Genomic DNA, 60,948 nt, shown 5'->3' with positions numbered 1-60,948 from the left:
TTTACATGTTTGCCACAATAATGTAACGTCTGTATTTGAGGCTTTGCAAGTAGATTTTCCTTGATTTATAATTAATTAAACCATCATTATGCACAATGCAAACTGATTCCAGATGTAATTAAGCATTCTTTAATCTTTATAAACATCAGTTTGACAGAAATAATTGTGCTCTCACCTCTCATCTAACAACTTCACACTTCAGCAGTCTACCACAGTAAGGCGGCAGAGTTTGGTTTTGACCTGTTCACTGAAATTGCACCATATTCTCGCTATGTTTAACCTCAAACCAGCCTATTGCTAAGTTACTGGATGAGTGTGACTAACAGTCTCAGTTCTTGTGAATTATTTTGCAGGTGTTCAAATATTTAGCCAATAGCTCAGTCTGCACTTATGGAAAAAAACAACAACAACCCAACAGCAGAAGTACGCGCATCGGAAGCATTTCAAACAGCAGTGTGAGGCTTTCTTCGTGAGGTAATTTATTCTTTATTTCATATGAGCCAGTGCATCAAAGATATAAGGTTATATTACCTGACTTGTTTGGTTTGATTGAATCAAACTCAAGTTTGTTTCCCCCATTGGTGCGGCTCTTTTGGGCTGGTGTGAATACAGCACTCTGGTGCGGACCAAACAACAGCTAAAGTTGCACACACACACTGATACAGCGGTTCTCGAGTCAGATCGACCGGTTGCAACGGATCACCAGTACAGAATCGAGAACCGTTTCTATCGGACACGTTCGATCTTTCGGACATGTTCGATTCTGAGAACCGGTGAGCTGAGATACTGAGCATGTGTGATAGCGTCGTAACCGAACTGTTTCTCTCGGACTGGGACAGCTGATGCTGATAATACATGAGCCCGGCTGAACTAAGGATTTGTTTAAGTAGGCCTATGTCAATGTACATTTATTTAATCCATGTAAAACATCAGTGTTTGCACGACAGTGACAGTCTCTCAAACTAGAAATAAAACTAATATCTTGACGTAGATGTTGTAACAATCGATTCAGTTCGATTTGGTGAACTGTATTAAGTGCTGTTGCAAAACATAAATGAAAAAATGTATCCAAGATGATGATGATTTCAATAATAATTAAAGCTGCGAGCAGCATTTAGCGGGGTTCAAGCCATTTAAGGTCTTTAAGCATTTGACACCTTTTGCATGAAAGGCTTTTAAGCACTGAATGAATTTGAGAGATATCAGGTGAAATGAAGTGATAAACTGACAAAATGTGATTTTAAATATTATAATAGTGACTTTATAAAGTCTAAATATGAATTGATCAGGAGAGTGCAGAGAATCATACTGCTGTGGTTTGGTTCCTATCAGGCAAAACACCTAGGACTAGTTTGCAAATCGAGGTTTTTAACATAATTGTGAATATTTAAATAAAGATTTGATTGACAGTATTGGTTATAGAGGCAAAGTTGTTCAGTATGAGAAGATCTATCATAATATATGCGATTACAGAGATGGAAAGTACAATTTACAAGCAATTCACCAGAGGGAATACATGGTTTTCAAAGCTTTTTAACACTATAGCGCCCCCTATACTCCGATCTCCATAAAACTTTGCATGTGTCTTCAACATGTTATGCCACATATACCCAACAATTTTCGTGAAGTTTTGAGTTTCCCCTTAGGATTTATAGGCTTTTGAGTGTATTTTGCCACACCTCTTTTCTAAATGGCTCTGTTATAGCCATCCAAATGCAAGAAATCAACTTTTTTTTGATAATTATTGATCTAGAGAGTCCAGAGAATTGTCCTAGACTGGTTTGGTTCTGATTGGGCAAAAAACCAGGGACTAGTTCGCAAAAGTAGGTTTTTAACATTATTGCAAATATTTATTTAACGATTTAATTGCCAAAAATGGTTCTAGAGGCAAAGTTGTTCAGCATGAGGAGTTCTATCATATGATATGCATATTTTGCCGATGTGTGCAACACCACGTGATTGCAGAGCCATAAAACTCGTTAGCGCCAACTAGTGGCCGATTTCTTTCAAAATTCTTACAGACCTCTAGGACCATGAGTCAAACATGCCCACTGAGTTTTGTTCCGATCGACCTCCGTTAACCCTGTCTAATAGGTGCTCAAATTTCATTGGCCGATGGCGGCCATGTTTTTTTTAGATACGCCAATGTTCTCATAGACAGACATGGTACCTTGGGCCAAGACACTGCTTACCAATTTTCAAGTCAATCGGACTAGCGGTCGCGTGGTTAGAGCTCTTTTTGTGTTTTTTCCATGTTATAGCGCCACCAAGTGGCCAATCGTCGCGATTTTTTTATCGTGACCAAAGACTGAGCCCATAAACATGTGTACCAAGTTTGGTGAATATATCTCATTTCTTGCTGGAGTTATAGCCTCTTTAGTAAAATAGGCTCCGCCTTAAATGTACATTTCCACGCCCCTTTTCGTTCATGATTCAAAATTTCAACTTTTTTTTGATAATTATTGATATTCAGACTAGACAGAACATTTTGGCACTGGTTTGGTTCCGATATGTCAAAAAACCAGGGACTAGTTCGCAAAAGTAGGTTTTTGACATTATTGCAAATATTTATTTAACGATTTAATTGCCAAAAATGGCTCTAGAGGCAAAGTTATTTAACATGAGGAGATCTATCAATTGATATGCATATGGTGTGGATATGTCAAACACCACGTGATTACAGAGCCATAAAACTCGTTAGCGCCAACTAGTGGTTGATTTCTTTCAAAATTCTTACAGACCTCTAGGGCCATGAGTCAAACATGCCCATCAAGTTTCGTTCTGATTGGCCTCCGTTAACCTTGTCTTATAGGTATCAACTTCATTGGCCGATGGCGGCCATGTTGATTGAGATACGCTGATGTCCTCATATACATACATGGGGCCTTGGACCAAGATACTGCATACCAATTTTCAAGTCAATCAGACTAACAGTCAGGTGGTTATAGCCGTTTTTATGTTTTTTTAACATTATAGCGCCACCTAGAGCCCAATCATCGCGATTTTTTTATCATGACCAAAGATTGAGCCCATACATAAGTGCACCAAGTTTAGTGATGATATCTCATTTCTTTCTTGAGTTATAGCCTTATTAATAAAATAGGCTCCGCCTTGAACGTACATTTTGACGCCCCTTCGCAAAATTGAATCAAAGTTTCAACTTTTTTTCAATGATTATTGAAAATCTGACTCCAGAGAATATTTCTGCACTGGTTTGGTTCCGATAGGTCAAAAAACCAGGCACCAGTTTGCAAAAGTAGGTTTTTCAAAAAACCCAAAATATCTCAAAATTGGCGTCTGAAGAGCGAGCCAATCCGAGGCATGCGTCTGGTCCGTCTCGAGCCAAGGATTCCAACGATATAAGGCACTTGAGGCTACGGCCAACGGTCTAGGAGTTATGAGCAGTTTTGCGCAATTGATCGCTATAGCGCCACCTATGGGCCAATCTGGCTCATAATTTGATAACCTCTCCTCGATTTTTGTTCTACCTATTGGCCAAGTTTCAAGTCTCTAGCCCTTATGGTTTGGTCTGCACGATGCGTTTTACGGCAGAATAATAAACCGGCACAAATACAATAGGTTTTCAAGCACTTCGTGCTTGAACCCCTAATAACAGAGGCGTAAAAGGGCCTAAAAAGGCTTATAAAAAAAAAACTATAGGGTCTCAGCGCCTGATTTTTGAGCTGCTGGTTACAAAAACTTTATCAAGCGTTCTGACATGGCCGGCAGAGAGGAACACGGTAGATTTTTGCATTTTCAGCTCATTTATCTTGGAAATGATTTTTATTTTTTATTTAAATTTTTTCCCTTTTAAACTGTAATGCCTCTACCGACGGCCCGATCTCCATAAAAGTTTGCACGCTGCTTTACAATAATAGGGTGCACATGCTCAGCTAATTTGGTGAAGTTCTGCGCAGAACAGACATTTTTTAGTCATTTAAATGTCATTTTGCATAGGATAATGTAGTTGACCTTTCTAACAGTTAAAGCGCCACCAAGAGGCCAGTTGCCACGTCCTTTTTCGGGTGACCACAGAATGAGCTCTTACATAGCTGTGCTGAGTCTGGTGAAAATATCTCGTTCCGTTGACGAGCTATAGCCAATTAAGTCGAAAGGGGCTCCTCCCACCTCAAACTTGGCGGCCCTTAGGAACCCTGAACCCAAATTTGCACTTTTTTTCAATGATTATTGACATTCAGACTCCAGAGAATCTGCCTGCACTGGTTTGGTCCCGGTTTGGCCAAAAACCAGGGACTAGTTCGCAAAAGTAGGTTTTTGGAAAAAGCCAAACTAGCCGGACATTTTCCCAGGTCACGAGCCAATCCGAGGCATGCGTCTGGTCCGTCTCGAGCCAAGGATTCCAACGATATAAGGCACTTGAGGCTACGGCCAACGGTCTAGGAGTTATGAGCAGTTTTGCGCAATTGATCGCTATAGCGCCACCTATGGGCCAATCTGGCTCATAATTTGATAACCTCTCCTCGATTTTTGTTCTACCTATTGGCCAAGTTTCAAGTCTCTAGCCCTTATGGTTTGGTCTGCACGATGCGTTTTACGGCAGAATAATAAACCGGCACAAATACAATAGGTTTTCAAGCACTTCGTGCTTGAACCCCTAATAACAGAGGCGTAAAAGGGCCTAAAAAGGCTTATAAAAAAAAAACTATAGGGTCTCAGCGCCTGATTTTTGAGCTGCTGGTTACAAAAACTTTATCAAGCGTTCTGACATGGCCGGCAGAGAGGAACACGGTAGATTTTTGCATTTTCAGCTCATTTATCTTGGAAATGATTTTTATTTTTTATTTAAATTTTTTCCCTTTTAAACTGTAATGCCTCTACCGACGGCCCGATCTCCATAAAAGTTTGCACGCTGCTTTACAATAATAGGGTGCACATGCTCAGCTAATTTGGTGAAGTTCTGCGCAGAACAGACATTTTTTAGTCATTTAAATGTCATTTTGCATAGGATAATGTAGTTGACCTTTCTAACAGTTAAAGCGCCACCAAGAGGCCAGTTGCCACGTCCTTTTTCGGGTGACCACAGAATGAGCTCTTACATAGCTGTGCTGAGTCTGGTGAAAATATCTCGTTCCGTTGACGAGCTATAGCCAATTAAGTCGAAAGGGGCTCCTCCCACCTCAAACTTGGCGGCCCTTAGGAACCCTGAACCCAAATTTGCACTTTTTTTCAATGATTATTGACATTCAGACTCCAGAGAATCTGCCTGCACTGGTTTGGTCCCGGTTTGGCCAAAAACCAGGGACTAGTTCGCAAAAGTAGGTTTTTGGAAAAAGCCAAACTAGCCGGACATTTTCCCAGGTCACGAGCCAATCCGAGGCATGCGTCTGGTCCGTCTCGAGCCAAGGATTCCAACGATATAAGGCACTTGAGGCTACGGCCAACGGTCTAGGAGTTATGAGCAGTTTTGCGCAATTGATCGCTATAGCGCCACCTATGGGCCAATCTGGCTCATAATTTGATAACCTCTCCTCGATTTTTGTTCTACCTATTGGCCAAGTTTCAAGTCTCTAGCCCTTATGGTTTGGTCTGCACGATGCGTTTTACGGCAGAATAATAAACCGGCACAAATACAATAGGTTTTCAAGCACTTCGTGCTTGAACCCCTAATAACAGAGGCGTAAAAGGGCCTAAAAAGGCTTATAAAAAAAAAACTATAGGGTCTCAGCGCCTGATTTTTGAGCTGCTGGTTACAAAAACTTTATCAAGCGTTCTGACATGGCCGGCAGAGAGGAACACGGTAGATTTTTGCATTTTCAGCTCATTTATCTTGGAAATGATTTTTATTTTTTATTTAAATTTTTTCCCTTTTAAACTGTAATGCCTCTACCGACGGCCCGATCTCCATAAAAGTTTGCACGCTGCTTTACAATAATAGGGTGCACATGCTCAGCTAATTTGGTGAAGTTCTGCGCAGAACAGACATTTTTTAGTCATTTAAATGTCATTTTGCATAGGATAATGTAGTTGACCTTTCTAACAGTTAAAGCGCCACCAAGAGGCCAGTTGCCACGTCCTTTTTCGGGTGACCACAGAATGAGCTCTTACATAGCTGTGCTGAGTCTGGTGAAAATATCTCGTTCCGTTGACGAGCTATAGCCAATTAAGTCGAAAGGGGCTCCTCCCACCTCAAACTTGGCGGCCCTTAGGAACCCTGAACCCAAATTTGCACTTTTTTTCAATGATTATTGACATTCAGACTCCAGAGAATCTGCCTGCACTGGTTTGGTCCCGGTTTGGCCAAAAACCAGGGACTAGTTCGCAAAAGTAGGTTTTTGGAAAAAGCCAAACTAGCCGGACATTTTCCCAGGTCACGAGCCAATCCGAGGCATGCGTCTGGTCCGTCTCGAGCCAAGGATTCCAACGATATAAGGCACTTGAGGCTACGGCCAACGGTCTAGGAGTTATGAGCAGTTTTGCGCAATTGATCGCTATAGCGCCACCTATGGGCCAATCTGGCTCATAATTTGATAACCTCTCCTCGATTTTTGTTCTACCTATTGGCCAAGTTTCAAGTCTCTAGCCCTTATGGTTTGGTCTGCACGATGCGTTTTACGGCAGAATAATAAACCGGCACAAATACAATAGGTTTTCAAGCACTTCGTGCTTGAACCCCTAATAACAGAGGCGTAAAAGGGCCTAAAAAGGCTTATAAAAAAAAAACTATAGGGTCTCAGCGCCTGATTTTTGAGCTGCTGGTTACAAAAACTTTATCAAGCGTTCTGACATGGCCGGCAGAGAGGAACACGGTAGATTTTTGCATTTTCAGCTCATTTATCTTGGAAATGATTTTTATTTTTTATTTAAATTTTTTCCCTTTTAAACTGTAATGCCTCTACCGACGGCCCGATCTCCATAAAAGTTTGCACGCTGCTTTACAATAATAGGGTGCACATGCTCAGCTAATTTGGTGAAGTTCTGCGCAGAACAGACATTTTTTAGTCATTTAAATGTCATTTTGCATAGGATAATGTAGTTGACCTTTCTAACAGTTAAAGCGCCACCAAGAGGCCAGTTGCCACGTCCTTTTTCGGGTGACCACAGAATGAGCTCTTACATAGCTGTGCTGAGTCTGGTGAAAATATCTCGTTCCGTTGACGAGCTATAGCCAATTAAGTCGAAAGGGGCTCCTCCCACCTCAAACTTGGCGGCCCTTAGGAACCCTGAACCCAAATTTGCACTTTTTTTCAATGATTATTGACATTCAGACTCCAGAGAATCTGCCTGCACTGGTTTGGTCCCGGTTTGGCCAAAAACCAGGGACTAGTTCGCAAAAGTAGGTTTTTGGAAAAAGCCAAACTAGCCGGACATTTTCCCAGGTCACGAGCCAATCCGAGGCATGCGTCTGGTCCGTCTCGAGCCAAGGATTCCAACGATATAAGGCACTTGAGGCTACGGCCAACGGTCTAGGAGTTATGAGCAGTTTTGCGCAATTGATCGCTATAGCGCCACCTATGGGCCAATCTGGCTCATAATTTGATAACCTCTCCTCGATTTTTGTTCTACCTATTGGCCAAGTTTCAAGTCTCTAGCCCTTATGGTTTGGTCTGCACGATGCGTTTTACGGCAGAATAATAAACCGGCACAAATACAATAGGTTTTCAAGCACTTCGTGCTTGAACCCCTAATAACAGAGGCGTAAAAGGGCCTAAAAAGGCTTATAAAAAAAAAACTATAGGGTCTCAGCGCCTGATTTTTGAGCTGCTGGTTACAAAAACTTTATCAAGCGTTCTGACATGGCCGGCAGAGAGGAACACGGTAGATTTTTGCATTTTCAGCTCATTTATCTTGGAAATGATTTTTATTTTTTATTTAAATTTTTTCCCTTTTAAACTGTAATGCCTCTACCGACGGCCCGATCTCCATAAAAGTTTGCACGCTGCTTTACAATAATAGGGTGCACATGCTCAGCTAATTTGGTGAAGTTCTGCGCAGAACAGACATTTTTTAGTCATTTAAATGTCATTTTGCATAGGATAATGTAGTTGACCTTTCTAACAGTTAAAGCGCCACCAAGAGGCCAGTTGCCACGTCCTTTTTCGGGTGACCACAGAATGAGCTCTTACATAGCTGTGCTGAGTCTGGTGAAAATATCTCGTTCCGTTGACGAGCTATAGCCAATTAAGTCGAAAGGGGCTCCTCCCACCTCAAACTTGGCGGCCCTTAGGAACCCTGAACCCAAATTTGCACTTTTTTTCAATGATTATTGACATTCAGACTCCAGAGAATCTGCCTGCACTGGTTTGGTCCCGGTTTGGCCAAAAACCAGGGACTAGTTCGCAAAAGTAGGTTTTTGGAAAAAGCCAAACTAGCCGGACATTTTCCCAGGTCACGAGCCAATCCGAGGCATGCGTCTGGTCCGTCTCGAGCCAAGGATTCCAACGATATAAGGCACTTGAGGCTACGGCCAACGGTCTAGGAGTTATGAGCAGTTTTGCGCAATTGATCGCTATAGCGCCACCTATGGGCCAATCTGGCTCATAATTTGATAACCTCTCCTCGATTTTTGTTCTACCTATTGGCCAAGTTTCAAGTCTCTAGCCCTTATGGTTTGGTCTGCACGATGCGTTTTACGGCAGAATAATAAACCGGCACAAATACAATAGGTTTTCAAGCACTTCGTGCTTGAACCCCTAATAACAGAGGCGTAAAAGGGCCTAAAAAGGCTTATAAAAAAAAAACTATAGGGTCTCAGCGCCTGATTTTTGAGCTGCTGGTTACAAAAACTTTATCAAGCGTTCTGACATGGCCGGCAGAGAGGAACACGGTAGATTTTTGCATTTTCAGCTCATTTATCTTGGAAATGATTTTTATTTTTTATTTAAATTTTTTCCCTTTTAAACTGTAATGCCTCTACCGACGGCCCGATCTCCATAAAAGTTTGCACGCTGCTTTACAATAATAGGGTGCACATGCTCAGCTAATTTGGTGAAGTTCTGCGCAGAACAGACATTTTTTAGTCATTTAAATGTCATTTTGCATAGGATAATGTAGTTGACCTTTCTAACAGTTAAAGCGCCACCAAGAGGCCAGTTGCCACGTCCTTTTTCGGGTGACCACAGAATGAGCTCTTACATAGCTGTGCTGAGTCTGGTGAAAATATCTCGTTCCGTTGACGAGCTATAGCCAATTAAGTCGAAAGGGGCTCCTCCCACCTCAAACTTGGCGGCCCTTAGGAACCCTGAACCCAAATTTGCACTTTTTTTCAATGATTATTGACATTCAGACTCCAGAGAATCTGCCTGCACTGGTTTGGTCCCGGTTTGGCCAAAAACCAGGGACTAGTTCGCAAAAGTAGGTTTTTGGAAAAAGCCAAACTAGCCGGACATTTTCCCAGGTCACGAGCCAATCCGAGGCATGCGTCTGGTCCGTCTCGAGCCAAGGATTCCAACGATATAAGGCACTTGAGGCTACGGCCAACGGTCTAGGAGTTATGAGCAGTTTTGCGCAATTGATCGCTATAGCGCCACCTATGGGCCAATCTGGCTCATAATTTGATAACCTCTCCTCGATTTTTGTTCTACCTATTGGCCAAGTTTCAAGTCTCTAGCCCTTATGGTTTGGTCTGCACGATGCGTTTTACGGCAGAATAATAAACCGGCACAAATACAATAGGTTTTCAAGCACTTCGTGCTTGAACCCCTAATAACAGAGGCGTAAAAGGGCCTAAAAAGGCTTATAAAAAAAAAACTATAGGGTCTCAGCGCCTGATTTTTGAGCTGCTGGTTACAAAAACTTTATCAAGCGTTCTGACATGGCCGGCAGAGAGGAACACGGTAGATTTTTGCATTTTCAGCTCATTTATCTTGGAAATGATTTTTATTTTTTATTTAAATTTTTTCCCTTTTAAACTGTAATGCCTCTACCGACGGCCCGATCTCCATAAAAGTTTGCACGCTGCTTTACAATAATAGGGTGCACATGCTCAGCTAATTTGGTGAAGTTCTGCGCAGAACAGACATTTTTTAGTCATTTAAATGTCATTTTGCATAGGATAATGTAGTTGACCTTTCTAACAGTTAAAGCGCCACCAAGAGGCCAGTTGCCACGTCCTTTTTCGGGTGACCACAGAATGAGCTCTTACATAGCTGTGCTGAGTCTGGTGAAAATATCTCGTTCCGTTGACGAGCTATAGCCAATTAAGTCGAAAGGGGCTCCTCCCACCTCAAACTTGGCGGCCCTTAGGAACCCTGAACCCAAATTTGCACTTTTTTTCAATGATTATTGACATTCAGACTCCAGAGAATCTGCCTGCACTGGTTTGGTCCCGGTTTGGCCAAAAACCAGGGACTAGTTCGCAAAAGTAGGTTTTTGGAAAAAGCCAAACTAGCCGGACATTTTCCCAGGTCACGAGCCAATCCGAGGCATGCGTCTGGTCCGTCTCGAGCCAAGGATTCCAACGATATAAGGCACTTGAGGCTACGGCCAACGGTCTAGGAGTTATGAGCAGTTTTGCGCAATTGATCGCTATAGCGCCACCTATGGGCCAATCTGGCTCATAATTTGATAACCTCTCCTCGATTTTTGTTCTACCTATTGGCCAAGTTTCAAGTCTCTAGCCCTTATGGTTTGGTCTGCACGATGCGTTTTACGGCAGAATAATAAACCGGCACAAATACAATAGGTTTTCAAGCACTTCGTGCTTGAACCCCTAATAACAGAGGCGTAAAAGGGCCTAAAAAGGCTTATAAAAAAAAAACTATAGGGTCTCAGCGCCTGATTTTTGAGCTGCTGGTTACAAAAACTTTATCAAGCGTTCTGACATGGCCGGCAGAGAGGAACACGGTAGATTTTTGCATTTTCAGCTCATTTATCTTGGAAATGATTTTTATTTTTTATTTAAATTTTTTCCCTTTTAAACTGTAATGCCTCTACCGACGGCCCGATCTCCATAAAAGTTTGCACGCTGCTTTACAATAATAGGGTGCACATGCTCAGCTAATTTGGTGAAGTTCTGCGCAGAACAGACATTTTTTAGTCATTTAAATGTCATTTTGCATAGGATAATGTAGTTGACCTTTCTAACAGTTAAAGCGCCACCAAGAGGCCAGTTGCCACGTCCTTTTTCGGGTGACCACAGAATGAGCTCTTACATAGCTGTGCTGAGTCTGGTGAAAATATCTCGTTCCGTTGACGAGCTATAGCCAATTAAGTCGAAAGGGGCTCCTCCCACCTCAAACTTGGCGGCCCTTAGGAACCCTGAACCCAAATTTGCACTTTTTTTCAATGATTATTGACATTCAGACTCCAGAGAATCTGCCTGCACTGGTTTGGTCCCGGTTTGGCCAAAAACCAGGGACTAGTTCGCAAAAGTAGGTTTTTGGAAAAAGCCAAACTAGCCGGACATTTTCCCAGGTCACGAGCCAATCCGAGGCATGCGTCTGGTCCGTCTCGAGCCAAGGATTCCAACGATATAAGGCACTTGAGGCTACGGCCAACGGTCTAGGAGTTATGAGCAGTTTTGCGCAATTGATCGCTATAGCGCCACCTATGGGCCAATCTGGCTCATAATTTGATAACCTCTCCTCGATTTTTGTTCTACCTATTGGCCAAGTTTCAAGTCTCTAGCCCTTATGGTTTGGTCTGCACGATGCGTTTTACGGCAGAATAATAAACCGGCACAAATACAATAGGTTTTCAAGCACTTCGTGCTTGAACCCCTAATAACAGAGGCGTAAAAGGGCCTAAAAAGGCTTATAAAAAAAAAACTATAGGGTCTCAGCGCCTGATTTTTGAGCTGCTGGTTACAAAAACTTTATCAAGCGTTCTGACATGGCCGGCAGAGAGGAACACGGTAGATTTTTGCATTTTCAGCTCATTTATCTTGGAAATGATTTTTATTTTTTATTTAAATTTTTTCCCTTTTAAACTGTAATGCCTCTACCGACGGCCCGATCTCCATAAAAGTTTGCACGCTGCTTTACAATAATAGGGTGCACATGCTCAGCTAATTTGGTGAAGTTCTGCGCAGAACAGACATTTTTTAGTCATTTAAATGTCATTTTGCATAGGATAATGTAGTTGACCTTTCTAACAGTTAAAGCGCCACCAAGAGGCCAGTTGCCACGTCCTTTTTCGGGTGACCACAGAATGAGCTCTTACATAGCTGTGCTGAGTCTGGTGAAAATATCTCGTTCCGTTGACGAGCTATAGCCAATTAAGTCGAAAGGGGCTCCTCCCACCTCAAACTTGGCGGCCCTTAGGAACCCTGAACCCAAATTTGCACTTTTTTTCAATGATTATTGACATTCAGACTCCAGAGAATCTGCCTGCACTGGTTTGGTCCCGGTTTGGCCAAAAACCAGGGACTAGTTCGCAAAAGTAGGTTTTTGGAAAAAGCCAAACTAGCCGGACATTTTCCCAGGTCACGAGCCAATCCGAGGCATGCGTCTGGTCCGTCTCGAGCCAAGGATTCCAACGATATAAGGCACTTGAGGCTACGGCCAACGGTCTAGGAGTTATGAGCAGTTTTGCGCAATTGATCGCTATAGCGCCACCTATGGGCCAATCTGGCTCATAATTTGATAACCTCTCCTCGATTTTTGTTCTACCTATTGGCCAAGTTTCAAGTCTCTAGCCCTTATGGTTTGGTCTGCACGATGCGTTTTACGGCAGAATAATAAACCGGCACAAATACAATAGGTTTTCAAGCACTTCGTGCTTGAACCCCTAATAACAGAGGCGTAAAAGGGCCTAAAAAGGCTTATAAAAAAAAAACTATAGGGTCTCAGCGCCTGATTTTTGAGCTGCTGGTTACAAAAACTTTATCAAGCGTTCTGACATGGCCGGCAGAGAGGAACACGGTAGATTTTTGCATTTTCAGCTCATTTATCTTGGAAATGATTTTTATTTTTTATTTAAATTTTTTCCCTTTTAAACTGTAATGCCTCTACCGACGGCCCGATCTCCATAAAAGTTTGCACGCTGCTTTACAATAATAGGGTGCACATGCTCAGCTAATTTGGTGAAGTTCTGCGCAGAACAGACATTTTTTAGTCATTTAAATGTCATTTTGCATAGGATAATGTAGTTGACCTTTCTAACAGTTAAAGCGCCACCAAGAGGCCAGTTGCCACGTCCTTTTTCGGGTGACCACAGAATGAGCTCTTACATAGCTGTGCTGAGTCTGGTGAAAATATCTCGTTCCGTTGACGAGCTATAGCCAATTAAGTCGAAAGGGGCTCCTCCCACCTCAAACTTGGCGGCCCTTAGGAACCCTGAACCCAAATTTGCACTTTTTTTCAATGATTATTGACATTCAGACTCCAGAGAATCTGCCTGCACTGGTTTGGTCCCGGTTTGGCCAAAAACCAGGGACTAGTTCGCAAAAGTAGGTTTTTGGAAAAAGCCAAACTAGCCGGACATTTTCCCAGGTCACGAGCCAATCCGAGGCATGCGTCTGGTCCGTCTCGAGCCAAGGATTCCAACGATATAAGGCACTTGAGGCTACGGCCAACGGTCTAGGAGTTATGAGCAGTTTTGCGCAATTGATCGCTATAGCGCCACCTATGGGCCAATCTGGCTCATAATTTGATAACCTCTCCTCGATTTTTGTTCTACCTATTGGCCAAGTTTCAAGTCTCTAGCCCTTATGGTTTGGTCTGCACGATGCGTTTTACGGCAGAATAATAAACCGGCACAAATACAATAGGTTTTCAAGCACTTCGTGCTTGAACCCCTAATAACAGAGGCGTAAAAGGGCCTAAAAAGGCTTATAAAAAAAAAACTATAGGGTCTCAGCGCCTGATTTTTGAGCTGCTGGTTACAAAAACTTTATCAAGCGTTCTGACATGGCCGGCAGAGAGGAACACGGTAGATTTTTGCATTTTCAGCTCATTTATCTTGGAAATGATTTTTATTTTTTATTTAAATTTTTTCCCTTTTAAACTGTAATGCCTCTACCGACGGCCCGATCTCCATAAAAGTTTGCACGCTGCTTTACAATAATAGGGTGCACATGCTCAGCTAATTTGGTGAAGTTCTGCGCAGAACAGACATTTTTTAGTCATTTAAATGTCATTTTGCATAGGATAATGTAGTTGACCTTTCTAACAGTTAAAGCGCCACCAAGAGGCCAGTTGCCACGTCCTTTTTCGGGTGACCACAGAATGAGCTCTTACATAGCTGTGCTGAGTCTGGTGAAAATATCTCGTTCCGTTGACGAGCTATAGCCAATTAAGTCGAAAGGGGCTCCTCCCACCTCAAACTTGGCGGCCCTTAGGAACCCTGAACCCAAATTTGCACTTTTTTTCAATGATTATTGACATTCAGACTCCAGAGAATCTGCCTGCACTGGTTTGGTCCCGGTTTGGCCAAAAACCAGGGACTAGTTCGCAAAAGTAGGTTTTTGGAAAAAGCCAAACTAGCCGGACATTTTCCCAGGTCACGAGCCAATCCGAGGCATGCGTCTGGTCCGTCTCGAGCCAAGGATTCCAACGATATAAGGCACTTGAGGCTACGGCCAACGGTCTAGGAGTTATGAGCAGTTTTGCGCAATTGATCGCTATAGCGCCACCTATGGGCCAATCTGGCTCATAATTTGATAACCTCTCCTCGATTTTTGTTCTACCTATTGGCCAAGTTTCAAGTCTCTAGCCCTTATGGTTTGGTCTGCACGATGCGTTTTACGGCAGAATAATAAACCGGCACAAATACAATAGGTTTTCAAGCACTTCGTGCTTGAACCCCTAATAACAGAGGCGTAAAAGGGCCTAAAAAGGCTTATAAAAAAAAAACTATAGGGTCTCAGCGCCTGATTTTTGAGCTGCTGGTTACAAAAACTTTATCAAGCGTTCTGACATGGCCGGCAGAGAGGAACACGGTAGATTTTTGCATTTTCAGCTCATTTATCTTGGAAATGATTTTTATTTTTTATTTAAATTTTTTCCCTTTTAAACTGTAATGCCTCTACCGACGGCCCGATCTCCATAAAAGTTTGCACGCTGCTTTACAATAATAGGGTGCACATGCTCAGCTAATTTGGTGAAGTTCTGCGCAGAACAGACATTTTTTAGTCATTTAAATGTCATTTTGCATAGGATAATGTAGTTGACCTTTCTAACAGTTAAAGCGCCACCAAGAGGCCAGTTGCCACGTCCTTTTTCGGGTGACCACAGAATGAGCTCTTACATAGCTGTGCTGAGTCTGGTGAAAATATCTCGTTCCGTTGACGAGCTATAGCCAATTAAGTCGAAAGGGGCTCCTCCCACCTCAAACTTGGCGGCCCTTAGGAACCCTGAACCCAAATTTGCACTTTTTTTCAATGATTATTGACATTCAGACTCCAGAGAATCTGCCTGCACTGGTTTGGTCCCGGTTTGGCCAAAAACCAGGGACTAGTTCGCAAAAGTAGGTTTTTGGAAAAAGCCAAACTAGCCGGACATTTTCCCAGGTCACGAGCCAATCCGAGGCATGCGTCTGGTCCGTCTCGAGCCAAGGATTCCAACGATATAAGGCACTTGAGGCTACGGCCAACGGTCTAGGAGTTATGAGCAGTTTTGCGCAATTGATCGCTATAGCGCCACCTATGGGCCAATCTGGCTCATAATTTGATAACCTCTCCTCGATTTTTGTTCTACCTATTGGCCAAGTTTCAAGTCTCTAGCCCTTATGGTTTGGTCTGCACGATGCGTTTTACGGCAGAATAATAAACCGGCACAAATACAATAGGTTTTCAAGCACTTCGTGCTTGAACCCCTAATAACAGAGGCGTAAAAGGGCCTAAAAAGGCTTATAAAAAAAAAACTATAGGGTCTCAGCGCCTGATTTTTGAGCTGCTGGTTACAAAAACTTTATCAAGCGTTCTGACATGGCCGGCAGAGAGGAACACGGTAGATTTTTGCATTTTCAGCTCATTTATCTTGGAAATGATTTTTATTTTTTATTTAAATTTTTTCCCTTTTAAACTGTAATGCCTCTACCGACGGCCCGATCTCCATAAAAGTTTGCACGCTGCTTTACAATAATAGGGTGCACATGCTCAGCTAATTTGGTGAAGTTCTGCGCAGAACAGACATTTTTTAGTCATTTAAATGTCATTTTGCATAGGATAATGTAGTTGACCTTTCTAACAGTTAAAGCGCCACCAAGAGGCCAGTTGCCACGTCCTTTTTCGGGTGACCACAGAATGAGCTCTTACATAGCTGTGCTGAGTCTGGTGAAAATATCTCGTTCCGTTGACGAGCTATAGCCAATTAAGTCGAAAGGGGCTCCTCCCACCTCAAACTTGGCGGCCCTTAGGAACCCTGAACCCAAATTTGCACTTTTTTTCAATGATTATTGACATTCAGACTCCAGAGAATCTGCCTGCACTGGTTTGGTCCCGGTTTGGCCAAAAACCAGGGACTAGTTCGCAAAAGTAGGTTTTTGGAAAAAGCCAAACTAGCCGGACATTTTCCCAGGTCACGAGCCAATCCGAGGCATGCGTCTGGTCCGTCTCGAGCCAAGGATTCCAACGATATAAGGCACTTGAGGCTACGGCCAACGGTCTAGGAGTTATGAGCAGTTTTGCGCAATTGATCGCTATAGCGCCACCTATGGGCCAATCTGGCTCATAATTTGATAACCTCTCCTCGATTTTTGTTCTACCTATTGGCCAAGTTTCAAGTCTCTAGCCCTTATGGTTTGGTCTGCACGATGCGTTTTACGGCAGAATAATAAACCGGCACAAATACAATAGGTTTTCAAGCACTTCGTGCTTGAACCCCTAATAACAGAGGCGTAAAAGGGCCTAAAAAGGCTTATAAAAAAAAAACTATAGGGTCTCAGCGCCTGATTTTTGAGCTGCTGGTTACAAAAACTTTATCAAGCGTTCTGACATGGCCGGCAGAGAGGAACACGGTAGATTTTTGCATTTTCAGCTCATTTATCTTGGAAATGATTTTTATTTTTTATTTAAATTTTTTCCCTTTTAAACTGTAATGCCTCTACCGACGGCCCGATCTCCATAAAAGTTTGCACGCTGCTTTACAATAATAGGGTGCACATGCTCAGCTAATTTGGTGAAGTTCTGCGCAGAACAGACATTTTTTAGTCATTTAAATGTCATTTTGCATAGGATAATGTAGTTGACCTTTCTAACAGTTAAAGCGCCACCAAGAGGCCAGTTGCCACGTCCTTTTTCGGGTGACCACAGAATGAGCTCTTACATAGCTGTGCTGAGTCTGGTGAAAATATCTCGTTCCGTTGACGAGCTATAGCCAATTAAGTCGAAAGGGGCTCCTCCCACCTCAAACTTGGCGGCCCTTAGGAACCCTGAACCCAAATTTGCACTTTTTTTCAATGATTATTGACATTCAGACTCCAGAGAATCTGCCTGCACTGGTTTGGTCCCGGTTTGGCCAAAAACCAGGGACTAGTTCGCAAAAGTAGGTTTTTGGAAAAAGCCAAACTAGCCGGACATTTTCCCAGGTCACGAGCCAATCCGAGGCATGCGTCTGGTCCGTCTCGAGCCAAGGATTCCAACGATATAAGGCACTTGAGGCTACGGCCAACGGTCTAGGAGTTATGAGCAGTTTTGCGCAATTGATCGCTATAGCGCCACCTATGGGCCAATCTGGCTCATAATTTGATAACCTCTCCTCGATTTTTGTTCTACCTATTGGCCAAGTTTCAAGTCTCTAGCCCTTATGGTTTGGTCTGCACGATGCGTTTTACGGCAGAATAATAAACCGGCACAAATACAATAGGTTTTCAAGCACTTCGTGCTTGAACCCCTAATAACAGAGGCGTAAAAGGGCCTAAAAAGGCTTATAAAAAAAAAACTATAGGGTCTCAGCGCCTGATTTTTGAGCTGCTGGTTACAAAAACTTTATCAAGCGTTCTGACATGGCCGGCAGAGAGGAACACGGTAGATTTTTGCATTTTCAGCTCATTTATCTTGGAAATGATTTTTATTTTTTATTTAAATTTTTTCCCTTTTAAACTGTAATGCCTCTACCGACGGCCCGATCTCCATAAAAGTTTGCACGCTGCTTTACAATAATAGGGTGCACATGCTCAGCTAATTTGGTGAAGTTCTGCGCAGAACAGACATTTTTTAGTCATTTAAATGTCATTTTGCATAGGATAATGTAGTTGACCTTTCTAACAGTTAAAGCGCCACCAAGAGGCCAGTTGCCACGTCCTTTTTCGGGTGACCACAGAATGAGCTCTTACATAGCTGTGCTGAGTCTGGTGAAAATATCTCGTTCCGTTGACGAGCTATAGCCAATTAAGTCGAAAGGGGCTCCTCCCACCTCAAACTTGGCGGCCCTTAGGAACCCTGAACCCAAATTTGCACTTTTTTTCAATGATTATTGACATTCAGACTCCAGAGAATCTGCCTGCACTGGTTTGGTCCCGGTTTGGCCAAAAACCAGGGACTAGTTCGCAAAAGTAGGTTTTTGGAAAAAGCCAAACTAGCCGGACATTTTCCCAGGTCACGAGCCAATCCGAGGCATGCGTCTGGTCCGTCTCGAGCCAAGGATTCCAACGATATAAGGCACTTGAGGCTACGGCCAACGGTCTAGGAGTTATGAGCAGTTTTGCGCAATTGATCGCTATAGCGCCACCTATGGGCCAATCTGGCTCATAATTTGATAACCTCTCCTCGATTTTTGTTCTACCTATTGGCCAAGTTTCAAGTCTCTAGCCCTTATGGTTTGGTCTGCACGATGCGTTTTACGGCAGAATAATAAACCGGCACAAATACAATAGGTTTTCAAGCACTTCGTGCTTGAACCCCTAATTATTACTATACTAAGTTTTGATTACAAACACTTTAAATGGATGTTTCAATCATAGACTGTAAAAAAATATGGACGTAGTGTCCGTGACGTCACCCATAGGATTCTGATAAGCCGTTCTGAAGCTTAAAGTATGGCCGAGCTGGGCGTTGCCATCTTGTGAGCGAGTCAGCGCGTGTCACTCCCGGATAACAGAAAATGGGCAAAAAGGCGGGATGTGCGCGGAGCTGAGGTGACGCAATAACTATAGACGGCGGATAAATGGCTATCCACTTGTAACCACGCCCTTAATTATGTAGAACCTTAAGGCTTTATATAACGTAAACGAATGAGTTATAAAAAAATTCACCCCCCTCAGAGTTGTCATGAAGATCAACATTAGCCTTATAAGCCAAAACCACAATGTGTCCCAGGCTGTAAACATGTTTTTTTCTGCTTTAAAGTTGAGAATTTTAACATGGCGCTCAATGAGATTCTGCTCCCTTCTGGAGCCTGTCCCTAGTGGCCAGTTGAGGAATTACAGTTTACATTACTTCCGTATTGGCTTCAAGAGAGATCGCGGGAGGTTGCCGCTTGGTTTCAATGTATTTTCATCCACCGGGATGATAGAAATGACGTCATTACGTAAAGACGTAAAAGAATCAGTGATCCGTTTTTTTTAACCGGATCATTGAAACGAACTGTCCGAAAGAACCGGTTCGCGGAAAAGAACCGAACTTCCCATCACTACAGCTCTCCGTCTCTCTCTGGACTGGCAGCTGCTGCTTGCTCCTCACTAAACCACGCCCCCTCCGACACATAATCTCATTTCAAATGCAAAGATGTCAGCCAATCACAACAGTGGGTGTTTTCAATGAAGTCTCACAGCAGACACACCCCTTGAAACAGAGCATTCAAGCCAGAGGGCTAATACCAGTATAGAAAAAATGCCTTTTATTTCTAAATTATGACATTTATTGAAGTAAAAACCATACCAACAATATAAGTACACCTCAGGAAACACAAAATAATAATAAAAAATCCATGCCATGGGACCTTTATTTACATGTTTGCCACAATAATGTAACGTCTGTATTTGAGGCTTTGCAAGTAGATTTTCCTTGATTTATAATTAATTAAACCATCATTATGCACAATGCAAACTGATTCCAGATGTAAGCAAGCATTCTTTAATCTTTATAAACATCAGTTTGACAGAAATAATTGTGCTCTCACCTCTCATCTAACAACTTCACACTTCAGCAGTCTACCACAGTAAGGCGGCAGAGTTTGGTTTTGACCTGTTCACTGAAATTGCACCATATTCTCGCTATGTTTAACCTCAAACCAGCCTATTGCTAAGTTACTGGATGAGTGTGACTAACAGTCTCAGTTCTTGTGAATTATTTTGCAGGTGTTCAAATATTTAGCCAATAGCTCAGTCTGCACTTATGGAAAAAAACAACAACAACCCAACAGAAGAAGTACGCGCATCGGAAGCATTTCAAACAGCAGTGTGAGGCTTTCTTCGTGAGGTAATTTATTCTTTATTTCATATGAGCCAGTGCATCAAAGATATAAGGTTATATTACCTGACTTGTTTGGTTTGATTGAATCAAACTCAAGTTTGTTTCCCCCATTGGTGCGGCTCTTTTGGGCTGGTGTGAATACAGCACTCTGGTGCGGACCAAACAACAGCTAAAGAGGGTACACTCTAAAAAAATGCTGGGTTGTTTTAACTCAATTTTGGGTCAAATAGGGACTAACCCAGCAATTGGGTTGTTTTAAGCCTGTGGTTGGGTTAAATATTTGCTTAAGACAACCCAATGGCTGGGTTAGTCCATATTTGACCCAACATTTACCGATACTTTTTTAGAGTATATGTAACAAAGTATTGAGATTGACCAAATACTTATTTTCCACCAAGATTTGCAAATAAATTATTTTAAAATTAGACAATGTTATTTTCTCTCATAGTTGAAGTGTACCTATGATGAAAATTACAGGCCCCTCAACTAAGTGAACTTGAACAATTGGTAGCTGACTAGCTGACTAAATGCTTTTTTGCCCCATGTATTTATAAGACTTGTGAACATTTACTCCAAACCACACTGAAGTGGTTACATTTGAATGTTTATACCCACAGAAATGCTTATAATCATTATATTTATATATTATATAAAATTGAATCTATTTTTTTTATAACAAGCTTTTCAAAACGTTTTAATTTACATTATTTATTTAGTTATTATTTTCTCTTAAAACTCAAAGAACAATATTAATCTGGAAACACTGACTGTGTTATTACTAATATTAATACTTGAAGAACAATTTAACTAACAAAAGATCTTTTGTTGTCTTACAGGGAATTAACGTAAATTAGAATGGCTTCAGCAGATTTTGAATTTTACTATGATGATTCAACTATTGATTATGATAACTTCAGTTTAACTGACGATGAAGTTATGTTCTACACAACAGTCCACACCACATGCTTCACTCAGGTTCTTTGCCTGTTGTTGCTGGTGATCAATGTGATCATCTGTTTGCTGGGCCTTGGAGGAAATGCGGTGGTTATCTGGATTGCAGGGTTTGGCATGAAGAAGTCAGTCAATTCTACCTGGTACCTGAGCCTGGCTCTATCTGACTTCATATTCTGTGCCTGTTTGCCTTTTAACATTGCCTACAGTGTTACCTCAGACTGGATCTTCGGCCTCTTCATGTGCAAGTTCACATCCTTTGTCATGTTCCTCAACATGTTCAGCAGCATCTTCCTCCTCGTCATCATCAGCATGGATCGCTGCATTGCCATCACGTTTCCTGTTTGGGCAAAGAATCACCGCAATATTGAAAAAGCATCTGTGTTAATTGTACTTGCATGGGTCATCTCTGCAGCTTTAAGTGTCCCATCTATTGTATTCCGTGATGTCCAGAATTACCTGGGCACAAACCGATGCATGAACAACTACAAGTCCAGCCAGTACAGCCACAAAATCATTGCAACGAGCCGCTTTGTTTTTGGATTTGTGATGCCGTTCATCTTCATCATCTTTTGTTACACTGTCATCATCCTCAGACTGAGAGCCACCCAAAAGGCAAAGTCCAGCAAACCATATAAGATTATGACGGCTCTCATTCTGACCTTCTTCCTGTGCTGGCTGCCGTACCACACATTTGTGCTAATCGAACAAAGCGAAACATTCAACAGTAAGGTCATTTCTATCGGACTGACCATTGGCACCACTGTTGCTGCTGCTAACAGCTTCCTAAACCCTGTTTTGTATGTCTTCATGGGCAATGACTTCAGGAAAAAGTTCAGGAGCTCCATCTTATCAAAGATCGAGAATGCTATAGGAGAAGATGGCCGAACGAACAGTCGCTACCTGCCTCGCTTTAGCTCAGTGGATGCAGGGGCATCTACTCATATCTAAAGAATAAACTGGAAGTAAGTTATTTTGCATTAAGGCTGTCATTTTAATGCAGGGGCATTAAACTTAGTTCCTGGAGGGCCAAGGTCGTGCAGAGTTTAGTTCCAAACATAATTTAACACACCTGAACCAACTAGAACCAACAAGATTACTAGAAACCTTTAGGCCAGTGGTTTTCAAACCTGTCCTAGAGGCACCCCAGCCCAGCCCTGCACATTTTGTATGTCTCCCTTATTATCATGCACACCAATTTAGATCTTGCAGTCTCTACTAACAAGCTGATGAGATAAATCAGGTGTGATAAATGAGAAAGACACACAAAATTTGCAGGGCTGGGATGCCTCCAGGACAGGTTTGTGGTAACACTTTAGAATAATGGTCCGTTATTAATAGATAACTATGCAGGAAGTAATGCAGGACTAATAAGTTGCACTACATTAACACTTCAGCTACTACTATTAACTAATATAGAAACAAACTGAACTAATCAGTAAGTAATATTGAATTTAGGACTAAGATAGTTCCTTATTAGTTAATAGTAACTATTAACTATCTAATAAAGAACTACTATCTAATAAGGAACTATCTTAGTCCTAAATGAGATTGGCATCACTAATAACGAATAGGTAACAATGAAAAATTATTAAGAATTACTAATTTATTACTAATCACAACATTAACATGTCTGAGATGTGAGAAATTTTCTTTGTTTACTCTCAATGTGGTACTAAAATAACTTAAGTGTTACCTTGTCATAATGCAGGAACTTCTAGTGATCTGGGCCATTATTTTAAAGTGGAAAACAATGTTAGATCACTAGTAGTTCTTAAAAAATGTCCTTTGTTACTCTGAATAAAGTAATAAAATGCATCACGGACTACTGGTGATCTGGACCATTATTTTCAAGTGAAAAAACATATTTTCCACTTTAAAATAATGGTCCAGATCACTAGTAGCTCCTGCATAATGACTAGGTAACACTTAAGTAATTAGCGATGCACTTTATGACTTTATTCAGAGTAAAAAAAGATGATTAATTACATCTCAGACACACAATAATGTGATAATTGGTCAGTGAGTTCATTAATGAGGCTAATCTCAGTCAGTAATTATTGATTACTTAATAAGGAACTATCTCCTAAATGTGATGTTACTTACTGATTAGTTCAGCTTGTTTCTATATTAGTTAATAGTAGTAGCTGAAGTGTTAATGTAGTGCAACTTATGCTGCATTAATTCCTCATTATCTATTAATAGCGGACCATTATTCTAAAGTGTTACCAGGTTTGTAAACCACTGCTTTAGGCAGGTAGTTTGAGTGTAGTTTTACACATGTGATTTAATGCATTTATTTAGTATGATTAATTGTAAAAATAAATAAATAAATGAAGGACCCTATTTTCTAACAGCTTGTGCAGCACTTTTATTAGAGCCATATTTTGCCGTAAATAACTACCGTAGCGATGAAAAGGCATGGGCACGGTTATTTTCTGGCTGACCTTATTGCATATGCATTTGCAGGAGTTTCCCTATCAGACGCAAAAGTTAGGGAAGGAAAGTTTTTAAATGAATAAATAAACGTGATTTACTAAGGTTTGCGTTAGTCAATTTGCGAGAGTTGCTGGTCTCGTGCTAATTTTCCCTAGTAAATCTGTCCGAATTCAAAGCTGAATTTTCAGCATCATTACTCCAGTCTTCAGTGTCACATTATCCTTCAGAAAGCATTCTGACTATTCGCTTCTCAAGAAACATTTATTATTATTGTCAATGTTAAAAACAGTTGTGTAAAAAAAAAATCTGGATTATTTAATGAATACATTTCAAAAGAACAGCATTTATATGAATATAAAGCTTTTGCAACATTATACATGTCTATATTGTCACTTCATCAATTTTATGCATCCTTGCTTAATAAATGTATTCATTTCTTTGCAGTCAGTAGTGTTTCCTCTTTGTCGCCATCTCTGTTCATAATCTGCAATTGTAGTTATTAGCGGAATTATCAACTTTATGCCTCGTGTTTTGAATCCAATATTTTGAGGAGAATGTGTAAGTCACCGCTCTGGTGTGGATACTGTCATTTGAAATCACAGACTCTACTGTTTGAAACTATGACCGACATAAGAATGTCAAGTAAGTACAAGTAAGTAGCTAACATCCACTTTTGTTCTGAACAACTATGGGAGAAAAAGTGAAATAAATTGTGACAATTAAATCTAACAATCGCTTATCATATCACGTCAAACCGTGCAAATTATTCTTTGTTTTCAAATAGTTAATGTTAACATCAGCATTGCATGAGTACATTTAATGTGTATTAGGGCTACCTAGTTCAGTTTCCATTTCTGTGCAGTATAATTTCTAATCGTCCTATACAGAGACATTAATGTGGAGTAGAGATGAATTGCTCCCTCTCTTATCATTTATATTGACCATAATCCACATAGCAAAACGAGAAAGGCACAACAAAGTGAACAAGTGTGCTACTATTACAGTTGAACCATTGAAATGTCACAGGCATTACCTGTCCAGCAGGGGGAAAAAGCTGATTCCAAACACAGGTCACACAGCCTTTTTTTTTTTTTTTTTTTTTTTTTTTTTTTTTTACACAGCCTTTTAAAAGGGCCGGATGAAGTTTTTTTTTTTTTTTTTTTGAAACTTTTGAAAAGTTTTTTTTTTTTTTCTGCTCTCACAGAAAGCCCAGAAGCGGATTCGTAGAAGTAATACCCTGTCACGCTGGAGCTGCGGCTGAAGGAAAACATTCGTATGAGTGATGAAACCCGACGACGACAATCAGACGATTGCGACAATATGACAATATAAAAGTAGCGTATCATTAGCCTCGAAATCTAGACGCACCCTAGCGGCAACAAATCTAATCTACCCGCGAGTGTCGTCTAGCAACTCTCAGTCTCAAAACCCTTCTGAGCTGTTTTTGCTGTATTCTGGATAAAACAAATGTATTAAGATTAAGAGACAACTATATATATATACTTGTATGTGCAATATAGAATAGAATAGAATAGAATAGAATAGAATAGAATAGAATAGAATAGAATAGAATAGAATAGAATTATCAGGAAATGGAATAAGAGGTAAATATAAGTGATATTGCACATAGTTATTATTGCACAGTGGGGAGAACATTAACTGTTCATTCGTTAGATTGCCTGAAGAAACTTTTCTTGTGCCTGGTTGTTCTGCTCAGTGCTCTGTAGTGCCAGCCAGAAGGCAAATGTTCAAAGAGAAGGTGGCTTGGGTGTGAGGGATCCAGAGGGATTACCGACTCTTTTTCTCACTCTGGATGTAGTTCTTAGAGCACCAATAATCCTCTCAGCAGTCTGAACCATCCTCTGTAGTCTTCTTATGTCTGATTTTGTAGCTGAGCTAAACCCGACAGTTAATGAAGTGCTGAGGGCAGAGGCAATGGCTGATGAGAACTGCAGCAGCAGCGCCTGATGTGGCAAGTTGAACTTCCTACGCTGGAGAAGGAAGTACAATCGCTGGCCTCTTTCATAATGGAGTCAATGCGATTGTGGCGCTTCAGGTCCTGAGACACTACTTAACCCTTAAAGGGATACTTCACCGCTTTTTCATATTAAACTATGTTATTCCCTTTGATTTACATGTTTGCCACAATAATGTAACATCACTGTAATTTTTTTTTTGTTGATGTTTTTTGCTGGTTTAACTTAAAAAAGTAAGTAACCTGGTTGTCTTAAAATTTTGAATTAATTAAAAAAATAAAACATTTGAGTTGATACAATGAAGAAAATTTGTTTAATAAATAAAAAATCAATATATTATTGTATCTGAACCACATAAAAAATTTGATAAATCATGAAAATAGCACTATTTGGCACGTTTCACTGCATCATCACAAATAAAACACACACAATATGCTTACAAATCTTTTATTAATATTTTAATAAAGGTTGTTGAATCTCAAAAAATGTTCATTGTATTAACTCAAAATTTTTATTTCAATGAACTAATTTTTTACAGTGAATGAAATATCTCCATTTGAGGCTTTGCAATTAGATAGTAAGTAAATTAAACCATTATTATGCCCAACACAAATAAATTCCTATAATGTTAGCAAGCATTCGTTAATCTTTATAACCATTTGTATAATGATTTAACTGAACACTTATGTAAGTAATAACATCAGTTTGATGGAAATGATTGTGCTGTGACCTTCACAACATACCCCACTTCAGCATCCTCCCACAGTGGTAAAGGCAGCAAAGTTTTTTGCACTCAAAATTGTGTGATCAGATATTGGATAAGTGTGGTCATCAGTCCTGTCTCAGTTCTCAGAAATGAGTTTGCATCTTACAGAGGAACTAGGTGTTAACATTTTTTTTTTTTTTCGCCAATAGCTCAGTCTGCAAAACCAGCAGCAGAAGTACGCATCTAAGCATTGCAGACGACAGTGTGAGCTTTCTTCATGAGGTAAGTTACTCTTTAGATGTCATATGAGTGAATGACTCCAACCCATTCTCACTCCCAAGGCATTGAAATCCAAAACCTACCCACATATAATCAATTTAAAGCACATAACAGGCAAATAAATGTCACAAGTATTTATTGCAAAAAACTGACCAAAAACAGTATAAAACTATTAACTCATGTTGCATTCCAAGTCATACGATGTCTTCGTGTAAATAACAGTGTTGATGTTAATGTAAACCCTACGTTATTCCAACATTTGCAATATCAGATGGCAATATCTCAAATCCTTATCCTTGTGGGGGCATTTTTTTGTTTTTTTGAGAAAGTAAAAATCAGGACAACTCCTCAGGACAACTACTCTTAAACAGTCATTCACTCATATCCACAGCTGCAATAGCCTATTTGCGTAAAAATTCGTATTATTCTTGAAATATTTTATTTGACACAGCACAAGTTGGATTTAGTTTCTTTCTTGTGGCAAAGTTACATTTATGTTATTCCACGTGTTTAGACCGGAAGTGTTGCTAGGTACGGGCATTGGTACGGGTACAGATAAATACAGCAGCTATTGTTGGACTTTTTCTTTCCCAAAGTCCTCCCCATGTTCAATGATCGGCCAGGAGTCGAGTTATCAATTAAAAGTATAAATTTATTAAAAGTAACAGCGAGTAAAAAAGGTTTCTGAGGTCAGGATTCAGAACAACAGATATAAGCATCAGGGCAGTCCTGAATGCCACACAACTTTTACATCAATGTTTATATTCTTGTTCTTCCATCTCCTCCCCACACCACGTTTCCTCCAACCTGGGTGTACCATCAGTCTCCAGGCAGTGTTTCTATGAACACAGGTTAACCACACACACACAAAGAAAGTACAGCTCTGGTATTTTTCCATATTATACTTCTGCATCTTTGTTTTATTTTTAACCTCAGTTTCACTTGTAGCTATGTGGTTCTCAGAAATCCCCTACCCCCGCTGTCTCACACTTGCTTGACCTTGTACCACAGCTACTTCTCCTCAATTTCACTTCACACCTTTTATAGTGCTTCTGCAAAATCATCTGCGCATCTGCAAGTTAAATTATCATAAGCAAATATAATCAATACATAATGAACATTATACTCGATCATTAATACTTCATGGTGAAAAACACAATTAATACTGTATACTTAATATTGTAGACTGTGAATCATCATCTGTAACATGGTTAATACTTAAAATCATAATAAGCAACTTGCTTGAAAATAATAAACACATCCTTGAAATAAAAAAAATATCCTTCACTATCAAGCACAAAGTACTGAGGTTGACAGAGAACATGCCCATAAACAGTTTTACAAATATTTTACAAATGCCCACAAACGTTTTAATTCAACATTAATAATAATAATAACAATAATTATATATATATATATATATATATATATATATATATATATATATATATATATATATATATATATATATATATATATATATATATATAATGCAGTGCACTTATATAGGCTAACACACACACACACACACACACACACACACACACACGCGCGCATTACATAATATATTTACACACGCCTTAAGCTATATGTAAGTATTTCATTATTTTTTATTCATTTGTTTGTTTGTTTTTTGGGATGATATTAAAATATTCATATTACACCATTATTGTTGCCCTGAAGTATTCATTGATAAGCAGATTTCGCAGGTGGCTAGAAATGTATCTTCTACTAAGTTCAATAAAATTATAAATAAAACCATCAAAATTTATATTTAGTGAACTGAAATGTATCCTATATATCTTAAACAATACAATAAAGAATACATATATTAAATGTTTGATGTCAGTATTTGTGATGAATAATGAATTTGATGCTTTTATTTATGATTTTACTCAACTTTGTAGAGATATTTTTAACCACTTAAAAATTACATATCAGGGAATATTTATTTTGTAATTATATTCTGTAATTTGAATATTTTGTCAAAAACGATATGCAATTCAGGAAATTCTTTATGCTGTAATTCTGATTGAATAAACGTATACTTTTTATTTTTATACTATTATTTTAGCATTTAGGATCGTAGAGATGTTTGAGTTTAAATTTACTTCATTGATTGATTGATTGTCCACCGATTCTAGATCCCATTGAAAATCTGAGAAAGCCGAAGGGATTTGAAGTGCTGGAGATATGCAGTTCATGAAGTAACCATAAGGTGGCTGTGTAAACCTGGAGGTAAGTCAGAGCCTTGTCCACAGCTGCTTCATGCACACACTCATGACTGTAGCATCTCTGCATTTACTCCCCATGTGCGTGCAACTTACACTATGAAAGCACCTGTTTTTTATTAGAGCGGTAATCCAACTCCAGTCCCTCTTAAGGAAGCAGAGGAGAGATGGAGGTGAAAGGGTGAGTGATGCTAGAACTAAAGGATGCAAACACTGTGGGCCAGGCGCATATTTGGTGGAAGTGTGTTTCTGCTTAAACACCAGATCGCAATCTAATTGTTTGTTATTCGAGGCAAACAAACCGATACACACGCACCTTGACGGCGGTCGAAGTTGAGAAACGTTCAGGTTAGGAGAGGGACATCATCTAATATGCTGTAAGTGGAAATATGTGCAGATACAGTCGAACCCTTGTCGTTTCAACTTGCTCTTTGCATAAGCATGATTCCTGACATGAAGTGTGGAAACCACCAATGATTCCATTGCAAAAGTCACCATTCTCCAACCAGATTTACAGCTAATTCTGAGATGGTAAATCACTCTGACCGTCCAAATGGTCGCCTATGGCTGTTTGTAGGGCCTGTTCACTCTTATTGCCATCTACAGAGGGAGCAGTGTGCGTTTGTGGAAAGAGAAACCTTACGCTGACCTGTGGAACACGCTTCACCAATTAGCAGCCTTACTACAGGATCAAATGGAATTGAAAACATTCACTGACGAGACTGCCTTCCATCACAATGGTCCATTCATGAAAGCCCGGGCTGCTGCCTTTTTCCCCTCATTCTTCCTTTCTTTCATTCTTTCCTTTTTTATGAATGCAAGTAGAACCTGACCTTTCTCTCGCACGCAGCTTAGTGACGGCTTTATGAGTCAGGCTCAGGGTTTGGAGAGGTTTCACGCTTGGCGCTGGTACAGTCCATCCTGGTTTTGCACCTGAGATGCTGCACTCTGGCTTTTGCCGTGCTCTTCAGCCAGCGACTGCTCTGGCCACAAAACACATCGTTCCGGGGTGGGTTTGAGCATGTGTTTGTATAATACACAGTAAAAGTCAGGCGCTTGACATTTAAAGACCCCATGAAATCAGAATTAGGGTTTTGTGGCTGTTATTCCATGTCTGTTAGCTTGAACTATAGTCTTTGTCTTCTGGTAAAACAAACCCCAAATATTGATGACTCATCCTGCACTACACAGAGTTTTACCCATCCCACTAATACCACTAGTACAAATTGCAAAACATGTTAAATAGGCCTTATTCACAGCAGCAGGTATGACAGGTATGAAAGCGAGGCTGTGAGGGACCATAGAGGTTATGCATTGACGTCACGTTCCCTCCGGAACACACCCCCTCAGCGGGCAAAAGTGCTACTGTGTGACTGGTTTTAATTGGGAAAACTGCAAAAACATGAGTAAAACAAATGATTATTAGTTTAAATTAAAGGTTGGTCTCGATATAATGTTCCTTACAAATTTAAAATTTACAAATTTGTTCCTGAAAAATTACCAAAGATTCAGTAAATAATGGATATTGAAATGCTCCAGGATTGTGTTACCTGATATGTGTCTGATTTTGATGATTTTAAATAAATGCATAGAGCAAATTTACCTGTGAATGTTAAGTTTCATTTTTTCCAATCCTAAAACATGTATAGTTTTTGACAATGTTTATTTAAAACCATGAAATATGGAATATAAAATGGTAAATATTTAATTGATGAGTTGTCAATATAATATATAACAGTACAGTTTATAGGGTATGATTTTACCCCAAAATTCAACATACAAAATAATAACTGTTATCTATCGCTGCCTGGAGTCCAGTTGTTTCTGTGAATGGCAGCGGTCCATTTGCTTCTGTTTTCTGTAGGTTTCTAGCCTGACAAGCCAGACCCACATGAGATGTTGGGTCTGGGCACTAACCATTGTCAAGGCTCAATCCAAGTGACGGGATAAACGGTTGTCTTTCAAATTCCCTTTGCACGCTATAGCCAAAAGGAGTGCTATCAGTGGTGAAACCCATGCGTTTTCCCACCAGCGGAGCTAGTTGATAGATTAAACTTTTGCCGTATCTGGTCGGCAAAACTCAGATCACATCTTCCTTTTTTAAGAATGACATTTGGCCAGATTTGTCCATTAGCCTCTGTCCATCATGACTCCCTAATCATCCCCATAGGGTGTTCTGCCGCAATATGGCTGCCGTCGCATCATCCAGGTGGGTGCTGTACATTGGTGGGGGTTGAGGAGATTCCCCCCTTCAATGTAAAGCGCTTTAAGTACCAGAAAAATGCTATATAAATGTAACAAATTATTATTATTAATTATTATTATTCAGTGCCGTTCTTTGTTAGCAGGGAAGTAGGAAATTAATGTGGAACCGTTACAACTCTGCCATCATTATGTTAAGGCCGCCCACTGACTGTACTATACACAATGTGACTGGCCTGACTAGAGTTTGGTTTTTCATGCTCGCAATATCGGAAAAATTACCTCGGGTAATACTAATCCTGTTCGAATAGACCCGCCGTAAAAATGTATGGTAAAATTCCGTCATTTCCTGGGTTTTTTGTTTTGTTTTTTTTAAAGCACATTTTGCAAGCATGGAGGCGCTTGAAGAAGCATTCGGTTGTATTGTAGGTGTTGGGACAACTCTGTGGCAAACCTCCAGTATTTTCCGCATACCATTTAAAGCAAAAACAAGATTGAAAGTACTTATTAGAGGCACAAAACTTCTTTTAGCTCCAGGAAAAAAGTGTCTATTACGAACACAATCCAATCAGAATCGTTAGACTGGTCCTAACTGTTTATATATATATAGGAGTTTGGACTGGCTCGTGCTGTGTGTTTGCTCACGTGATAACAGCAACGTCATACGCACATGACGACACAGAGGTTGCTATGGTGCGTAAGCCGAGTTACCCCTCCGACCTCTGCTAGTTTTACTGAGATGTTTTATCCCGTGCGAATTGGCCATTAATATTACAGACGTCCTGAGTTAAAATTACTTTTACCAAACTTCTCCCCATGTTAAACTAATCCCGTCTGAATAGGGCTCAAGATGTAAATGAACAATGTTTAATTGTCCTCTATTACTTGGACAGAGAAATTCACATTTATTTCTCTGAAACAGTTAACATCCGGTGGACTTTTGACAGCTTCAGGGCTTCCGTGAAAACTACAGATTATATTTCCACATTTTTCTTAACTCACTCCCACAGGCAGTTAGATCGACAGAGGGTTATTTACAGAACAGTTAATGTAAGCTTTTATCACTAAAAATTGTACTGTCTGCTACTATTTAAACATCATTTTGGCAGAAATGGGGCATTATGGCAACAGCTCTAAGTGAGTTTTGCTTCACGGGGTTGGGTGGAACTGACAGAACAGTATTAGTCCTACCTTGTCAGATCCGATTAAAACAGTAGGTATCACAATTTGATAGCAAAAAATGCTACCTATCAGATTGTGCTACCACTACCAGCATCCTATTCATGTGATTTGAGGATTTATTAATTTCCATAATATACCCCTACCCTAAACCTATGCCTTAAAACGATGTAAATATTTAAAAATACATTTTAAATATTGATGTGCACATCCACAGTAAGCCCTGGTAGGACAATCTGACGGGTAGGATGAAATGTCAGCACAACTGCAGTTTCTAAAGCTCTGTGTTTTCATGGTCCTCAAGTTTAAAATGTTGACTACAAACACTAAGGTTTTTCAGATTTTCCGTCGCTGCGTTCTCTCCATATTTATGGTTCTTCACAGCCTTTAGCCACTGCATCCTTAGCCACACTGGATCCTTCACTGGAAAGTATAACCAAAAGTAACTCGCTCTCGCTAAATGTTTACTTTTTGAAAATACAAGTCGACACAATTATAACTAAAAATTTGATAAGAAGTATTTCCAATTAAAGTAAGGCGGTATTTGACTCAGGTAAACGTATTACCTTTTGCCAAATTACTGAATTCAACTACACATTTTATTTGCTCTTCAAACAGATTTGAGACAAATATGCCAGTAGGGATTCATGATATGTTGGTACTTTATCGATATTAGTAATTATTTAAAATGATTGCATGACCAGTATTGGATATATTGGTCCCATTTCCAACATTTATGCATTTACATGACTGTATTTGGAATACGATTAAAAAAGAATATTACTTTTATTCAGCAAAAAAAGCATTTATCATCATGATCAAAAGTGGCAGTAAATACTTTTATATTGTTAACTTATATTTCTATTTCTTGCAAATGAAAAAAAGTATCAGAGTTTCCATAAAGAAATCTGTTTTGAACATTGATAATAGTAATACATGTTTCATGAGCAGCAAATCATCATATGACAAAATGATTTCTGAAGGATCATGTGACACTAAAGACTGGAGTAATGATGCTAAAAATTTCAGCTTGGAGCACAGGAATAAATTGCATTTGAAAATATGGTAACACTTTACACTAATATGCATTAATTCATGCTTAGTTAATGCACAGATAATCATGAGTGAATGTATTACTAATGGTGAACTAACCCATTTATGAATGATTACTGCATCAGCAACTAATGAAGAATCTACATGATTAATAGATGAAGTAATCATTAAATTGTTATTAGTTAAAGGTGTCATAATCTATTAATTCCTTAAAGGGGTACTTCAGCGCTGGGAAGATGAATCTGTATTTAAACTGGGTCATTAATGTAGTAGAAATGTGAAATTATTTTTTTAATTTGGTGCTTTCTAGACTGAGAAAAGCAGAAAATGTATTTTTGTCTCATGGGGATGAAAGACTACAATTCCCAGAATGCTTTGCTGCCCTGTGAGGCCATTCACAAAGCCACCGCTACCGGATTACAGAGACTGAGTTCCTACAATTAAATACTGAACGTGTCTGTTCAATATAACGATCGAGTTGCCATGTGAGTTTCACAGCAGACTCAGATTACATAAATGAGTTGATGAGCTCTCGTAATGAGAGCTGAGGTAATCGCGACCACATTCGCGGCATACATTCACAACGCGTTTTCAGTTCATGCCTTTGGAAGCTTAACTTTCATAGAAATTAATTTGAGAAGTTAAAACACTTACATTGCTTAGCATCCGTTTAAATTAATGCCTGTAGCTGAGCTGTGCTGTAAGTGTGATCACCATTCCCCATGCCCAAGTTGAAAACATGCGGAAATGGCTCCCTCTGCTGGCTGTAGTCTTTAGCCTCTGGGCAATCATTTTTTCCAGAAATAAAATGCATAAATCTCTCTTTTCAGGGGGATATAAGAGGGGGGAGCACGATCATTTGAATATACTCCAGGGTTTCTACTGATACAACGCCATATGTTAATCGCTGAAGTAACCCTTTAATAACATATTATATTAACTGATAATTAAAATTAATGTGTTAATTACCACAACGGGTCAAAGCCATTCATTTCAACTTCCAGTTGTCTGCTTTAATTAATCATTAGCTAATGATTTAGAAATGTGTCATTATGTTATGACTTTACATGTTGAGGCACATGACTATCAAATAACTTATTAAGTAATATGTAATTGTGGTTATGAGTTTTGAATTAATTTTGAATTAGTTAATAGTCATATGCCCCAACAAGTAAAGTCATGACATAATAATACCTTTCTAAATCATTCGCTAATGATTAATTAAAGCAGACAACTGGAAGTTGAAATGAATGGCTTTGACCCGTTGTGGTAATTAACACATTAATTTACATTATTAGTTAATATAATGTTATTAAGGAATTAATACATTATGACACCTTTAACTAATAACAATTTAATGATTACTTCATCTATTAATCATGTAGATTCTTCATTAGTTGCTGATGCAGTAATTATTAATAAATGGTTTAGTTCACCATTAGTAATACATTAACTCATGATTATCTGTGCATTAATTAAGCATGAATTAATGCATATTAGTGCACACATATTGTAAAGTGTTACAGAAAATATATTCAAAAAGAAAATACTTATTTTAAATTATTTTAAAATGTTGATAGAATGTGTCTATAATGTATATAGTTTTAAAAGTCTGATGGTTATTAGACTTGACTGTCTCTGTGTCGATGTGTTGACCTTTCTGTTTCCATAACTAATTGTTTATTTGTATGGGTGGAACCTTTGTCGGTTCATTAAAGAGGCAAACCCATGTCTCTGCTTGTAGATCTTTCCATTGGACCTTATGAAACCGTTACTGGGGCCAGGTGTATCTTAAAAAAACAGTAAGACACGCATTTCAATCCCGTCACCATCTCCCTCCCCTACACGCACTTACACACACGCAACGTAAACACACACACACACAGATTCAGGGGGAAAAAAAGAAATCCAAGGGCCGCATGCATTTTCAATTAACTCCGTCCGCTCGCAGATCTTAACTTTCCATCAAAAACAGCCAAGTCCCATAGCCTCTGCTCGCATGGAACCATCTGATATAAATATAACTTTGCAGCTTGTCAGGTTAGAAAGCCATAAATACGGCTTGTCGTGTGCAAAGACCGGCCATACCTTTCTCATCACCCCCTAAAGATATAGAGTGGCTCTGGAAAGGGATATCGCATGTTGAATTATCACAGCTACTGTTTAGCAGCTTACAACACAGAACGAAGCCGCTGGTGTTTTATATCTCTGTGGCCCAGAAATGTGAATGATATGGATGAACAGGCCCATATGTTTTGATAGAGGTAATCTGCCAGATAGATTGCGGTTTCTCCCTTCTGTAGATGTCTCCCCCTGTGAGCTACACAGTGCGCTGGAGATAAATATAAGTAAATGCGTTTTGCGATCTGACAGTCGGTCTGGCTGCTCGAGTTTTATGCCTCGTGAGGCATAAAAGCCTAGCTCGTAGTTTACCAACAGCCCAGTGTCATCTAAACACAAAAACAGCTTGGGGTGTTAACAGGGAGTGATATTATTTCAGCTGACGCAGTATGTCTGTCAGAGATTTCATCAAGGGTTGTGTGATTAATTCAGACTTGGTCCCAGCCCACAGTTTGATGCATATTGCACAAAATAATGTGGAGAGGGCTGGTTTCAAGTGCCATGTTGATACAACAAGCACCTTTAAGGAAGAATTGGTCGATGGATTTGCTAAAGTTTTCCAGGTTAGTGGCATCAGATCTTTTTTTTTAAGGCACTTAGCAAGTGCATTACATGTTAAGCAGCACAACTGTTTTCAACATTGATGATAAGATGTTTATTGAGCACCTATTCAGCATATTGGAATGAAGGATCATGTGACACGTTATAGCCATGTAAAGTTCCACTACAGGAACTATAGGGATTAGGGAACTAGGGGTAGTACTGTTTCAACCTCAGGACCCGGGGTCTAAATTAAGTTCTGGGTAAAAAATTGCCCCTCAAAACGGCCCTGTTTGCGAGGTAGTACTTTTTCAAAGTTCAGGAACTTTAGGGGGTGCTGAACATGCTGATTGGTTGAGCTCATGCAACCTCAAAGTTTGTTGAGGTACGTACAGAAAGAGTTGTTTGCTATTCAAATCAACAGTGGAGTTTAAAAAATACAACCGATGGACTGACGATCATGCTTTATTAAGTTTAGGATTATATGCTCTGGAAAGTCGTTCGAATTCTTACGTCGCCGGACTGATGGGCGGAAAAAATTACTGGGACAGATTGTTCCGGGTAATTTCAGGGGAAAGGGGGCTTATGTTTCCATCCACCTATTTCTATGTGCATTTTTTGGGATATGCGAGTAAATTCTAAAAATTAGTTTAAAAAAATATATGCGCTCAATTGAAACGCTGTAATGTCTAGTGTTTTGGTTTTGTTTCGTGTTGTTATTTTGTCATGTTCACGTCATGTTTCCTGGTTTGTCATGTGATTCCATTGTGCCCTCGTGTGATCCATTTCATTTGCTTCCCTAGTCTCTTGTGATCTGTTGTCATTGGTTGATTTAGTCATGTGGGTTCTCAGTTCATTTCTGTTATTGGTTTATTGTCTTGATTGTTCACAGGTGTGTCTTGTTAGTCATTAGTCTCTGTGTATTTAATGCTGCGTTCTAAGCAGGTTTTTGAGCCTGTAAGTTACGACTTCAAACCACGACTTGCGACTTTGCAGCGTTCCAGGAAAAGTCACGCCAAACTGCCTGAGCAAGGAATTGTGGTAGCTAGATGTAAACAAAGCATGGCAGACCGTATGGGGCTTAATGCTCATTTACAGTCATTTATATCGCCAAAGGTGCTAACTCCTTGCTTATTTGAGGCAAATGAAGAAAAAAACGGTGTATAAGGCAAGAGAAGCTGTTATTCCTTTTATTTTACATTATTTGGAAATGTATTTGGTATTAATTTATTCTTGCACTCAATGGACTGACAACTAGCTTACACTAAAAAGCTGCTGATACTGCATAACATTTGCGGATAAATTACGTTAGAGCAATACCTTATTTTAATAAACAATATGATTTTTAATGTATGACTTCCATAAACACTGCATTCGTAGGGGCTGCCATTGATGTTTTGCGGGTTATGTGACGTCTGAATAACCGGGAGTCCATCATCGATCTAGAACAAACTCATGGGTGGGAAGTCACGGGTTTAACGGCCATTCCAGTGCACTTTCACGGGTAGACGGTCGGAAAAAAGGCAGGTTGCCTGGAACACGGCATAAGTCCTCATATTTGCCATGTGTCAAGTCACATCACATCAGGTCGGTAGATTATCTTGTATCTTTTCATGTTAAGTTAATAAATGCTGCATTTGGGTTCTATCAACTATTTTTTGTACCATTGTTAGTGACGGATACATTTTTTATCTGATAAGAAGATATGTGCATAAACTACAAACACATTTACCGAAATAAATCCCTCTATGCCCAACAAAAAGCACATGTGACTTTGCTTCAATTGTGTATGTGATTTGATATCTGGACCACCAGTGAACCAATCACATCCCACAGCATCTCAAATGTTGGTTTAGTTATTCTCAAACCAACCCAATCACACATAAATGCGTATAAATAGTACGAGTGTGCAATGTCGTGGAATGTATACGCCAAAACTCATTTTGGCGTGCATATGATACGCTGTTTTTCGCGTGCATATGATACGCACTTTATATATGACACGCTCTTGGGTAGGTTTAGGGTAGTGGGGTGGGGGGTTCGTATGTATAATACGCCATAAAGTGTGTATTATATGCACGCGAAAAACAGCCTGGCATAGACACGCCAAAATGAGTTTTGGCGTATATATTCTACAACATTGCACACTTGTACTATTTATACGCATTTTCATGAGAATAGCCTGCTCAAACACATGACCCAAAGACTAGGTATCCATGGATGCAAGATAATATGCTTCGTCATGTATGATGTAGGGAAAATTAGCCTCCCCGATTGCAGCAACTTTCATTTGTATTACTAATGTTTAGCCCCAATTCTCTTGAACAAATGGGATAAAAATACTGCTTTATTCGCAAATGTTTTATGCAATATTCCAAATGTGTTCATAAATAAGTTATATTTGCAACTTTGGATGGAAACATGAGGACTGGAGTAATGATGCTGAAAACTAAGCTTTGCATCTGTCAGCCATATTCAGTGTGTGTTACGGATTTTAGTGTTTGTTTTCATGTCACATATTCTTTGTCCCATTTTCCCACCAGTCATCAGTTCCCATAGTTACCCTCGTTAGTCTAGTTTCCTTCAGCTGTGTCTTGTCATCTTGTTTGTATTCCCCATTTAGTTCTCCCCTTTCTCCTAGTCTGTGTCTGATCAGCGTTATAGTAAGTGTGTTGCTACCTGCCTGTATTGCTCGTCATTAAAATCTCCTTTGATATTGTATCTGCTTGTCTTCGTCTTCCTGCCTGCAACAACACTGTGAGAGAAGATCAGGCCGCCCCAAAATGGACGATAAGGCAAAAATTATTGTTCTGGCCTAGGAGAGCCAGGATCTCCTTGCCTTCATTCCTTTCTTTGTTTCCATTGCCCTCACCAGTTTTCTTGAGGACATCTCAACTCTGGATCCTAAGCGTCTTGCTCTTCAGAATCGTTGCCAGTCTCCACCCCAGACACCTCAGGACTGAGCTGGAGAGAAGCAGTAATCCGGTGCCCGGAGAGCGTCGCGTCCCGATCCTTGAATCCCCCGTCTTCGTCCCGAGCCCAGTGGAAAATTCCATTTTCAAATATTTTAAAACAGAAAAAGGTCATTTGAATATGTAATAATATTTTGCAATATTATTGTTTTTATTGTATTTTTGATCAAATAAAGCCTTGCCAAGCATAAGGTATTTCAGTGAAATAATCAGTACTTTTGGTTGAATAGAAATTCAGATCTACACACTATATTTTTCATGAAAAGTCAAAATAAATGTTCCATGAAGGGGCAACATTGTAACTCCAAAAAAACGATACAAGTATTTTTGTACGATATTGTACATCTTGCCATATTGAATGGAGTTGTTGTGAGAGCACTGGGTAAACACTACAATGTTATAAAAATGTATTTTTTCCCTTCTTTTTTTCAGTCTATTATTATGGTATCAACTATTACAGATTAACTCGGCACATGAAGGCATATGAAAACAACATTAAAAAACTGTGGTCAGTCAGATGGTCTCATACTGAGTAGGCCAGTTCTTAGCCAGACTAAACTTTATCCTGATAGCCAAAAGTCTCTAAATGCACAAACAACGAAAATAAACAGCATGCTACTACTCAATTCCCACATAAAAAATTGCCGCGTTCTTTTAACCAAACAGCCCTGCCATTTACATTTAGTAGCACCTGTAATAAGGCCCAGTGCATTTAGGTACACTAAAAGGCTGCTTGGTTCTGTTTCAGGCCCCGTGCCCAGTGAAGAGCCCTGGCAGCACTGCAAGCTTGGATATTTAGGCTGTAAGAGCACCAGGTGAGTAATAGGCCAGAAAAGGCTAGACATCTATGCCAGCGACTCGTGAAAGGATGTCATTTTGCCTCATGTAAATTTACTTGCCGATCGCTAGTATCAGCTGAGGCATATTAGTGTTATCGTTGGCAAGGGCCGATAGGCAGCGCATGCAGTCAGAGAGACATATTGAAAATTTTGAAAAGGTCTTGCAAAACTCTTACGGGATTGCCTTACAGACACTTTCCACGGTTGAGAGCCGTTGAATGGGACCATTGTACGGTGGGACACAACCCAGGAAAGTAAACTTTGTCAGGACCCAGTTCATTAGCACCTAGTTTAGTGTTTGAAGCAAGTCGTTTGGACGGGGCTTACGGGGGAAACCCCGCTTGAGCACACACACACACACACACACATATATATGTATATGTATGTGTGTTAAAGACGCCACAGACCCTACAGGGGATTTCCAGTGCAAATTGTTCCAGAGTGTACAAACACTCAATGGGTGTGTGCTTGAAGAGTTCCTCCATATCAGGAGCTGAAACGTCATGTTTACTGAATAAAATATGTTAAGCCCTTCTTACATCATCATTGCAAAATGTATCATCTTACTCATTATTTTTGTCTCAGTTTCCAGTACAAATATCAAAAAATTCTTAAATCAAGATACATTTACTTGATAACCAATACGGCTATTAAGATATGAAAGTGGTTTTGGGATAAATAAATAAAAAAACACATTATTTTTCACATTATTGCACCAACTCTCTTCCCAGTCTGTCAGTAACATTTGGTTTTAATTCGAAAATAAAAATTTAATTTGAAGCCCCTCCTTTTAAAAAGTGCAATGTGCTCTGATTGGTCAGTTGTGTCAGTGTATTGTGCTTATTTTTCTGACCACATTGGCAAATGTTTTTTCTTGTTTTCAGCAAAAACTTAATTTTTCAGAAAACAAAACTTAATATCTCAAGCTATTTAGCTTTTCAAGGATGTTTATTTGTAAAACAAAAAAAGACAAAAACACAGAAATAACTTTTTTTGCAGCGATGATGTGTTTTATGTCTTTTTCTTTCCTTTGCCCTGGTTTCCCTTTGCAAATTCACAAAGTTTCCCTTCTCTCTTTGTTTTATGCAATAACAGTAAATCATAACCGTCCTGAACAAGGGATACCCCTCTGTTAGCCAGGACTGGAAAAAGAGCCCTCTGTTTGGGACGATGGAGTGAATGAGAGATGGTTAGATTAAAGGGAAGCTTGTTTGCACCTGTTTTCCGACTTCTGAAGAGCAAATGTTTAGAGTTTCCACTTTGACTTTTCCATTCGCTTATTCATTTACATTTCACGTTTCTAACTTTACTCGGACACCGGCTTTGACAGACGTCACAGGCAACCTCGTATTTATGCGTCAATCCTATAATCTGCTTTTAAACGAGCCTAATTATGTGTATGAGAGCTCTCTCACTGGGTGTAAGTTTCCAAAACCAATAATTCTCAGACATCAGCTGCCGCGTGGGTAGGTATCGCGATGCATCGTGCTTCCCGAATGCTGCTTACTAATGCCGCTTTGGAGGCCACTCCTTAATTTAAGCTTAAATTGTATGTTTTAAAGCTATATGCAAAGACATATTTTTAGGAATAAGATTTATGAATTGAGATGGGGAATAAGGATTTGCATTAAGAAAAACATGACTTAGAACTAGAAAGACTTTGTTCTTTGCATGTCTTTGCAGGTTTGGATTAGAGTATAAAAGTGTACTGTGCCACTATATCTATATGTGTATATATATATATATATATATATATATATATATATATATATATATATATATATATATATATATATATATATATATATATATATATATATATATATATATATATAGTTACGTTCAGGGTTGTCTAATTCATTATTATTAATGCTTTTTTCATTATTATTATTATTTTATTATGTAAACTTTTTGTTTATCTTTCTTTCTATTTCAAAGTGCCCCTATGCTATTTTAAAGGTTCCTAACTTCTCAACTACATGCATCCAAGGTCAAAAACACTTTAACTTTCTTATTATATCCACTGTATTCCTCCCATAGACTGTAAAAAAATATGGACTTAGTGTCCGTGACATCACCCATAGGGTTTTGAAGAGCAGTTCTGGAGCGTAAAGTAGAGACGAGCTGGCCGTTGCCATTTTTCCAGCGCGTCATCATGTGCGCCACGCCCGGATAACATAAAATGGGTAAAGAGGCAGGATGTGGGCGGAGCTGAGGTGACACGATGACTAACAGACAGTGGATAAATGGCTATTCACCTGTCACTCAAAGTGACCACGCCCTTAATTACGCAGAAATAAAATCCTATATGTAATGTAAACGAATTAATTATTTTAAAAAAATCACCTCCCTCACAGTTGTCATGAAGGGCAAAATTAGCCATATACCAAAACCACCTTTGTACCAGGCTGTAATTTTTTTTTTTTTTTTCGGGTGTAAAGTTGGGAATTTTAACATGAGGCTCAATGAGATTCTGCTCCCTTCTGGAGCCTGTCCCTAGTGGCCAGTCAATGAATTGCAATATAAATTACTTCCGTTTTGGCTTAAGTAGAAACTGGGGGAGGTTGCCGCTTGATTTCACATCACCTAATTTCTCAAAGAGTTTGAAAATGGTTCATCTGAAGATACAGCCACTCTAAACCACTCCTTTCCATATGCCTACTCTGATTGGCCAGAGTCGGTATACCGCGAAGAGCGCATGTCAGAAACCACATTACCATTACCGTTTCTGAATTTTACAGCGCCTGTATACACAGTCAGTTTTACTGTATCAATTCAAGGGTTATTCCTCATCCTTTGGAAGTGCATGCAAAGTGGATTCGCAGTGTAGAAAACAGAGCCTTCTCCACACTTCGACAATACAAACCAAACACTTCTAGGCCTCAGCTAACTACAGTGTTTGAGGGTCAATGAAGACCATATGCAGGTGTCTTACATTGTTACTTAGGGATGTAACAGGAAGTGAACCCCCCCCCCCATTCTTTGTAGTTATTACACAGTGTACTTATTTTTTGAAAACAAATTTTTTTATATATATATATTGAATTAGTATTTTGTTTTGTATCTTCATTCATTCATTCTTATTTTAGTTATTTTATTATATCGAGTTAAACTAAGGAAATTATGAAAACAAGCTGAAATATATATATATATATATATATATATATATATATATATATATATATATATATATATATATATATATATATGTATGTAACCCCTACTGTTCGGACCGGGACTCGAACCCGGGTCCGCCGGCATGAGAGTCGGACGCTCTAACAAGGAGGCTAAAGGCTGCAACCTCTAGCATCGGTCGCTAGAGCGTCTCTTGAGGTCAGAGGAGTGAGGTTTACTTGCACAGCAACTACTACCAGCTGGCCTCCGTTACACTCACCCCCCTAAACCTCACTCCCATCCGGGTCACGGCACCAATGTAACCCCTACTGTTCGGACCGGGACTCGAACCCGGGTCCGCCGGCATGAGAGTCGGACGCTCTAACAAGGAGGCTAAAGGCTGCAACCTCTAGCATCGGTCGCTAGAGCGTCTCTTGAGGTCAGAGGAGTGAGGTTTACTTGCACAGCAACTACTACCAGCTGGCCTCCGTTACATATATATATATATGCAAGATATTTCAATTATCATTTTTAATTAACAAAAATATGTTTTTTTTGGTTTTAGCTTTAGTTATTGTGGTTAGATAATACTATCCATAAAGTTTCATAGTAGGTCCAAATCAGATTTGTCCTCTAATCCTTCCCAGGATAAAGAACATAGAACGGCTTTGTTTTAAATAATCTTTTCCATGACTTGAATCATTCAACAGGACCTCTGCGTTCCTTCCAAAGATCTGCTGAAATTGAGACGATTCTTTTTGTACGCTTCAGAACATGCAAGGTCTCCCAAATCTGGGTATCATATTTCATTTTTAACGTTGACGAATTTGGAGTGTGCGACCCGATCGTTCTGGATCTAGTTCTGAGCTGCGAGACTTTTTTATATACAGCAAATCCGGTGGGAACTTGCTGTAAAAGCACTCAAAATGACCAGTCCGTTTCTATCGCTGTTGATTTTTTTTTTTTTTTTTGCTCTTCTGGTCAGACAAAAATGCCATGTTGAGCAAAACCTCCTCTCACTTTTTTTGGCTCGTGTAGGACGGCCTATTTGTACATGCTTAAACAAATTAGAGGAGCAGCTGTGCAACTCTGGCCTATCCGTGCTGGCGTTGTGCGATTTAAAAATATGCTCTGGTAAAAGCCAGCCTCTCTTCTCCCAAAATATACGGCTGTTTCTTTGGCTCTGAGGTCCTTACCGTATTTACAATCAGCCTTCCCTGCACTCGGACCCAAGAGAGAGGAAGAAAAAGTAGGAGTTTGGAGAAAGCGAAACAGAGAGACCACCTATGCAGATGTTTTCCAGACGTGGAACATGCTGGATGCCAAGAAGCACCTGTTGAATTGCAGATGTGTTTTTTCATTTCCTTAGATATAATTGGGCAACACACACAGGCTTTCAAAAAAACAGGGTGTGTAAACATCACATGCGTAAAGGAAATAACCTCAGACACGGTTTACGAAAATTTCGAAGACGATATGCGTCGATGCGATTCCAGCCAAGCTGTTTTTAGTGCTACAAAATGGCATGCACATGTCGAGAGGTGACACGAAGTGGCGTGATGCTTTTCATGCCGTGTTTATGACACAGCTGTGTGAATCAACCTTGCAGGGCGTCGACTGAGGTGTTTCCCAAACTTTCCTCAACATTTCCAGATTTACAGCACTCTCTCTCTCTCCTCTCTCTCTCTCTCTCTCTCTCTCTCTCTCTCTCTCTCTCTCTCTCTCTCTCTCTCTCTCTCTCTCTCTCTCTCTCTCTCTCTCTCTCTCTCTCTCTCTCTCTCTCTCTCTCTCTCCAGGAGACCTGAATCTCTCAACACAGGAAGCTCTGAGTCCCGTTTTGGGTCGCGGTGAAGATACAGCAGGTCCACATCAACACAGAGACACAGGCGGCCTCTGTGACGGCCAGCTGCGTGTCTGGAATAGAAGTCATCTAATTGCGTGGAAAAGATGGCCACTGACCGCCAGCAAACAAACAGAGTCCCTCTCACCTGTCGCATGACCTACTTCATGATGGAAAATACCGCTGGGTTGCTCTAAAGCACGTTATTTTTATGGGCCGAAGCTAGTTTATTTTAGTTATACAATTAGGAACTTAACGGACACAGTATCATAAATCAGCCTAGATATGTAGAAAACGGTCATATCTACAGGCCTTTTAGGCTCATCTTCTCTTTTGCTGTACTATTTGAATGTGTCTGCTTTGTAAAGGTTAACGGACAACTCCTGGGTAATTAACAGATGGTTACCGAGTAGATCGTTTTCTGGGATGCGTTTCCATGAAAATCGATTTATAAAGAGTTTTATCTCTAAAAACAGATTAGCTTATAACGCTTGTCTATGGGGCACAGGGTAGTAAAATGAAATCGCTAGTTAATATCACTAACAAGACTCAAAATAGCCTCACACTAACACCGGCAGCATAATGAGGGTCCCTACATGCAAACCGAAGCATTGAGAACTTTGTAAGAGTACAAACAGTTTAATAAGAAGATACTTTATAAAGACAGTGCATTACGCGTTTACGGTCAGGCTTGGAAAACAGTCTCGACGAGTCAAACCATGAACGCTGTGCTAAGTGATGAACTGTGACTTGTAATCTCATATGGTCCGTTGTTTCCGGAAGAAAGCACTGAACGCAGCAGAGAAAATAAATAAAAATATTCATGTAATTAGATTTCACAAACTTAATTCCTATCGACCAGCTCACTTAACACAGCGTTCGTGGCTCGACTCGTTGAGACTGTTTTCTAAGACGGCTGCTGTCCGTAACTGCGTAATAACGGTCTTACATTATATATATTTTGGGAATCTCCTCACTCATTAAATTCCCTTATATAATTTACATAAAATTTAAACATCTATCCAATCTTCTGTCCGTCTCTCTCTCTCTCTCTCTCTCTCTCTCTCTCTCTCTCTCTCTCTCTCTCTCTCTCTCTCTCTCTCTCTCGCTCTCTCTCTCTCTATCTATCGCTAACTCTCTCTCAATAAATATATACACTATACTTTTTGTTGTAAAAGTTGTTAATAAAAGGATAAGGACATTTTAAAAGAAAATACTGTTTCAGTTTTGCATTTAATTCTGGGTTTCTTTGCTATACTGTATTGTAGCAGAACTTTTTGCAAAACTTTTTTTGTTATTCAGGTACAGGTTGTTAAACAAGTTGGGGCTGACTTTTTGAGTGAGTAACTTTTAGTAAGTAACTGAGTCAGTCATTCAACTGATTCATTCAACAGCATAGATTCATTCAGCAACAAAACAAGTGCCTGTCTTTATGAGGGAGTCACTGATTCATTCACATAACCAGTTTGTTATAAACGCTCTTACGAAAAAAACAAAAAAAAACAAGTGACTGTTTTTATGAGCGAGTCACTGAGTAATTCACTTAAAGGATTACTTCACTTTAAAATGAAAATGATCCCATGATTTACTCACCCTTAAGCCATCCTAGGTGTATATGACTTTTTTTATAATAAGACAACATAATAAGAGTTATATTAATAAATATCCTGATGCTTCCAAGCGTTATAATGGCAGTGATGGGTACAGATGAGTTTGAAGCTCAAAAAAGTGCATCATAGACATACTCCACATGGGTCTGGGGGTTAATAAAGACCTTCTGAAGTGAATCAATGGGTTTTTGTTATAAAAATATCCATATTTAAGAATTCCATATTCAACTTACCCGGAAAGTGTTTCGCCTCACTGATAAAATCCCTTGCGTTACGTTCTAGTGACACATCGTGCCAGTTACGTTTTTTCATAAGTTGAATACTTTAATTAATTTTTGTTTGTTTGTTTTTTGTTTTGTTACATAAACCCCATTGATTTACTTCAGATGCCTTTATTAACCACCTGGAGTCATGTGGAGTACTTTTAAAATAGACAAATGCACTTTTTTGGGCTTCATTATAAAGCTTGGAAGCATCAAGATATTTATTAACACAGCTCAGATTGTGTTCATCAGAAAGATCTAAGTCATATACACCTAGGATATCTTGATGGTGAGTAAATGATGGGGTTTTAAGTTTAAAGTGAACTAATTCTTTAACAAGTTTGCTAAAAATGCTGATTCATTCAGTCTTTATGAAAGAATCTTTAAGTCATTTGCACAGCTACAAAACAATGATTTATTCAGTATATATATATATATATATATATATATATATATATATATATATATATATATATATATATATATATATATATATATATATATATATATATATATATATACTACTTTTTTAGAATCTCATTCTTGTTAATTTAAAGGCAGAGGGTTTCCACCTACTTTCCCTGTAGGTAAAAAAAAACATGAACTTTTTTTAATTATACTTAACATCTTTTTTGTGTTTCACAGAAGAAAGATATAAAGAAAATGTGAGAGAAATTATTGGAGCAACATGAGGGTGAGTAAATGATAGTAAAATGTACATTGTACTTGTCTGGCTATCATCAGACCAAGCTCAATTTAAGATTGATCATTGGTCTGGGGAGTCTGCTCTGTATTTTCTACTGCACAAGAGGCGTGATCAATAAGCATTATTCAAATGACTTTGTATGCTTATCACATACATCACCTTGATGCACCCTGGACACATCCTCAGTGATGTTACCTGGGGTCACGGAGTGTTTCGGGTCTTTCAAGCATCATACACTCTCACCCAGGCGACCCAGCCGGGGTTGATCAGGCCCTAGCTTGTGTCCAGGTAGCCCTACCCCACCCATGACCCCACTTTGTATGCAATTGGATAGCCCTTCAACCAATCAAACCACCAGAGGTGAGATAAACGGGCAACGACCTATTTTTTTAAGGTCTATGGCAACGAACATAGGCTTCTCTATGTGTCATCATGTTAAACCCACCAATAACACGGCAGGGTAATAAGCCAGTCTGTGATTGGTTTTCGCAAAATTGTAACAGAAGCAGAAGAAATTAATGTACAGGTTTCCAGGCTTTTTCAGATTTGAAGGGCGAAATCAAATCACTGGCAGATCAGGCTGGGTTTACCCGGTCTAACATTGTACAACTATTTCTTTAAAAGTGTTTCCCTGTTACATTCAGACAGTGAAACTCAAGTCAAGAGTGGGGGCATTCACAAAAAACAACAGCAACGTTTTACTAAAGGGTTACGGCAGCATGCTATCATGGCAAGGTGTACGGCAAACCTCAGCTGTCAGTCATCTCTTCTGTGTGTCAGAGGAATGTGTAAGTGCCCATGCCGCCAACCTGCATGCATTTCAGTGTGGAAATGTAGGCCACACTGCAAATATTTGGTTTGGATTGGGAAATTGAATTATACTGGCACGGAAAGCCAAGAAATAAAAAAGAGCAACCTTGGGAGCCATTATGCAAAGTGAATGGAGGCTTCCAACCGAGTGCTACTGATTTTCATTTGGACAGGAAAAATCCCTCAGTCGCAAAACCAATCTGCTTAAATAAACGCTTCCCAAAATCTATCTTAGCCTTGGGAATCAGGGTCCGCAGTGCTTTGGGTAGTTCATTTGGGTTTTTACTCCAGACGTTTATAGATTTCATCTACATCTCTTTTTTTTTCTTTTTTTTTGCTAGTGGCCCATGTATGGGTCAGAACAGAAGACTGAAACAGCATGTAGTTATGCTTATGTGATGGTCTGATACAGGTGACAAAACATAAAAGCTACTAGAAGTAATTAACTTTGAATGAAGTTAAAGCAGACCAACTCTCAAAACAGGGAGCAAATTTGTAGTAAAACATGTAATAAAGTTTGGCACTGGTCACTTTAGCATCTCTGGGTCGTTTGGCCCTTGAAATGTTCCCAGCAATGAATATTACAAATACAGTTTCTGCAGAGTTGCTGTTAAATATCGCACATCAGATCTGCAAATGCATGTGTTGCGGTACCCTACAATGTCCAGTGTTTCTGTGTCGACTTTGGCTAGCTTGGTTAGGGTTTAAAGGCACTTAATATTAAGTAATGTTCTTGATTTGACTACACTTACACTATTGGAAGAGAACAAAACTTCAGTTAAATTGAGCTGTATGTTAACACTATTGTCTTCTTTGGATCTTCTTAGCTGAATTTAATTTAATGATTGACAAATTTAACGTTATTGAACTGATTTGAATCAACACTGAACTGACTAATCACAGCACTATTGTCTTTTTAGTACAGCTTTACAGCAGGATTTGAATTGGTCTCATCTGGTGACGTTTGCTTCATTGATTCTTATATATGAAGCTGATTTGAAAAGAATCTGTTGTATGAAGCGCTATATAAAAAGATGTGACTTGAACTCAATTCCATAGCAACACATGGCTTACCCTTCCTGTGCATAAAGTGAAATAAAACAAAATCGAGGCAAAAATACCAACACTTGTAGTAACTGACAGGCATTCCAACATGGCCGGCTGTGTAGAAGCTCATGGCCTTGGCGTTTGCTTTGTTTGCTCACAGCTGAGGCACAGAAGAAAGGGAGGACCATCAGGAAAGGGCCAGCTTTGACAATTCCTACACAAAGGCAGCACTGTTGTCTAACAGTGTCCAGTCTGTTTCGGTGAAGTTTGCACTGTTCCACAGGCACATTTCATGGAACAGTAAGCAAGCAAGGCCAGAAACAGGCCTATTGAGTAGGGTGATACCACTCCTAACAGGGCCAAACCAGGGCTTGGTTCTCCTCCCTTTGAAAAGGTCAGAGGCCTCTAATTGCCCAACAATCTTACTGTGTTGTGCAGGTGTTCATCCACAAAGTCACATGAGGACTGGACTGTGGGAAGAGAGCGATCTGGGCGGCTTTTGAAGGACAACCACTGATCAGAGGCTCTGAGTGAGTGTTACAAAAGATCTCAGCTGTTCATAGTGTCTTTTATTGCTCAGAGGTTGAGCTCTAATAGTTCAGGACACACAAGGGTTCGCTGACACAAAATCTAAATTCTGTCATCATTTGTTCACCATTATGTTTCAAATCCATGACTTTATCTTTAAAACACAAATTAAGATATTTTTAAAGAAAAGCTAGTTTGAGCTTCCAAACTTACCATATAATTGATGTAAATCAAAATAAATAAATCTAAGATAAAGATAATTCATACATTTAATTTGTTCATCACATAAAGCAATCTCTTTACAAGGCTTGGATTAAATCACTGGATTCCTATAGATTTGTTTTACGGCGCCTTTATGACCTTATTGGATCTTTTATTTTCAGCTACCTGGACTTTTAAAAGAAGAAACGGAAACATGTCAGGTTTCATTAAAAATAAGTAAATGACAATTTTTGAATGATCCCTTTAATGAAGTTCTCGTTTATGTTTGATTCAACAGTTGCAGATGATTTTGCTTGAGGGTGAAAGTTTATCTTGAATTTATCTAAAACTTGCCACATTGACCAACAGAAAGCTGTTTGGTTTGTGCATAGACAAAAAAATAGATGATGTACTGTATTAAGTGAAGCCACCAGTGTCCAGATATGGTGCTGACCTCTTGGATCTTGAGTCTGCGCAGTAGCAACTTGGAGCCTGAGTCTGTAGTGAGCGGGAAAAGTGGAGCCGCAGTATCAAGATCGTGAGACAACTTTTTGTGAAAAAAAAAACAGTTCTGGAAATGTAGAAACTAATGTTAAAGCTCAAATCTCCTGCCAAAGTTTCTAAAAATGTCTGTGGGTGCCTCAGTGACTCATCATCATCAGTACCATGACCTGGTGTGGTCCCATCTGACCAGGTCCCTCCACTCGTCTCGTTCATATGCTGGTGCCTGTGTCTCTACAAAGCTTGTCATAGTCCATTCTGCAATGTTGTCAGCACACTTCTTTCTCTGTCTACCTCATCTTCTGCCACCTGGGACGCTACCTTGGTGGGATTTTTGTGGACAGGTTTTTGGCTCTGACAATATGTCCATACCATTCCAGATTTTTCTTTCTAACTGCAGGGAGGAAGTCTTCATACTTGCCTTTTTCACGCCTAATGATGTTTCTCACGGTTTCGTTTGTCATGTGATCCTTGTAAAAGATGCCAAGAACGGTTCTATAGCATCTCATTTGAAGTGCCTGGATTCTTAGTTGCAACTCTTCTGTGAGAGTCCAGGACTCGCAGGCATATAAGACACTGAGAGGACAAGTGCACAGAAATGTCTGATTTTTATTTTTAGATAGATATTTTTGCCTCACCATACAGGTTTCAGTTTTGACAGAGCTGCTGTTGTTCACACTGTTCTTGTTAAAATTTCTGTTTTTGACCTCTCTTCGCTGACAATAGAGCTCAAATATTTGAAAAGACTCACAGTTTTCAGTTTTTGTTCTCAGACTTCAATCTTGGTAGTGATCCGCTTGTCATCAACTTTGTCTTGTCAGTGCTTATCTCCATGCCAAACCTAGAAGATGTTTCATCCAGGATCTTCAGTAGGACCGCCAGCTCAGCTCCAGCTAGTCCAGCAATGTCATCAGCAAATACTGTTATGTTTCTTTCTCCAATGCTGACTGTGTCACAGTGGTTCTATAGGGCCTCGCTCATGATACGCTCTAAATATATGTTGAAGAGAATGGATGACAGAAGGCAACCTTTCCTTACACCTACTGTTGTGCGGAACTACTGTCCAGAACCCTGGATGACCACTGCACTGCTGGCCTTATCATACAGCTGTTTGATAGCATTGGTTATATCTGTTGATGGCATTGGTTACAGTATATCTTGAGCATCACTTTACTAGCATGGCTGATCAAACTAATATTTCTATAGTTTTGACACAACTGAAGATGCCCTTTCTTCGTTAGGGTTATAACTAGCGATTGAGTCCATGTGTCTGGCCATTCACCTGTCTGACAGTTCTTGTGATCTCGTATCTCTATTATTGGTTCCCCTCCATTCTTGATGAGTTCAGCTGGGATGTTGTCTTCTCTGGCTGCCTTCCAATTCTTCAGCGATCATATAGCTGCCTCAACCTCTTCTTTGAGAATGGGGAAGTTGTCATAATTTGAGGACTGTGATTATTTAAGCACTTCTGGTTCAACAGTAACTAATTCACTCAGAGAAGCTGTCCATCTCAGCTATCAATCATAACATCACACCCCCATTAATCAGCATCAAATAACTAACTAAAACCAAACTTATTTAAAGAATGAACATTTGAACTTACATCAGCTTGATAAAAACGGATTGTTTAGTTTGTCTATGTCCAGGGTATTCTCACAAAAATGCGTATAAATAGTACGAGTGTGCAATGTGGTGGAATGTATACGCCAAAACTCATTTTGGCGTGTCTATGGCACGCTGTTTTTCGCGTGCATATGATACGCATTTTATGGCGTATTATACATACGAACCCCCCACCCCACCACCCTAAACCTACCCAAGCGCGTGACATATATACGCCCCACTACCCTAAACCTACCCAAGCGCGTGTCATATATACGCCCCACTACCCTAAACCTACCCAAGAGCGTGTCATATATACGCCCCACCACCCTAAACCTACCCAAGAGCGTGTCATATATACGCCCCACCACCCTAAACCTACCCAAGCGCGTGTCATATATACGCCCCACTACCCTAAACCTACCCAAGCGCGTGTCATATATACGCCCCACTACCCTAAACCTACCCAAGAGCGTGTCATATATACGCCCCACTACCCTAAACCTACCCAAGAGCGTGTCATATATACGCCCCACTACCCTAAACCTACCCAAGCGCGTGTCATATATACGCCCCACTACCCTAAACCTACCCAAGCGCGTGTCATATATACGCCCCACTACCCTAAACCTACCCAAGCGCGTGTCATATATACGCCCCACTACCCTAAACCTACCCAAGAGCGTGTCATATATACGCCCCACTACCCTAAACCTACCCAAGCGCGTGTCATATATACGCCCCACTACCCTAAACCTACCCAAGCGCGTGTCATATATACGCCCCACTACCCTAAACCTACCCAAGCGCGTGTCATATATACGCCCCACTACCCTAAACCTACCCAAGCGCGTGTCATATATACGCCCCACCACCCTAAACCTACCCAAGCGCGTGTCATATATACGCCCCACTACCCTAAACCTACCCAAGCGCGTGTCATATATACGCCCCACTACCCTAAACCTACCCAAGCGCGTGTCATATATACGCCCCACTACCCTAAACCTACCCAAGCCATAAAGTGCGTATCATATGCACGCGAAAAACAGCGTATCATATGCACGGCAAAATGAGTTTTGGCGTATACATTCCACGACATTGCACACTCGTACTATTTATACGCATTTATGTGTGATCGGGTTGCTATGTCCCATTGCATTTCGTGGAGTGGGCGGGGTTTATGACCTATACTGCATCCAGTCACATGGGGGCGATTGACACACTTTGATTTGTGTTCATCCCGTATTCCACTATAAGAAATCTGGTTACCCACCCTGTCCCTATTGTGACATATATCTCAGTTAAAAACTTCTCGAACAAGAACAAATGCAAGAAGGAACTTGATTGGATGGTTGTGGCTTGGTATTGGTGGATCTTATGTTATTGACAGCATGTCCCACCCTCATGCCATTAAACGCATCATCAGAGAAGATCGGATGTCGCTGACCCAAATGTAATGGGTTCGATTTTCTAGGGAATGCATGAACTGATAAAAAAAAAAAAGTATACCTTGAATGCAATGCAAGTCGATTTAGAGAAAAATGTCCCCCAATGCATACATGTGAATGCATAGTGATAAGATTGCTGTAAAGATAACAAAATGGTTGATGCATATTTGCCATACACCACAGATTTATCAAAGACAACTTACGAAAATCAGCAGCATGGAGGACGATTGCTGAGGGTGTCGACAATTCAAGTTTGCTTCATAAACGTTCATAAAGCATTATTTCAACACTTCTCCAGTGTGCAAAAATACATATTTTTGTTATTTACTTAAATTTTGTTTTACATTTGCACCATTTCAGTCTCTGATGCGTTTTGGAAGTGTGGTGATGTCATCACTGGCCACCCGTTGCTGTAGCTTATGAAAATGACTGGAAAAAGGAAACGAGCAGACAGGACCAGAGTTCTCCACATCAGTCACTCTGCCTCTGATAAGTGGTTTCCAGTTTCATAATGACAGACTGAGAGACTTGTATTAAAAGTCTCCCATGCCACTTCGACTCTTTGACTGACGTCAGACTTAAAAATACAAGCATGATGGCATTTCTATGGGAGACTCCATCCTCATAATGTATATTTGCAGTCAGTGGCTAAACTGAGGAGAAAGGGATGTCTAGAGGGAAAATTATATTGGTAATATTTTCATTGCTCAGGAAACTTAATGAAGTTCTCAATTATATCTCATTTAAGGCTCAGATGCTTTTTCTAAGAAATAAAAATAGACATGTATGAGTAATTTGTTTTTAAAAATTAAAAATTGTCTAGTGACTGGTCACATTCAGTTTTTTGGACGTAGAACTTCAGACTTCGAGTTCATAGATTGACTGAGCACAATTAAATATGTTCAGTGAATATACATTTTTAATTTTGAGTGAAGATTAGTACAATGAATCTTTTTTTGCATGGGGATCAATTGGAATGAGCCAGTATGTGATTATCAATTTCCACAATTTTTTCCACAGGTTTTATCTCATAATTACGCACAATCACATATTCTGAATCATTTATTATCTTTTTCTCATTATGATTTAGATTAGTATGTCATAATTGTCACAATTAATCATTTCTACTTTTTATGTCATAATTAACTTTTCATCTCCAAATGTGGTCATTTTATGTCATAATTATGATTTTAACAAATCATATTTTCATGTGCGCTGAAAATGGACTTGAAAATGGACCGTAACAATCTGTAAAATAAATACAGAATACATTTAATATTTAATATTAAGATAAATCTGAGGAAAATCTGTTGAGAGTTCTTCTGAAACTCTTAAATGTGTGATATTTTCTGAATGACTTAAACATTATTTTAAGAAAGTTTAATAAACCTGATTTGTGATTTTGTCTAAGTTTATCATATACTTATTTGCACAAGTTATAATATACAATTGGCACATAAAGTACTATTTTTACTAGTAAAAGTACCACGTAACTTTAGATTCTGTGAGATGAGAGGATTTTCAAACAAAAATAATCCCGGAAAAGACGCTTTTTAACCTAATGTATCCTGTATCCCATCCCTTCAGAGCCTCAGGGAACAGAGCTCTACCTCAGAATTTAATTTAGCCCGAGCCGCAAAACAAAACCAACACAGGCGATTATATACAGAAGTGTATATTTAGCTCTGTTTGAACAGATCTGCTCCATTCCTGCAGCTTTCTCAAGTTGTGTCCTGGAGGAAGGTAACACAAAATCAATTTGGCTCGACGCGCCGTCATAACAAACATAACCTTGTTTCTGGAAGTTTGCAAACGGACTGAGCTGTCGGTTTTCTCCTCACTGGCAGCCTGAGTCAGAATGACCTCATGGCAGCACCTGCTGCACAGTGCGCTGCCTTAAAGGAAATGCCACGACCTTTAGTGGCCCCTGACCTTTTGTAGCTAACGTAAACTCATTACGCACCCCGAGCCTGAGGGAGGTCGCTTCGGAGGCTCAAAGAAAGGGAACGCATCGCCTAATCAGCACTCTCCTCACTTGATTTGGAGCATGTAATTGGGCGCCGTCCTCCAAAAAAAACACCCCTCATTATCTCACACTTTCAAACGATGCCGCCGCAAGGTGGGCGTGGAGTCGGGCTCGACGGGGGTCTCACATCCCATCCGAAAGGAAATCTCAACCCGCTCAAAAGCCGCTTTTGTCTCCCGTCACTTAGAAGCAATTACAGCCCGTCAAAATAGTTTTTTTCTGGGCCGCAGCGATGTGTTAATGGGCCCAGGGTTGGGTGTGAGGAGCAACCGGGTCCGTACACATGGAACGGGGGTCAGGGGTTAATAGGGGCCCTATGATGTGGCAGATGAGCTTTCTGCAAGCTTTCCTCGCTGAGAACAATGACGAGATAATGTGATACAATTAGGCGGACAGCTACTCGCTCCGATTTGATCCCAGATAAAAGGCAGCGAGCCGACACCGAGCCGGGACATGCCTGTCCGATCGGGTGTAGCGAACATCTAACAGCAGGGAGTCATTTGAACAGACCGTAAGGTTCACGTCAGTCGGACCTCAAGGCAATGCACGCTCGAGCACAACTGTGTGAGTTCACATGTGGAGGAAGCACATCGGGCCAGAGTGAAATAAAAAACATTCATCGAAAGTCTAGAAAATGCATTTAAGCTGCCCGACTTAGGATGCACCTGAAAAACAGCTCACAACAATGTTCCCTTCATGGCCGTGGCTCGTATTTCAAAGCTGTGAAACTCACAGCGTGAAGATTAATGTGGGACTGTATCCTCTATTGATTTAAGCTCCACCACATTAAGGAAAAACCTGGAACCTCTCAGAGATGAAAAGATTTCTGGCTGATGTTTACAGCCCAACTGGATGCGGTTTTCACATGCAAAATGAACACTTTATCAGATTTTCGAATAACGCGGCCCACTAATCACGCCGAGATTACATCGCTTCTGGTCCGAGTGTGGAGGTAAGTCATGGTTTCTTGGAAAACAATTGTTTTGTTGCAGGAGTGTGCGCACTATCCTTTGCGATTCATCATTGATGCAGCGTATGTTCTCCTTGGGGAAAACATACATTGTTCCACACAGAAATATGGCCTTCAAAGCAGCTTGGAAGTTATGACTTTCTCAATGTTTAAACCCACAGGATAAATCGTTGGAAGGAAGCAGCTCGCTGCAACAACCAGATCGGATTTGTTTAATCTGTGCCGACTGCGAGCGGAGATCAAGGGAAGAGACGACGCCCCTTAAAAGCAAATCTTCATTAGGCCAAAAACAAGGAGCTGCGGAAGTTACAGGCAGGGTCACCTGAGGTTAATGCCAATCCAAGTGTCCTGACAGCACATCTCCTGTGACGGGACAAGGTCATGCGTTTGCTTTCACTGGACCTAATGAGCTCCAACAGGTTTTGACTTTCTCTTCCCTTCTCTGCCAATCACAGGTCACCCCTTTTCCCGGGAGATGACATTCCCGCTTGTTTTTCGGCAAGGAGGCCTGGTGTATCACAGTGGGTGGGTTCAACTCTCCAGCTCTGAAGTCATGCGAGGAAGAGGTGGAGGAGATGGGCGTAGATGCGACACGGGACATCTTGCATCACGACACTTGTGTGTTGCCCTGTTTAGTTTGATACTAAACAATGTTGTTATAGGATGTTCTGACTTTCAACCAGGCTTGGGTTTATTGGTGAGATTTTTTCATTGCTCAGGAAACTTAATGCAGTTCTCAATGATGTTTTATTTAAGTCTCAGATGTTCCCCCTTAGAAATAAAAATAGATACAAATGAGTAATTTGTTAACACACCATGAAAGCCCATTTCCACCGCATAAGGACAAAATCATGCGGTGGTAAATCATAGTCATGACAAAACGTCAAAATGTATATTTGTTAAGTCAAAATGTTGTCATAGTTAAGACTTTTAAATGTCATAATTTAGACTTTTTATAATTGTTTTGGCATAATTGACATTTTCATGTAATTACGACTTAAATGTTTTCATATTTTATATCATAATAATTACTTAGGATGTTATAATTCATATTTTTTATGATGTTATAATTAAAATGTTATCAAAATTATTGTGTAGAATGTTTACATTTTTACTTTTTCTGTCATAATTTATTTTTACATGACTTCATATTTTTGTCATTTAATCTCATAATTATGACTTGTCATGACATGTCATGATTTCAATTTCTATTTTGTAATTATGACATAATCAAAAAAAATGTAATGTCAATTTGTACTTAGTTATGACTTATGTGACTTATATGACTTATGTTATAATTATGACTTATTTACCCCTCCTTGAACTGTCACCTTATCGTGGTGGAGGTGTTTAAGTACCTGAATGATCCTAGGAGCTATGTTGTCCAGGGCTATATGCCCCTGGCAGGGTTTCCCAAGGCAAACAGGTCCTTGGTGACGGGTCATACTAAGAGCAGTTCACAAGGCCACTATGATTTTTTTTAAACCAAGGACCGAGACGTCGCCCGGCATGGCGCAGTCGTATGTGCCTACGGGCTGAACGGCATTGCAGAGTACCCCACCCTCTTAGGGTCTCTGTGAGGGGTGCTGGAAAGTACTCCGACTGGATACTCCATCGTTCTACTGGGGGAATTCAACACCCATGTGGGCAGTGACAGAGACACCTGGAGGGGCGTGGTTGGGAGAAATGGCCCCGGAGAAACAGTTATTGGACTGCTGTGCTAACCTTGTCCATAACGAACACCATGTTCAAGCATAAGGGTGTCCATCAGTGCACATGGCACCAGGACACCCTAGGCCGAAGGTCGATGATCGACTTTTTGGTCGTCTCATCTGACCTCCGGCCGTATGTCTTGGACACTCGAGTGAAGAGAGGGGCAGAGCTGTCAACCGATCACTGCCGGGTGGTGTGTTGGATCCGATGGTGGGGAAGGAAGCTGGACAGACTCGGCAGACCCAAACGTACTGTGAGGGTCTGTTGGGAACGTTTGGCTGAACCCCCTGTCAGAGAAATCTTCAACTCCCACCTCCGGCAGAGCTTCGACTGAATCCCGAGGGAATCTGGTGATATTGAGTCCAAATGGACCATGTTCTCCACCTCCATTGTCGACGCGGCCGCTCAGAGCTGTGGCCGTAAGTTCTCCAGTGCCTGTCGACGTGGCAATCCCCTAGTGGACACCGGAAGTCCAGAATGCCGTCAAGCTGAAGAAGGAGTCCTATCGGGGCTGGCTGGCTTGTGGGGCTCCTGAGGCAGCTGACAGGGACTGGCAGGCCAAGCGGACTGCAGCCCTGGTAGTTGTGGAGGCAAAAACTCGGACCTGGGAGGAGGTCAGTGAGGCCATGGAGAAAGACTATCAGTTGGCCTCGAAGAGATTCTGGCAAACTGTTCGACGCCTCAGGAGGAGGAAGCAATGCCCTACCAACACTGTCTACAGTGAAGATGGGCAGATGTTGACCTCAAATGGGGATATTGTTGGATGGTGGAAGAAATACTTCAAGGATCTCCTCAATCCCACCGACACATCTTCCTTTGAGGAAACAGTGGCTGAGGGCTCGGAGGGGGACTCGTCCATCACCCAGGCTGAAGTCATCGAGGTAGTTAATAAGCTCCTCAGTGGCAAGGCGCCAGGGGTGGATGAGATTCGCCCTGAGTACCTTAAGTCTCTAGATGTTGTGGGGCTGTCTTGGCTGACACGCCTCTGCAGCATCGAGTGGCGGTTGGGGACAGTACCTATGGACTGGCAGACCGGGGTGGTGGTTCCTCTTTTCAAGAAGGGGGACCGGAGAGTGTGTTCCAACTACAGGGGGATCACACTTCTCACCCTCCCTGGGAAAGTCTATGCCAGGGTACTGGAGAGGAGAATTGGGCTGAAAGTGGAACCTTGGATTCAGGAGGAACAGTGTGGTTTTCGTCCCGGTCGTGGAACACTGGACCAGCTTTATATCCTGTCCAGAGTGCTGGAGGGTTCATGGGAGTGTGCCCAACCAGTCCACAAGTGACAGAATTTCTAGATGCAGCCAAGGGCCGGATAGTGACTGGTCTGGGGACCACACAATTTCGTCACTGCTCTTTGCAGATGATGTTGTCATGTTGGCAACCTCAGACCAGGACCTTCAGCATGCACTGGGACGGTTTGCAGCTGAGTGTGAAACGGCTGGAATGAGAATCAGCACCTCCAAGTCCAAGGCCATGGTTCTCAGTCAGAAAAGGGTGGCTTGCTCACTTCAGGTTGATGGAGAGTTCTTGCCTCAAGTGGGGGAGTTTAAGTATCTTGGGGTCTTGTTCACAAATGAGGGAAGGATGGAACGGGAGATTGATAGCAGTAATGTGGGCGATGTACCAATCTGTCGAGGTGAAGAAGGAGCTGAGCCATAAGGCAAAGCTCTCGATTTACCGGTCAATCTACGTTCACCTACTCTCACCTATGGCCATGAGCTGTGGGTCATGACCGAAAGGACAAGATCCCGGATAAAGGTGGCTGAAATGAGCTTTCTCCGCAGGGTGGCTGGTGGCTCCCTTAGAGATAGGGTGAGAAGCTCGGTCACTCTGGGGGAGCTCAGAGTAGAGCCGTTGCTCCTCCACATCGAGAGGAGCCAGCTGAGGTGACTCGGGCATCTATTTCGGATGCCTCCTGGACGCCATCCCAGAGAGGTGTTCCTGGCACGTCCCACTGGGAGGAGGCCCCGGGGAAGACCCGGACACGCTGGAGGGATTATGTCTCCCGGCTGGCCTGGGAATGCCTCGTGGTTCCCTCCAGGGGCTGGAGGAAGTGGCTAGGGAGAAGGAAGCCTGGCCGTCTCTGCTTAAACTGTTGCCCCTGCGACCCGGATAAGTGGAAGATAATGGATGGATGGATGGATGGATGGATGGATGGATGGATGGATGGATGGATGGATGGATGGATGGATGGATGGATGGATGGATAATTATGACTTAATGTCATGGTTTTGACATTTGATCTCATAATTATGACTTTAATATCGTATGTTTTACTTTTTATTTCATCATTATGACTAGGAATGTTAGAATTTTAACTTTATGACAATTATGTGACTTTTTCTGTCATAATTATGACTTATTTATATCATGATTTAAATTATCTCATAATTATGACATGTTGTAAATGTAACTATTTATGACATAATTATACGACTTTAAGTAATAAATGTGACTCACAAATTTGACATTGTATCTCATAATTGACTTATGTCATAATTATGATTTGCCAAAGCATGATTTATTTTCGTATGGGGTAGAAATGGACTTCCATAACATAATGTGTAAAATGAATGCAGATAGCATTAGCTCTTATCATTTGGTCTCTGTAATATTAAATTAGAAATATTTAGATAAATCTGTTCATAGTTTAACACTGTTAAGATCTCTTCTGGAACTCTAGAGCATGTGATATTTTTGAAATGATTTAATCTCCACTTAATGGGTTTAGGAGAGTGGACGTAAACAATGTTGTTACAGGATGTTCTAACTTTGAAAGGAAGACAAATGCAGTGCAGGCGGAGAAAAAGATGGAGTCTGTTCT

The 60,948-nt window shown here is 40.3% G+C and overlaps 1 protein-coding gene across 2 annotated transcripts; it reads left to right on the top strand.

Annotated features, from left to right (window-relative positions):
* Positions 1-404: 404 nt before the first annotated feature.
* On the top strand, positions 405-45,790 carry LOC137042024 (chemerin-like receptor 1). Of its 2 annotated transcripts, XR_010898205.1 has the most exons (5): positions 405-474; positions 21,088-22,167; positions 26,533-26,605; positions 28,747-28,840; positions 44,650-45,790. XR_010898205.1 is itself a non-coding variant. In XM_067418710.1 (2 exons), the coding sequence occupies exon 2, from the start codon at positions 21,107-21,109 to the stop codon at positions 22,151-22,153; it is 1,047 nt and encodes a 348-aa protein (XP_067274811.1). In that variant the 5' UTR covers positions 20,118-20,257; positions 21,088-21,106; the 3' UTR covers positions 22,154-22,406. The 2 variants fall into 2 exon arrangements, 1 of the variants encoding a protein (XP_067274811.1); XM_067418710.1 differs by lacking the exons at positions 405-474; positions 26,533-26,605; positions 28,747-28,840; positions 44,650-45,790 and adding an exon at positions 20,118-20,257 and having other exon boundaries at positions 21,088-22,406.
* Positions 45,791-60,948: the final 15,158 nt, after the last annotated feature.

This window comes from Pseudorasbora parva, chromosome 15, assembly GCF_024679245.1.
Source record: "Pseudorasbora parva isolate DD20220531a chromosome 15, ASM2467924v1, whole genome shotgun sequence".
Lineage (NCBI taxonomy): Eukaryota > Metazoa > Chordata > Actinopteri > Cypriniformes > Gobionidae > Pseudorasbora > Pseudorasbora parva.
The sequence above is the reverse complement of the archived record's forward strand: the minus strand, read 5'-3'. Positions and strand labels throughout refer to the sequence as shown.

What these genes read in the sequence shown, in the direction of transcription:
- LOC137042024 (XM_067418710.1), top strand. Translation starts at nt 21,107, where the DNA reads ATGGCTTCAGCAGATTTTGAATTTTACTATGATGATTCAACTATTGAT.